The 71742-nt window shown below is 49.5% G+C and overlaps 1 long non-coding RNA gene across 2 annotated transcripts; it reads left to right on the top strand.

The window, feature by feature from the left end:
* Positions 1 to 10179: 10179 nt before the first annotated feature.
* On the top strand, positions 10180 to 31336 carry LOC123610568. 2 transcript variants are annotated; one of them, XR_006718204.1, is made up of 2 exons: positions 10180 to 10866; positions 25148 to 31336. It is a non-coding gene; the product is annotated as an uncharacterized LOC123610568 (long non-coding RNA). The 2 variants fall into 2 exon arrangements; XR_006718203.1 differs by lacking the exon at positions 10180 to 10866 and adding an exon at positions 22442 to 22617.
* The last annotated feature ends 40406 nt before the right edge of the window (positions 31337 to 71742 follow it).

Raw genomic sequence — 71742 nt, forward strand, 5'->3', positions numbered from 1 at the left:
TGGACCGCTGTGTCCCCTGACACTGTCCCCAGAGCCCCGCTCTGGGCGTATCTGCCTAATGTCTACCCCCTCCACAGATCATAAACCCCATGGGGGCGGGACATAGTAGGTGCTTAAGAAGCATCTGTGCTATTGCCCAAGTCCATTTCCTCGTCCCACCCTCCTAGCCACTCTCTTGAGGCAGCTGGGAATGGATTTTTTGTACCCATTTTACAGAGTTGGAAACAGAAGCCTAGAGAAGTGACAAGGCGTTCCCATGGCCACGCGGCAGGCCAGAGGCAGAACAGGGATTCGGATCTAGGCCTGAGCCTCTGAAGTCTGTGGATGTTTTCTTGGCAAGTGTGCCTTCACGATCTTTTTTCCAGCCTGCTCACTGCAGGGGACAGGCTTGTACTCAGCCATTCTAAGAACGATAAAAGGGAGAGGCCAGTCAGGCCACAGGGAGGGGACAGGATCAGGAGCCAGGGCTGGAGCACTGGGGAAAGATGGCCTTTGAAATAAAGTTGGAAAGAAGACCTGATTTATACATTTATAAATAGAAAAATAATCCCGAGTAAAACAACAGCTGTCCTGCTTTTTTTTTTTTTTTTTTTTTTTTTTTTGGTAGTGTTTGGTGATTCCCAAAAGCAAGTTCTTGGGGGATGCTGTTAGCTTTGGAGTTTCCCTACTCTGCCCCCCCCCACTTCCCTGGCCAGGGGCCTGGTCCCCTCTTCTCCTTAGACTCACCCTAAGAGAATGTATGCCCCTGGTAGGTCCCAGGGTGAGTTCTGCAGCGGCCTCCTTAGCTGTCCCTCCCTGGACATTGCTGCACATATCAGTGGAAGGATGGATGGATGCAAGGACAAACGGACAGGTTTTTCCCAAGTCTCCTTCCCAGTGAGATTCTCCCTGGCCTCCCCATGTAGGATGACCACCCCTCCTCTAGCCTGGCAGCCCCCTCCCCACTGCCCCCGCCTCTGCCCTCTTCTCTCTCTAGTAGTACCTTCCACATTCCGATAGACTCAGACATTTTCTGTCCACGATTGCTGGTCTCCCACATTTGCACCGAGCCTCGCTGAGGGCAGTGCTCTTGGTCTATTTCACCCACTGGCTAAGCCACAACGTGAATGACAGAATCTGCTTTTGAGTCTGTCCTCCAGGGCATCAGATGGTCATTCCCGCCGAATGTCCTCAGCCACCCCATTCGCCAGGCTGTCTGCCTCTCTCCCAAGCTGCTTTCGCATGCCCCGCCTGGAGAAGGAAGGTGGCTGCCACCTGTCTTGCCTTCCTCTCTCTCTCATCCCACCTCCAAGCCACCATTTGGCCTCCAGGACCTTCCTCCGACAACTTTCTCTCTCCATCCCCACTCACCTCCTCACTAGCCTCCCTCCCTCCAGCCCACCCTCAGCATCCTCTCTGCAGCCAGAGTGCCATTTGGAAGATGCAGATCTGACCTTATCAGTCCTCTGACTGAAACCTTTCTCCCTGCCCAGAAGGAGGCCCAGGTTCCTTAACATCTTTGCAAAGACTCCTGTGGCTGTCCCCCATCCCAAGCTCCCGCCACTGTTCACTCCTGGCTTTGTCTCACTGCTGAGCCTTTGCCCGTGTTGTTCCCCTTCCGAGGGTCTCTGACTCCTTCTTATTCTTTTTTTTTCTTTTAAAAAAATTTTTTTTTTCAACGTTTATTTATTTTTGGGACAGAGAGAGACAGAGCATGAACGGGGGAGGGGCAGAGAGAGAGGGAGACACAGAATCGGAAACAGGCTCCAGGCTCTGAGCCATCAGCCCAGAGCCCGACGCGGGGCTCGAACTCACGGACCGCGAGATCGTGACCTGGCTGAAGTCGGACGCTTAACCGACTGTGCCACCCAGGCACCCCATCCTTCTTATTCTTGAGTCCAGACGGCTCCTGCTCCAGGAAGTCTCTTCCCCCACCACGGCTCCTCCGTGGTAAGGACATACCTCCTTAGCCCCAGAAATTTACAACCTGTTCATTTTCCTTGGTCCAGCTGTGGGTGCCGTGGGGGCAGGGACCCCACCTTTTCTGCTTCTTCTAAAGCCACTGACCTATCTTGGGCCTGGTGCATCAAAGGGACTCCGGTCTTAGTTACTGATCTACACCAAGGTGAAATTAACCAAACTGAACTGAATGAATCCAATCTAAGTGATTGATTCAACCAGGAATTCAAGATACAACAGCCAAAGTGGGGCGCCTGGGTGGCGCAGTCGGTTAAGCGTCCGACTTCAGCCAGGTCACGATCTCGCGGTCCGTGAGTTCGAGCCCCGCGTCAGGCTCTGGGCTGATGGCTCAGAGCCTGGAGCCTGTTTCCGATTCTGTGTCTCCCTCTCTCTCTGCCCCTCCCCCGTTCATGCTCTGTCTCTCTCTGTCCCAAAAATAAATAAACGTTGAAAAAAAAAATTAAAAAAAAAAAAAAAAAAAAGATACAACAGCCAAAGACAGTTTTAATCATTTTGGAACATCGTGGCAACCAAGACCCTCATTTACAGATGGAGAAACTGAGGCCCAGAGATAGGAAATGTCAGCGTTCAGACTACACTTTCAAATTCATTTCTCCTGGTACAGGACTTTTTCTTTCTTACTTTGAGACTATGGCTGTAAGGATCTGCTGTTCTTCCAAGTCTTCTGGCCGTAGGAAGACCTCAAGGCAGCATAAGGGAGCAGAGAAAAGCTCAGAGAAGCAAAGTAACTCAACTAACGTCACACAGCTAGGAGGCAGTGCAGCTGGGATTGAACCCGAGACCCATTTGACCAGAGTCCCTCCATGGGCTGTAAAACAGCAATCATATCAAGGGGCAGGAGATTGACCTAAAATAGTATTATTCTGAAATTCTGCCTTCAGTCTGTGTATCCTTTCCAGCTCAAGTCATGTCCAGGTACAGCTAATGGAGTGACAGACTACTCACCTGCTTGCCCATCTGTCAGTTCCTGCTCCTTAACCGTGGGGCTCAGACAACTTCAGAAGCCTCCTGGGTATGCCCGAGGCAGCCAATATTTGTCTGATGTCCCAGTCAGGCTAATTTAGGCCAGAGATGCTTTTTTCTTTTAGCTTTAAATAGATAAAGAGCTCTTACAGACAACCCAAAAGAAAACAGAGCAAAGAACATGAACAGGCAAGTCACAGAATAAGACACCCCAAATGGCTAATAAAAGCATGAAGACAGCATCCATTACACTAATAATTTTGTAGATGTAAATTAAAATTTCAACCAGATGTCATCGTAAAGCCATCAAATCAGCAGAGATTAAGATCAGAGCTTGCAAACTCGGAATCTGCAAAAGCAGGCAGGTCTCACAAATGGAGCAAGAGCCAGGAAAGATCACAAGGAACCAGCTTCTAGAAGGAGCAGGCCTCTGGCAGCTGTGATCATCCCCGGGAAGACCCTGGGCAGCCAGATTGCTTTAGTTGTCAACCACAGTCAGAAATCAAATTTTTATGAGGATGTGATTTTTTTTTTTATTGTTGGCCATTGCTTCAAAGTTAGACACAGTAAATTCTACTTTTAGAAATAATCGGATAAATGCATAAAATTGCATCTGTAAGACAATTTATAGTAGCACTAACTATAACAGTGAAAGACCAGAATCAACTAACGTCGAGAGAGAGAGAGAGGGAGAGAATCCCAAGCAGCCTTGGGACTGTCAGTCAGTGCAGAATGAATGCAGGGCTCGAACTCACAAACCATGAGATCGTGACCTGAGCTGAAGTCAGGTGCTTGACTGACTGAGCCACCCAGGTGCCCGAAAGAAACTATTTCTAAGTGGCCTCAATACCAGTGTTTAGAATTAACACGTGCATAGATGAGTTTTGTCAGGCCATCTACTAGTAATAAGACAAGGTGGGGGGCACCTGGGTGGCTCAGTTGGTTAAGCCTCTGACTTTGGCTCATGTCATGATTTCACGGTTTGTGAGTTCAAACCCCGCATGGGGCTCTCTGCTGTCAGCGCGGCACCTGCTTGGGATCCTCTATTCCCCCTCTCCCTGCCCGTCCCCCACTCTCTCTCAAAAATAAACATTAAAAATTTTTTCAAAAGATAATGTGAATAAATATCCCTTTGGGAAAAAGATTAAAATCGTCTTTAAAAAAGTCTAAATGAGTCAGGTCCGTTGGGGGCGATGACGGGGACACTTAATGCAACGGATGGAGTGGATAAGAAATCCTATCTCGCATTTCCTTTACCCAGTAAATGATGGGCACCTAGGCTGTTTCTATATCTTGATCATTGTGAGTGATGCTGCAGTGAACATGGGGGTGGGGTATCTCTTTGAGATAGTGATTGCATTTCCTTTGGATGTATACCCAGAAGTGGGATTCCTGGCTCATATAGTGGTTCTATTTTTAATTTCTTTGAAGAAACTCCACACTGCTTTCCATGGTGGCTACACCACCAACTTACATTCCCACCAACAGCATGCAAGCGTTCCCTGTTCTCCACATCCTCACCAACACTTGTTATTCTTGTCTTTTAGGTCATGGCCACTGTAACAGGTGTGAGGTGATAGCTCATTGTGGTTTTGATTTGTATTTCCCAGTAGTAAGCACCTTTTCCTATACCTGTTGACCATTTGTATGTCTTCTTTGGAAAAGTTGTCTATTCGGGTCCTTTGCCCAATTTTAAAATTGTTTTTGGATTCCCACCCCCCCCCCCTTATTGAGTTGTGTGATTTCCTTACGTATTTTGGATATTAACCCCTTATCAGATACATGGTTTGCAAGCACCTTCCCTTATTCCATAAGTTGTCTTTTCAGTCTGTTGACTGTTTCCTTTCTGTGCAGAAGCGTGTAGCTTTAGCTGCCTATGCATTTCATTTCATATCCAAAAAATCATTGCCCAGACCAATGTCAACAAGCTTTTCCCTATGTTTTCTTCTGCTATGTTTTTTTTTTTTTTAATTTTTTTTAACGTTTATTTATTTTTGAGACAGAGAGAGACAGAGCACGAATGGGGGAGGTCAGAGAGAGGGAGACACAGAATCTGAAACAGGCTCCAGGCTCTGAGCTGTCAGCACAGAGCCCGACGCGGGGCTCGAACTCACAGACCGCGAGATCATGACCTGAGCTGAAGTCGGCCGCTCAACCGACTGAGCCACCCAGGCGCCCCTCTGCTATGTTTTCTTGTAGTGTTTTTATGGTTTCAGTTCTTTAAGTTGTCAGATTTTTTCCTTTTTTTTTTTTTTTTTTTTAGTGTTTATTTTTGAGAGAGAGACACACACAGAGTGTGAGCAGGGGAAGGGTAGAGAGAGAGGGAGACACAGAATCTGAAACAGGTTCCAGGCTCTCAGCTGTCAGCACAGAGCCCAACGCAGGGCCCAAACTCACTAGCCGTGAGATCACGACCTGAGCTGAAGTCGGATGCTTAACCAACTCAGCCACCCAGGCTCCCCGTTTTTTAAAAATGTTTATTTTGAGGGGGGTGAGGAGCATAAAGAGAGGGAGCAAGAGAATCTCAAGCAGGCCCCCCACTGCCAGCATGGAGCCTGATGCAGGGCTTGATTCCATGAACCATGACATCATGACCTGAGCTGAAATCAAAAGTCAGATGCTTAACTGACTGAGCCACCCAGGTGCCCCTGGTTCTTTAAGTTTTTAAGCCATTTTGAATTGATTTTTGTAGGTGGTATAAGGGCCAAATTTCATTCTTCTGAATATGGATATCCAGTTTTCCCCCAGTACCATTTATTGGGTTGTCTTTCCCCATTGTATGTTCATGGCACTCTTGCCAAAGATCAGTTGAATGTAGATGCGTGGATCTATTTCTGGGCTTTTATTCCATTACTTGTTATTCTATGTAGTTGGTTTTAATGCCAGTGCCGTACTGTTTATCAGAGCTTTGTAATATAGTTTGAAATCAAGAAGTATGGTATGTCCAGCTTTGTTCTTCTTGCTCAAGTTGCTTTGACGATCTGAGGTCTTCTGTGGTTCATATGAACCTTATAATTCTTTTTATATTTCTGTAAAAATGCCATTGGGATTTTTTTTTTTTTTAATTTTTTTTTCAATGTTTTTATTTATTTTTGGGACAGAGAGAGACAGAGCATGAACGGGGTAGGGGCAGAGAGAGAGGGAGACACAGAATCGGAAACAGGCTCCAGGCTCTGAGCCATCAGCCCAGAGCCTGACGCGGGGCTCGAACTCCCGGACCGCGAGATCGTGACCTGGCTGAAGTCAGACGCTTAACCGACTGCGCCACCCAGGCGCCCCATCCATTGGGATTTTGATAGCGATTGCATTCACTCTGTACATCACCGTGGGCAGTAGGGACACTTCAACAACATTAGATCTTTCCAATCTGTGAACGTGGGATGTCTTTTACTTACCTGTGTCTTTTTTTCATTTCCTTCGTCATTGTTTTGGAGTTTTCCAGTGTATAGGTATTTCATCTTTTTGGTTAACTTTATTCCTAAGCATTTTATTCTTTTTGCTGCTTTTCATTTCAGATAGTTTGTTGTTTTATATAGAAACATAACTGATTTTTGTATGTTAGTTTTGTATCCTGCAACTTTACCAGCTTGTCAGCTCTAGCAGGTTTTTCTGATTGAGTCTTTAGTTTTCTTTTCTTTTTTTTTTTTTTAAGTTTATTTATTTTTGAGACAGAGAGAGACAGAGCATGAACGGGTGAGGGTCAGAGAGAGAGGGAGACACAGAATCGGAAGCAGGCTCCAGGCTCTGAGCCATCAGCCCAGAGCCCGACGCGGGGCTCAAACTCACAGACCGCGAGATCGTGACCTGAGCTGAAGTCGGACACCCAACCGACTGAGCCACCCAGGCGCCCCAGTCTTTAGAGTTTTCTACATACATGGTCATGTCATCAGCAACATGAGATAATTTAACTTATTCTGTTCCTATTTGAATACATTTTATTTCTTTTTCTTGTCTGATTGCCCTGGCTAGGACTTCCAGTACTATGTTGAATAGAGGTGGTGAGAGTGAGCATCCTTGCCTTATACTTGACCTTAGAGGGAAAGGTTTCAATCTTCTCCCACTGGTTATGATGTTAGCTGTGGGCTTTTAATATATGGCTTTTATTGTGTTGAGGTAAGTTCCTTCTATACTTACTCTGTTGAGGGTTTTTATCATGAATGGATGTTGAATTTTTTCATCTGCTGAGACAATTATGTAGTTTTTATTTTCTTTCATCCTGTTAGAATGGCTACTATCAAAAAAGACAAAAGATAACAGTATTGGTAAGAATGTGGAGAAAAGGAAACCCCTGTGTCCTGTTGGTTGGAATATAAATGGGTAAAGCCATTATGGAAAACAGTATGGAGCTTCCTAAAAGAATTAAACATAGAAGGACCTTATGATGCAGCAATCCTACTTCTGGGTATATATCTGAAGGAAATAAAATCAATATCTCATAGAGATCTAGGCACCCATCATGGTAGCGTTATTCACAACAGCCAAGATGTGGAAACAACCTAAATGTCCATCAATGGATGAATGGATAAAGTACGATATATATTTATAGCATGGAATATTAGCCTTTACAAAGAGGGAAATCTTGCCATTTGCAACAACATGGATGAACTTGGAGGATGTAATGCTAAGTGAAGTAAGCCAGCCCGAAAGACAAATACTACATGATCTCGCTCATATGTGAAATCTAAAATTGTCCAACTCGTGGAAGCAGAGAGTAGAATGCGGTTGCCAGGGGATGGAGGGAGTAGAAATGAGAAGGTGTTGGTCAAGGGGTATAAAGTTTCAAGTATGCAGGGTAGGTAAGTGCAGGAGAAAGAACGTGCAACATGGTGACTATAGTTAACGATAGCATATAGTTGAAATTTGCTATGAGCAGGTCTTAAGCAGAGATCACACCAGAAGATACCTATGTGAGAAAATGAATATGTTAACTAGATTGTAGCGATTATTGCACAATGTATGTCTGTCAAAATCATCAAGCTGTAAATTAACTATCCAATATTTATTTGTAATTATACCTCAGTCAAGATGAAGGAAAAAAAAACAAAAAACAAAAACCCCCAAAGGGCCACACCCTTTGAACAAGCCATCACACCTCCAGGATATGCATACAAAACAGTCATGAGTTGATTCTCATTATTCACAGTAGTTGATGTTCTATGAAGTCTCCATGAACACTGGGTTAGTGAATGCTGAACCAGTCCTCCTAGGGGAAACGCAGGGCTAAGGGTCCTGGGAGCCTCTGGTCACAATATGTTTTAAGACCCATTAATACATAACCTTACTTTATGGATGTTTCTGTTTAAAGACACCTTATTTAATGTATGTTGCTAATTCATGAACTTCGAGCGCACGGCTGACTGCACTTTAATTCATTCCCGAACGAAGCTTATCCAACACGTGTATTTTCTCCATAAGGCACATCCCAGCCTCCTTGCACTTTGGAGCCGTAGACGGCACTCCAGCACCATGCTGAGGGGCCATTTCAGACAGCAAAAGCGCAAACAAAAAGCATAAAAAGGTGGAAAACTTGGCACAAAATAAACCGCAAACACGACACCTGTTCATAGGCTAAGAGCCGAAACAGGACAGCAGTGTCACTTTGGCCTCAGCTGGGAACATGTGTGTCCAGCGGCTAACATTTTTTGCGGCTCCATGAGCGTCCTCGGACGATGCAAGTGCCACGGGCCTCGATTTTGAGGTTAGAAGTAAATGTCAGTGAGCAGGTGATTTCGAAAATACGGGATCTGTGAATAATAAGGATCAGTTGTATGTCAAAAGGATGTTGATGGCAACATTGTAATAACAAAACCACTGGATGTGACCTAAATACTACTTGGTAGAGATTGGTTAGGCCAAAGTTTCTCAACCTCACCACTACTGGCCTTCGGGAACAGAAAGTTCTCCGTTACGATGGGGGAGGGGGTGCTGTTCCCGTGCATTGCGAGATATTTGGCGACATCCCTGACGTTTACTCAGTAGTTGCCAGTGGGAGTACCCCACTCCCTCCACGTTGTGACAACTTGGCACTGTCCCCAGACGCTGCCAAATGACCACCTCCAGGTTACATACAATAAGAGGCAGCCACACAATGATATGCTGTGTGGCCTTTAACAAAGATGGTGTATTAAACGCCTTGGGAAAACTTCCATGACATTTCTGAGTGGAGGAAAAAAAAAAAAAAAAAAAGACAGGTGCCAGTGCCAACTGGACGTATACTAAAATTGCATTTTTACATCTGTGTGTGTTCGGATGCACACACACGTAGAGGAAAGAGAGAATGAGGGAGGAAGAGTGAACAATGTTCTGTTTTTCTGCTGGACAAGCATGTTTGAAGCCTTTGCATCCATAGAGTCTTGAGCCTGAATTTCAGCGTCGACTGGAGACACAGATCCGAGCGCCATGGGGACGTGCTGCCCTAGACTGAGGCTCCTGTCAAGGGTGGTCTGGGATCTGGAGTCAAGGCCTCACCTCCTCCTGGCAGCTGTCAACTAGCCCTTAGCCTGGCACCTAGGTCCCCTCTGTCCTGACCCGCTCCCTACCCTCTCCCTCAAACCTTCAACCTGCCCCCCCACTGCACACCCTCAGTCAGGGGGTTCATGATTCCTGCTTAGCTGCGACCCTGGCCTTCTGCTCAGCTGGGGGGACAGGATCCTGGTCCATACTGCCAGCCCCTAATTGGGGTTACCCTCAATAGGTGAGAAGCCCCGACATCATGCCATGCTCCCTCGCCTCCCAAGCCGAGCCCTGCCCCTGAGGCCGGATGCCCTTGTTTATCTAGACAGTTGCCCAGCATAGCACAGCTCCTCATGACCATCTCTGGGGCTTGTGTCTGAATCAGTCCAGCCGCACCCCCAGAGAACAGACTAGCTGTCCCACCTGTCCCCTCATGTGTCAACACCTTCCCTCTGCTCCCCCTTTGTGGTGAGCTCCGGAGCTCCACAAACCTGCCTCGGGCGCGTATCACCCGTGTGGCTTTGGGCAACTTACTGGGCCTCATCTTCCTCATCTGTAAAATGGGTTCCTCTCAAAGCCACGAGGAGGATTAGCTGAGCTAATAAGTGTGAAGCCCATAGTAGGCCCTCAATCAGTAGCGGCTTATAGGGTTTCCATTTGGCATTACGAAAAGCTCCGGGACTAGACGGTGGTGATGGTCGCACAACACTGCACGTGGACTTATTGCCGCTGAATTGCACGCTTTAAAATGGTTAAACGGCAATTTTTTTGTTGTTTTGCATTATTTTACCACAATCAATCCGTCAACGTCCCTAGTTCTTTGCGCACTGGCCTGTCCAGGTTTAATATTTGCTTTCGTCTCCTCTTCCACCTTAGAACACTACCCTGACCTTGGAGCTGACTAAGACATCTTGTTTTTTCCTCTTCCTGGAAGGCCCAGCCCCCCAGAGGCCTTCCACAGGGCAGTCCGGCAAGGGGATGCAGCGGAGGAGGCCTGCTGGCCGTCCAACCATACTTCAAACCCCGTGGCTACAATTGGCAGCCTGAGAGGGAAGGACCCCACCCAGCCCAGGAGTTTGGAACGAATCCTTTGTTTCTCTGGGGTGGTGCTTGTCAGCAGCCGGGGGTCCCTCTCAGGGCCTGTAGCTAAGCCTGGTCTGGTGAACTCCACTCAATCCCGCCCTGGAGCCTCCCCCATCCACAAACGAGCCCCTCAGGACAACCTGCCTAAACCAAGCTCGTCATTCGTCACTTCCCCTGCCCTGACGGCCTCTTCCTTTGTCCCAGATTCCTACACCCAGGAGCGGCACTGTCCTTTCAGCTGGCCAAGCCAGAAACCCGGAGCTCACAGCCCTCCTTATGAGCCCACCCGGATACCTGGCACCCCAGACCTCTCTGCCACCCTTCCAGGGCCTACACGGACGGCCCGCGTCCATCCTCCCGAGGGTGGACGGTCCTGTTGGCGGGTGTGTGCACTTCCAAGCCTAAGAGGTAGGCAAGGGCAGGTGTTTGTGGCGGGGTGGGACGTCGGAAGAACTACGTAGGGGGACAGATCGAGGGGTGCCAGGAGAAGAGGGACAGACCCTGGGCAGCAGCCTGCTTAAGGGATAGGGGTGAGCCTGCTTGCAGCACCCTGAGGAGTGGGTGTTTCCCCCATTCCCGGCTTCCTGAGCGGAAGGCAGAGCCTGATCCCGGTCTCCCAGCTTCCGAAGGGCAGCTTTATGTCAGGTCCTAAGTGTTTAATCCTGTGTTTTCAGTACACCCCCCCACACCACTTAGCTCTCTGCTTTCCTGTGGCCAATGGCCGGGCTTATCACCAGTGGGGCCTGAGGCTTAGCCTGATGCCCCCTGGGAGGTCTCCAGCCAAGAAAAAGAAAGGATGGCGGGAGATCCCCACTGGGCGGCTGTGGGTTGGGTCTCCCTGGCTCCCCCACCCCCTCCCCCCACCGAAGGCCTAGCTCACACCTCAACTTCCTCCAAAGACTCAAGGAGCTGCTGTTGATCCTCTAGGCCTGACTCTGCCTTCTCCACCCCTGCTTCCCCTCTTCCCCCTGCCCCCTTTCTCCCTGGCCGAGGTCCCGGCCCGCCTTTCCCATCCCTCCTCCACCCTGCAGCCGGAATGAACTCTCAAAAGCACAGGCTGCCTCCCCGCTGACACATTTTCAGGGGCTCCCTCTTGCTCTCTGGACAAGGCCCAGCTGACCTCTCTCTGCCACGCCCTGCCCTTCAGGCCACACCACAGCAAACAGCACATCTTTTCCCTCCTGCGACGAGTCGGTCAGGCTTTTACGTCCTCGCATCTACCATATCCTCTACTGCTTCTTTGGCCAATTCTCCCTCGGGCACGTCCCTCAAGACGTGCAAGGTGAATCCTAACAGCACCCCTGACATCATAACGCCTAAAAGCTCCGTTGAAAGAGGCAACTTCAAGTATCAGTGTGTCAGATAGGCCTGGGTGCAAAACCCAGGTCGACTGGTCACTGGCTGTGTGGACCTGAGGCAAGGTAGTCAACCCCACGGAATTAATTTCTTCATCTCCAAGGTGGGCCAATAATACTGACGTCACAGAGTGGTCATGAGGTTCACGTTAACATGAGAGGCGTGTGGACCTGCCCGGCTGTTGCGGTGACCCCACAAACTCTACAGCTGCAGCTGTGACCATGTCATTATTATTTTCTGCATCCGGAAGGAAACGTAGGCAGTAGATTCCCAGCTGTAACAGGGCAGGTCTAATCCAGGACACGACAAACAGTGATTAGAACGGGCGCCGTCAGATGAAATGAGCACATCCCCACGGTGCCTGCAGGACAACTACGTTTTTGCAAAACCGGTAACGTGTTTTTGATGGAGGGAAGAACATCTCGAAGGAGATGGCCCAAGATGTCAGATGCGATGCAAATTTTTAATGATGTTATCTATTTATCACTTACCTATATTTCCTTTTTTTTTTTTTTTTTTTTCTGTAATGAGTGCTGTGGGTTGGCTTGATATGTTGGCATCCTAACCCCTTGGTACCTGGTATTGCGATCTTATTTGGAAACAATGATCTTTTCAGAAGGAATTGAGTTAAGATGAGGTCGTGTTCGCTTAGGGTGAGGCCTAATCCAATGTGACTGGTGTCCTTATAAGAAGAAAGAAGACGCAGAAATGCACGCAGGAAGAATGCCATGTGACTGGAGGCAGACGTTAGAGCAATACATTGACAAGCTGCGGAGCTCCAAGGATTGCCAGCAGCAACAGAGGCTAAGAGAAAGGCAAGGAAGAAGGCTCTCCTAGAGCCTTCGGAGAGGGCACGGCCCTGTGGACACGTTGACCTCAGATTTCTGGCCTCTGGGATTGTGACAGAATGAACTTTCGTTGTTGTCAGGCACCTGGTTTTTGGCAATTTGTTACAGCAGCTTTTGGACTTGTCTCACTTGAGTATTAGAAAGGGCCGAATGTCTTCTCTTTTTTTTTTAAGATTTTTTTTTTTAAGTAATCTCGACCAGCAACGTGGGGCTCGAACTCATGACCCTGAGATTAAGAGTCATATGCTCCACTGACTAAGCCAGCCAGATGCCCCCAGGTTTTTAAAGGAGGAGAAAGAGAAGGAGCGGGAGGAGAAGGAGGAAAGGCTGAAGCTTGAAGTGAATCTGCTAAGGGCTCAGCCCAGATGTGCAGGGAGTATTTGTTGAAGGAATAAATATGTCTCCGTCACACAAAGTCGTTCTTCTCTGTGTCCTATCTGGCTTCTTGCTCCTTGTGACCCAACCACCCCTTGTCATTGGTCATCCTTCACTCTGCTTCCAGCATAATCTCCCTGAAACACAAGTCACACTGTGCCACATCCCCCTTCAAGACTGTCAGTGGTTCCCAACTCCGTGGCCCAGCATCCAAGGCCACTGTCTATTCCAAGCCATTTTCTGGGTCCCCTCCCCTGCCCGCCCTGCGCAAAGACATCCGGGGATCTTGCTGCCCTGGCCTCACCACTCCGGCACTGTCACACCCCTGTGCCACCCAGCTAGCCCTCTCCACCTCTCCAAGCACCAACACTGCTCAGGCCTCTCAGGGCCGGAAATGCTGGTCAGAGGGCCAGTCGAGGGCACAGCCTCATCAGCTCTCCCTCCAGGAAAAGGGAACAGAGGGGGGCTTTTCTGGAATGTTTCCAGGCTTCTCTTTAGCTGGATAGGGGCTTAGTCTCCAGCAGGGGAAGAAACAGCAGATGTCTTCTGCTCCCACGAGTGACCCTGTCAGCCTTGAAGAATCACAGGAAGCAGTTCTGGGGACCTGCTAATTAGCCACCAATTCCCTCAGGTCTGGCAGGGGACTGGGAGGGAAGGGCCTTTGGATCCCCCTTGATTACACACTCTGGCCTCTTCTACCTTCCAAATGTCTTCTTCCTTTTCCTTCTCGATGAGCGGGGACGACAGGGTTCCAAGCAGAGAGGGGAGGCCAGGCAAAGAGAGCCCCACGTGCTCCCCAGTTTGGGTTGGCTGTAAACAACTCTCCTCTTCCCTGACTGGCCACGTTCTTGAGCAGGATTTTCAAGACACTTTAGCTGGGTCAGGGATTGCTTGCTTCTCAGGAACCAAAAACCAGTCAGGATGATGGGACTTAGTCGGAAGCTGGGGGACAACAGGGGACACAGGACCAGGGGCCACCAAGCTGCAGAGGAAAGTTGTCAGATACGCAGGTGGCCACTGTTTCTGTTCTCTCATCTCAGCTCACCTCTCTCAGCCCATCTGCAGCAGTTCTCTGATTCGCCTTGGGGATTAGCTCCCTCTGTTCTCTCCTCAGGGTCCCAAGTGGCACCTTTTGTTCCTAAACCGTACAGGGCGCCCAGGCCCAGCCAACGAATCCATTCTCTTCATAGTTGGAAGCAGGAATTTGCACCCAACAGCAAACGTGGGTGTCCCAGTTGTGTGCTGGGCACTGACTGGTCTAAGGCCTTTAAGTGGGCTTCCTCATTTAATTTTTAAAATAACGCTACAAGGTGAGTTATATTATTATCTTCATCATGGAAGGGAATAGAAGCTCAGAGTGGTTAAGTAACTTGCCTAGGGTCTCTCAGCATTTGAATGAGGGAAGTCAGTATTTGAACCCAGGCAGTCTCATTCCGAGGCCTGTGTCCTGAAAATGATTGGCCCCACTCAGCTTCTGGATTCATTCTCCTGCATCAGGTGTCCCTCCCTGGCCCAGTCGGCAGTGGCCACAAGGACAGGGTGGGCCACATAGCACTCGGCTGTGGAAGGAGGAGGGGACAGGGCTCTCCCCCAGAACGGAAGGTCCTCTAGGACAGAAACTTTCGTTGCTTTGTGCCCTGATGTACCCAGTGCCTAGAACAGTGCTTCGCACACAGTAGGTGCTCACAAATTGCTGAGTGAATGAGCACGAAGCAGCTTGGACTTGTTTCTGGCTAATGCGGAGGCAGAGTTAGATGTAGCCTTACTTGGACTACATGTGACTACCTCACCCTTAACTACAAGAAAGAAATCCTTCCTCTTTTGCCTCCTTGTCACCGTTTTAATCCAGGAACACCAACCCAAGAGTTCTGCCCAAGGCTGTGCAGTGGGATGTGAGTAGCCACAGAAAAAGCAGCAGGCTCTGTGCTCCGTGCAGAACAGTCCAGGTTAAATAAAGTGGGTCCTGCGTCTCCCAGAGTCATCATTAGCTGGAGCCCCATGACTTGCACGCATTTCTTCCCAACGTTGTTTGACCACGAAGCCTTTTCTGAAGGCGTCTCGGGGGCTAGTAGGATGAACAATACATTATAAGAACTGAAATTTCAATCAATTTTGTCGGGCTGATTTCGTTTGATTCAGTCTCTGGCTCTGCCCAGCTCCCCCGGGATGTGAAGGGCTTCAGAGGGAGCCCCTCTGCGGTGGTCACTCTCAGCCCACCCTCATTTAGCCTCACTTGTTGGGAATCTCGTCTGGGAAACCCACGTGCCTCCAGACCTCCTTCTTAGGCTCTGGTTGGTCTGGGAGAGGGACCTTCTCTTCCCACACTTGAGCTGTCTGGCCTCAACCCCTTCTTTCATGTTGTGGTTTCAAACGCAGTTATATTTCCCCCCGCAGGTTCTAGGCAGAATATGAAGCTGGAAAACAATTGCGGTAGATTGCACTAATTATTTCCATTTCATTTGATGAGCCTGAAGGTTGGGACCTTAGATTAGGATATGAAAATGAAAATTAGGCAACATCTTGTCAGTTAATGGGTTTCTTCAGCGCCGCATAGGCGGCTCCGTGCTCTGAAGACGTGCATCCTCGAAACCCTTTCTGGGCTTGCCAGACAGACATGCATCAACCACCCGCCGTGCCCCTCATATGCACAAGGCACTGGGGATCTGAGGCTGCCTGGGGATGCAGCTCTGCCTCTTGGCCCAAGGGCGTTCGCCTCCTGAGCCTTTCATTTCCTCATCTGCAAAGTGGGCATAATACTTCACTAAACAAGGAAAGCACCCGGTACATGGTAGGCCCTCAGGGAATGTTCTCTTTTCTTTGACCCCCTTACCAAGTTCTTTCTTGTGCAATACAGGTATTGTATTAGGGTGATAGAAAGAGCATGGGCCGGGGCGCCTGGGTGGCTCAGTCGGTTAGACGACCGACTCTTGATTTCGGCTCAGGTCATGATCTCACAGTTCGGGAGATTGAGCCCTGTGTCAGGCTCCACGCTGATGGTGCAGAGCCTGCCTGGGATTCTGTCTCTCCTCCTCTCTCTGTCTCTGCCCCTTCCACATGCACACGCACTCTCTCAAGATAAATAAATAAACTTAAAAAAAAAATTTTTTTTAAAGAGCGTAGGCTTATGGACTCTTAGCTAGCTGGATGATCTTGGACAGGTCACTTAATCTCCCTGAATCTGACTCCCCCTCTGTGGACTGGGGATTACAATACCATGTGGATAAAATGAGATATTACTCGCAGAGCCCCCAAAAGAGTATTGTTTAAACTTCCCCTTGACAACTCTCCTTCTCAGAACCAAAGCCGACTCTCTGTAGCTTCCTCTCAGGGCCAAGCTTGGGTAGAGCAGGGCAGCACGGAGGGAGGCTGCCCCTCCTGGGATCGGGTCTTCCTCTCTGTTCTTTCTCTCTCGTAGTTCAAAGTTCTCTCCCGCACATGCCAGCCCCCGGGTCTCCACCCCAAGCTCTCAGCCGCAGCCGGTCACAGAGAAGGCAGAGACGACCCCCACGGCCCAGCCAAAAGCTGCACCTCAGCCCCCAAACCTCCTTGGCTGCTTCACCATTACGCCTCCTTCTCTGTCCAGCGCCTTCCTGAACCCCTCTTTGGGTGTCACTTTTAGATGACAGTCTTTCTTTATCTGTCCTGCCCTCCTGGGAGGAGGTCTTGCCGTGTCCTGACTTTAGAACCATCGAGGCCCCGTAAAGTCACCAGGACTGTGAACCCATGAGCGCAGGCCTCCCGGACCCAGTGGCTCCAAGAGCTTCTGCTCCCCTTTGCCCTGCGACGTCACTGGAAGTGAGCTCTCCGAGCTTGTGGGCCTCTCAGATCCCCTTCTAACAATCTTTGTTCAGGTTATTCTGCACGTCACAGACGACAAGGCAGAACGGTCACCCCACGTCCTCGAGCCCAGGCACTGTTTCCAGCACTTGGGTTCTGGTCAGGAAATGTTCGTGAAAAGGTCAGAGGGAGGTCTTGGACCGGTGGCCTTTGCACAACAGCCAGCCTCTTCTTGTCGCCGGCTGATGTTTCTTTGCGAGGGGCTCCCTGGGGCGGCACTATCTGGACAGTTCCAGAAACGCATGTGGGGAGTCAGCCGGTGCTCCGGCTGGGAGAAGCATCGTTTGTGAGGCCGGTGTGGAATCCCCGCCTCAGGCACGTGTGCACAGCACTCCAGTGTCCCAGGGCATTGCCGGGTTAACAGGCTGGGACCATAGCCCCAGTGGGCAGAGGCCAGTGCCACGGGCTGGCCCGGCGGATGCATCGTAGCAGCTGCCGCCTCGGCAACATGCCAGGCCCAGGACCCACGGCCCATAAGCGCTCTCCACACATTCCCCCAGTGACCCCTCAGCGGAGGTGTCAGCGGAAACTAAAGCACAGAGAGGTGAGGAGATTGCTCCAGGTCACACAGCACTAAGTGCTGAGGATCTGAGCTCGCCTCTGCCTGACTCTCATGTCTGCCCTCCTGACCACATGCTTTGCAGCAAATAGGGCCGACAGAGAAGGGACATAGGACTTCCCACGATGCACGGAGCACAGTTAGGGGTTGGCACACCGTGTTGTTGGCACGGCCAAATCAGAAGAGGGAAAGCCACTGGGAGAGCAAGGCTGAACAGGGCCACAGTGACCCAAGGCCCACCCGATGTGTGTAGGCCCAGCCACAGAGGGGAGGGGAGCAGGAAGGGGAGGAGAGCCTTGGGGCTCAGGCTCAGGACGGGCTCAAGCCGGTGCTCTGGGTCCCAGGTGCACCTCTTGCTGGCTGTGTGACGTAGGCGTGTTCCCTCGCCTCTCGGAGCCTCTGTCCCAACACCTGCACAGCAGCGAGGTGATGGAAAGGGAGGAGCCCTCTGTTCAAAAGCGCCTGGCATGGCCCGGCGCAGCACCCAGCACCCAAAAGCTGATGGGCAAAGAGAGGGAGAGTCACCCAGCACACCTTTGCTCCCCTCTCTGCACGCTTCATTCCCTCCCCCTGTCCTTCCCTCCTTCCTCGCCTCCCTTCCCCTCTCCTTACTACCTTCCCTCTTTCCTTCCCTCCCTTCCTCCCTCCCTTCTTCTCCTTTCCCTCCTTTCTTCCTTCCCTCCTTCCTTCCCTATACCTCTCTCTCTTCCCGCTTTGATTTTCTCCCTCTCCACACCCCTTGTTGGAAACTTCTCTTCGGAGGCTCTGAAGAGCCCCAGTCCCCCTTCCAGGGCGGATCCCAAAGGCATCAACACACAGAGGCCTTGACTTCCAGGCCACCATTAGCCGGGAAGGGGGGGGTGGGAGCAATGCCCCGGGGCCCCTCCTGGGTGCTCTGCCGCCCGCAAAGGCCACCTTCCAGCAGGGCCAGAAAAAGCAGGGCTCCCAATCCCCCACAGACTAAACCTAGCAACAGTCAGGGTTCCTATGGCAACCCAAGATTTATTTTTAGTCCTACTTTAACATTAACATGATGTGAGGGGATCTGAGACTTACATTACTCTCTTTTAAACAGTACCCAAAAAAAGGAAAGAAAGAAAAGAAAGAACTCCTCTTTGTAAGGCAATATGAACCACTGGGATGAAACAAGACGAAGGTGTTTGCAGGCACTCATCTTGGGGAAAGTCAGCGGCCCCTGCCTCCTGTGTTGGGGGAGGGGGGTGGTTCCGGGATGGGGTGTGGAGGACGAGGGGTTGTCAGCCTCACCGGGTGGAGATAGCTGTGGCCCTTTGTGCCCTGAGCAGCCCAGTCACTTTGTGAAGGGTCTCAGCGCCTCCAATGTAGCAAGTGAGGGAAAAAAGGAAAAGCAGAATCAGGCAAACTAAACGGCCGTGCGACCTGGGATGCCAGCTCCTGGGGGTTGCAGCCAGATCTTGGGGGTCTCAAAAGGAAGCAAAAGGCTGGGGTCTGCCCCCCCCCAGAAGACAGGGGATCCACATCCCCAGGGGAAGTCAGACCCAGCTGGGCAGAGAGCAGGGGTGAGTTCAGATGGAGGCCGTGGAGAAGTGGTGTGAGATGTGGGTTCAAAACCTTGCTGGGCATCAGGCCACAGAGGTGCAGAGCCCAGTCCTGCCTGGAGGAGCTCACAGGTGCAGCAGACCAAGCATGGAAGGTGCTGTACGAGGTGCTCCTCCAAGAGGAGGAGTACCTGGGCTGGTTCTAGAAGGAGAATTGGGGATGCATAGCTACAGAGAACAGGGAAGGCCTTCCTAGGCCTTTAGCTGTATGGCTTGGGTTCCTCGCTCACAAAATTATCCTATATTGGTTGCTTTTTTTCTGTCCAGTGAGGGCTCCTTATCCCTCTGGTCATGGACAGTGGCCCCTGCTTCAACCCACTGTAGGCATGGCCACTTGAAATACTCCATCCCTGACCCGTGTGATTAGTCCAAGACATGGGCACATGACCCCAGCACCGCCAATCAGAGTCCTTCCCTGGGACTGAGCTACGGTCACCAGAAGAAAGCCTCTCTCTATTGGGGTGCTGAGCTGAAGCTTCTGAGAGCCTCAGCCTTGGCCTCCTGGAGACAGCACAGCTGTAGAGGAGAGAATAAAGCTGATGGGCAAAGAGAGGAAGAGACAGAATGTTCGTTGGCCACCACCCATGTTGCTTCCTTTGGTGCTGAGCCCTTTGGAGTAGCCTCTTCAATTCTCCCTTAAGCCAATTCAAACTGGCTTCTGTCTCTGACAGTTGGGCCAGCCTGACTAGTTCGAATGGTCCCCGTAATTTTGTTAACACAAGGGGATAAAAGCACCTTGTGAACAGAGAGAGAAAGGAATGACGTTTCTTGTGCTTTCTATGTGCCAGGCACCACGTCGGAGGATATTTTCAGAGTCTCATAACCATCTTGGAAATTAAATATGAGTTATTACTAGCAAGGTGCCTGAGCCCCAGAGAGGCAAAGAAACTTGCCCAAGGGCACACAGCCAGCAAATGCCACACCTGGATTGGCACTGAGGTCTTTCTGACTCCTTGTTGAGCTACCCGATCTTTCTTTCCCAGTCCTAGGGCAATGGCCCCAGGGCTCATTGCGTAGATATAGCCTGTGGTTCCCAAAGTGTAAATCACGAACAACCTGCACGGGAAACACACGGGTGGTGATTGCAAACAGATTCCTGAGCTCTCAATCCCAGACTTCCTGGATCAGAAGCCAGTCTCTCCAGACTCCTTTCTGACCCCAGCACCCCCACATCTCCCAACCCCTACCCACGTCCCAGCACCCTGTGCTCTGGCCGCATATCCCGTGCCCCACCCCCCGCCCCCGAAGCACACCGTGGACTCTGTGGTTGCCATGCCTTTGCTCATGCGGCTCTCCTGCCTGCAGTGCCCTCCCCTCTCTGGCCGCCAACTCAGCTGACATGTTGCCTTTCTCGCCATAGCTTTCCATGGCTCCCAACACGCCTCTAACCCAACACACACACGCCTGGCTCTGACCCAGGCAGAATTTGTGGCTCCCCGCCCTGGCTTCCTGCAGCTGCCCCTCACACCCCATCCTGTGCCTCTCTGCCCCCAGCACTTACCTCCCAGGCTGCTATTGTCTCCCTCCGGCTCCCCCACCCCACTGGGAGCTCCTGAAGGGCAGGTGTTAGCACAGCGCCTGGCTGATAGCCACATCCATATGTGACTGGTCTGCCTGGGACTCTGCCTTTGGAAAGGGCCGAAATTCTCTACTCTTGATGCCGTGCTTTTTAAGAGATTAACTTCCTTTGCAGTTTCTTATGATGAATCCCACTGGGGGCCAGAAGAAAGCTTTGCACGGGTTTAAAGACATAGGAAAACCAGGCTTCTGCCTCGTATGAGCTATGTGACCTTTAGGCAAACGGCTCTCCCTCTCTGTGCCTCAGTTGTCTCATCTGTGCAATGGAGAGAACAACAGCACCTCCTGGGTTGTGGTGGGGCTGAAGTAGAGATGGTCCCTGTAGGATGTCCGCGTTCATCACCATCACCTGATGCGAGCTGAGACAGAGACAACCGTCAGTCCCCTGCGGCCACACTGGGACACCCCTTTAGACACTACCTCATTTGATCCTCTTGACAGACTTAAAAGGCAGAAATGTTACTATAATTACTTAACAGATGAAGAAACGAAGGCTCAGAGGGGTCAAGTGACTTGCCCAAGGCCACACAGCATATAAGGGGACAAAACTGTGATTTGAATACAGGCTTATTGTTGAGCACAAACTGATATTACGCAGATGTGACTTCAGAACCCAGCTCTGTTCTTCGCTGGCTTTGTGGCTGCAGGCAACTCATTTTACTTAATTGAGATTAATTGAGATCTGCAAAAGGGGGTTATTATCTCTAACTTGAGTGAGATTCGCGGCTCAACGATGATTGCTTTTCCCTCTAACAAGCTACCCTCTCAGCTGGCAGACGTGCAGGAATAGATTGTTCCCCATCTCCTGGGCTCCCGACAGGTCCCAGTTCCCAGGCTTCCTTCTCAGGAGTTGGGCTGGGAAGAGAGAGAGAGGGCTTCCTCTTTCTGAGCCTCGGCCTCCTCATCTGTAGAATGCAGATGGTGATGGCTTCCTCCTGGCAGCCATGTTGTTCCATGAGACGACTTAGCCCAGCGTCACCCAACCCAGTGAGATACCCGAGGGCACTGTGTCCAAAAGCCAGGCCACCGAGTAGGAACACAGACTGCACCCAGAAACACAGCCCGGGATGCATTTTGCTCTGAAAAGAGAGAAAGGGAAATGACAGCGAAGGAATAGAGAGAAAGATATAGAGGGAGGGGAGCCAGAAAGAAGGATGCATGGGGAGCAGGGTTGAAGGGCTGCACTGCCCAGCAGTGAGCTGGCTGAAGATCACCGTCGGGGGGGACCCCAATGTTTATTGTGTCTGCATTTCTACAAATAAATCCCTCCTCATACCTGCTCCACAAATGCTTAGGAAGTGTCCCTCACTCACAAATGTTCAGACATGCCCCCCCCACACACACACACTCTGCTTTGACCACATGACTCTTCCTCCTTCTGCTTCCTGTCAGGTTGGGTCACTCTCTTCTCAATCCTCCTCCTTCCTTATTGGACCCCTGCCTTCTGCCTTTCCTAGGAGCCAGGGCACACTGGTGAGGGATGCTTCTGATTTCCTCCCCAAAACCTTCATTTGCATTTGAAAGACCAGGAGGGTCAGAGGGACTTTTGGCCACACAAGCGGAGAAGTGGCAAAGCTAGGACCCTGACCCGGGTCGGCCCCTATCCTTAAGTGCTCTGTTCTGCCGCCTCCCTGGACAGGACGGGTCAAGGAGTCCACACTAAAGGGCCATATAGGGCTAAGGCGGGATTTACGTCCCCCGTCCCCCTCCCCCTTAGACCCAGAACCTCAGCGTCCCCACGCTGCCCAGGCACTTGGCCACAGTGAAAGATGATCTGACACACTCATTCACTTCTTTGCCTTTAAAGGAAATGCCCAGTAGACAGCCCTTCTGCTCGGAATCGAGCACAAATGGTAGGATTTTAGGCACTCAAGAGAGAGATGTCTTCGGGTCAGGGTGCCTCTGAGAAGTCTCCCCATCGCATATGATGAGCGCCTACCCTTGAATGGACACAGCTAGCTCACCCCCACCCCAGAAGCGGGGAGAGGGCCTGGCCTCTCGACTGGCTCCAGCTGCTCTGACAGGACAGGTGGGTGGCGCTGGGTGGGGGCCGGAGAGAAAGCAGATCTCTGAACCCGGGGGAGTGTTTCCAGCAGGGCTTGGGCTGTAGTACGCCCGCCTCCAACAGTTCCCTGAGCAAGGAGCTTTCTAGCCAAAAACCAGGGGACTTTTCCATCTGGACAATGTCAGACTCTTGTCTAATTCAAGCTCAACGTAAACGAGAGGGAGCGGGAATGGGGGAGCTCTGGGTGATAAATTGGCAGCTGGGGGAGGGCTAGGCTCCCTCGAACCCACCATGAGCAGCACTCCCCAGGCTGAGTCTCAGGGCCCCACCTGGAAGGGGAGCCAGTGGACCAGACCTCGGGAATGTCCCTCTCAGCTCTGCACATCAGGACACCCCTGGTTTAAAGGGCAAGTTTCCTGTGGCAGTGGTGGGGGCGGGGGGCGGCACAGGAAGGATGGAGAATGTCTAGCAAATTTCTGATCCTTGGAACCAGGAAATCTGAGGTCTCAATGAAGACTGGAATATGGAGGCATGATAGATGACCCAAAGAAGGCTATCAATCAACAAACAAGGAATTTAGAGGCCAGGGTGTCCTCTCTTCAAATCCCATCAGCCAGTTGCCATGTGACCTTGGGCCACCCAGTTCTGATCCTCAGTTTCTATCTCCTCCCCCACAGCTTGCCCTGCCATTCCAGTCGTCAGGGGCTCGCTGTGACTTGTGTGCACCCAGGGGACTTTTGTCTTCACGGTCATGGCTCTATAAAAATTTATTAAAAATCATATTTTATGACTGCACTGGCATAAAGATGAAAGTATCCAGAGTAGATTATATTGATTATTTTTATGACTTTACAAGAAAAGAGCACCTTTTCTTTGGCCCCTTGAGGCCTTGAGTGCCCCAGGTGCTATATCTATGGCTCCCGGTGGACATCAGTCCTGGGTCCTGTGACGTTTCTAACATACAAATATGAAATTTCATATCAGCTATTAAATCAAGCTTAACACACCAGGAGAATCCCTCTCCTTTGAGTATTTTGGGGAAAGCCCTTTTGGGATCCACATGTCCTACAGCAGGATGGGGCTTGGAGGCTGAGGGTCTCTGGGAGTGTGGATGGGTCTGGATTAGATCCAGTAAGGCAGGGGCCTGCTGACTTGTAGCCCAGTCAGATCCAGGAAGCCGGGCAGCCTGAGTTCCCAAAAACCACACGTCTGATCTAGGCACATGTGGAGATGGGCCGAGGACCCAAGGTCCTGCATGTCTGGAGTGACACCAGGTCTCAGCCTTCACAGGTCAAGTCTATCTATGCTACCAAGTGCCTCATGTATATGACCTATACGTTTGAGGGCAGGACTGACATCCCAATTTCCAGATGAGGAAGCTGAGGCTCAGGAAGAGCTTACCCTCTCCTTCCAACTTTATCTCCCTGGTTTCTCTTTTAATCTAATAGGTCCCGGTACCTCCTGGCAGTCTTGCTTCTGGGCCTTTGCACATGCCAATTGTCCCTGCCAGGAATGCCTTCACTCATCCCTTCCATCCCCTACTTCAAGGCCAAAGTCCAATCCCACCTTCTCCAGGAAGCCTTCCCTGGTTGCTTTCGCTCCTTGTGATCGTCCTCTCCTTTGAACTACCTGGACACTTTCCAGCTATACACTCATGCAACCTAATAAATGTTTACCATGCATCCACCCTGGACCAGACCCCTTGTTGGGCTCAAGGCGCACAAGAGTAACTCGGTGGTAGGCTGCAGTGAAAGGAGCTCCCATCCTATCCCGTTGTGGGGGGTGAGAGCCACAGGCTGTGATAATGCAGGGATCCAGGATTCAGGTGGGGACATCCTGATGCTGTGAGGGCTCGGGGGGAGAGAGAGCCCCTCCTCCCCCATCTCTCAGGGGGCTGACATCTGAGCTGGGTATGGAAGGATCAGCAGGCATTCACCTGGCCTGAAGGGAAGGAAAGACGAGCATTCTGCTGAGGCAAGGGGGGAGGGAGGAAGTGGTGATGGAAGGTAGCGTAACAGACAGGATCCACAAGGTAACCTAAGGCACGCTCAAGCTGGGTCATTTGAGGGTGTTTGCAAAGGTGTGGGCAGGGTGTGGGGAAACCAGCACACTGCCGGTCACTGGGAAAGCCAGTTAAACCTCTAGGCAGCTCAAGGGCTAAGGAGACAAGATAACCTGGGTGCAGGGGGCTGCCTGGATGGAAGGCCTGCAGAGAAGCAGTGCCCTGACCCCTGCCAGGCTCCTGCCAACTAGCCTCAGCTGGAAAAACCATTTCATGGGAAAGCTGCTGATGGAGACCATGCAGGCCAGCCTTTTTGGGGTCCAGTCCAGGGAACAAGGGTGGAGAGCAAATCCAGAGAGACAAGGAACGAGTGGAGGGCACTGGGCTCGGCTGCAGAGACCACGGGGCCCCTCTGGAGGCCCCAGTCCCCTATTGTTCAGCGAAAACCCAGCTCAGGGCTACCCTGGGGTCGGGGACACCTCCCTCCCTGCCCATCAAGGCTCAGATCCTTGGTAGGAAATAGCTGTTTCACTGGGTCCTATCTCGTTCCAGCATTGTTAAGATGTCACTGAGTGTCATCTGAAAATAGAAACGCCGCCCAGGCCTACCATGGAAACGCTTTTGCCTCCCCGACTCCCCACCCGCCTGCGAATGGAAGCTGCTGTCACCCGAACGCCTGTTCAGCCACCAAGAGAGAGCTGGTGCTTCCTGAGAGTGCCCGTGCACCAAGCACCGGGTCCAGCTCGTTACAGACGTGATCACATCATTTTATAATCACCAACTCTCGGGAGCAGCGGGATGCTGAGGGTCAGGGTGATGGTAATTTGCTCAGTGTCACAGGCTAATAAGTGAGGGGGCTGGTCTCTGCATCTGATTCCAGGAGCCGGTTTCATGAGTTCTCCAGGGAGCGCTTGACCAGGAAGCCGACGAACTCACGAGCCCTTACTTTTTCTTCCTCCATCTCTTCATCCGATCAAATAATCAAGTATAGGAAGAGCCAACATTATTTGAGCTGCCATTGTAGGCCCAGCTCTGTGCTGAGCTTTCTTACACGTTCAGGTCTTACCTCCATTTTATCAGTCACGAAACCGAGGTTCAGAGAGGTTAAGCAACTTGCCCAAAGACACACAGCGATGAAGAAGTTGGAGCAGGACTCCAAGGCCGGAGATCCCCATGCCCACCAGCCAGGCCGTATGCCAGGCTGTGTCAGACAGCCTTGACCGATGTCTAGGCCCAGGGCTCAAGGCGCTCCTAGGGAGAATTTGGTAGTCTTTTTCTTGGAAAGCTGTTTCGGAAAACTCAAGCCTGGTCACCCCTTTCTTCAAAAGAGGCCAAGCCAAGTGGCGGTGGGGTGTCCTCACCTCACTGTGCTCTCATGATGGGCCAGCTCACCTGGCCTCTGTGAGGGCCCACTTCAGTGGGGAGAGGGGCCCTCGGGGGATAGAGCTGCTGAGGTGCCCAGCCTTGCTGTCAGTTCCTGGGGAGCCTGGATGGAAGAGGCTGGCCTGGTTCCTTCCCTCCCTGGTTGTCCTGGGTTGACCTGTGTCCCCTTGAAATTCATATGTTGACATCCTATCCCTCAGTACCTCAACATGGGACCTTGTTTGGAGATGGGGTCTTTACAGAGGTAATCAAGTTAAAGTGAAATCATCAGGGTGGGTCTCCATTAGGGTAGGGAAATTGGGACCGACAGACATTTTCAGAGGGAGGACACACACGTATGACACCGCCCCCCCCCCCCCCCACACACACACACTCACACACAGAGAACACCAGGAAGATGCTGGGGAAGAACCCACCAGAAGCTAGGGGAGCGGCAGGAACACATTCTCCCTCGTGGACCTTGGAAGGCATGAATCCCCCCCCCCCCCCCACACACACACCTGGATCTCAGACTCCCGGCTGAAGAGCTGTGAGACACTACATTTCTGCTGCTGGAATGACTCCGTTTGTCACGCACATCTAGCAAACCAAGGCATCAGCCTTCCCTACGAGGGGAGGCCTTTGCTTGCCAGCAGTCTGCGGCCCCCGGCCCCTGGCAGATAAACCACCGAATAAGTGACATCCCCATCCCGTCCTCCTGCCGGCCGCTGAGGGTTACTTTGGCGACTGCCCTCGTTTCTCAGGTGGGGAAGCAGGAAGAGGGGCCATCTGCCAGGGTGTGGCAGGCCTAGGATGTAGACCCAATTCGCTCCTCTTTGGGGCTCAAATACATCACTGCCACGCGCCTCTGCTTTCCAGGAGGAACAAAAGTGGCCACCGAGGCACGGGTGCCTTCACTGTCTGGACAGCCACTGGCCACTGGTGCACCAAGCCTTTGTGGAGCCCTCGCCGGCTGCCATGCCAGGGCCCGCTGGGCTCAGGCCGGCCACGAGCCCCACACCCTGGAGTTTCACTTCCTACAAGGCGCCTGAGGCACCAGTGAGGTGTGCCCTGACCCCCTATAGAGCAGGAAGCCTCCAGAGAGCCTTCAGCCCAGTCTGCACCCCTCTCCCCATCACAGCCTCCTGCTTCTCACCACCCCCCCCCCCAACCCAGGGCGGGAGGAGCAAAGGAGACAACGCGTACAATCCGTTTGGTGCAGTGCTGAACATACAATCCATGCTCAGTAAGTGGAGGCTACCATTATTATTGTTATTATGGTTATTCGTGATTATTAGGCGCCCACATGGCAAGGACGGAGAAGGACAAGAGCGCGACCCTGGGTTCAATGCCCGGCTCTGTCTCTTCGGGCTGTGTGACTCTGGACAAGTACCCCACCCCTCGGAGCCTCAGTGCCCTCATCTGTACAGGGGGGATAACAGCCCTCACCTCGAAGAACTGTCAGAAGAAGTGGATGAGGAAGCATGTATGGAGCTGCCTGGTAGCTGGTTGGAATGAAAAAGCAAACAAAGACCATCTCCTGCTGCCAAGCTGCTCCCCTCCTCTCGGGGAGCATATCGAACAGAACGATGCAGGTGAAGGCCCCTGGCACAGAGCGGCTGTTCAGTAGTGTTCGAACCTGAACAGACAAGCCGAGTGTTTGTGGAAGATGTGTGTTGGTGTTGCACGGGCGTGTGTGTGTCCCTGTGACGCCATCCTCTGGCCCAGCTCCTCTGGTTCACCCACGCATATGGCGTATTATGCTTCTGCTCAGGGGACAGATTAGGAAAGAGATCTGGCTTATCTTTCAGGGGTGACAAGGCCTGTCCCAGGCCCTGCCTTGCAGAGGATCCACTTGCCAACAGCAACCCCCAAGACAAACCTCCGGGGAACCCCTGGGTGCCGTTCTGGGTGGGGTGAAAAGCGGGTTGGTGTTCTCCTTGCTTGTTTGTTGGGTGTGTAACCTCCCAGGATGGTCATCTGCTGCTTCTGCTGCCCGGCCCGGTGGGTGATAAGCACAGGAGAGGGGAAGATGTTTGTCATCACTCTGTCTCTGCCCCTGGTCCTCGGGGCCCTCCCCTAGAAGGGAGCTGGCCCCCTGTCTGATGGGAGCTGGGAGGAGGGGGTGTCCTCAGTGTAATAGATGGTGATACTGAGCCCACAAAGGAGGCACAGTTCATAAGAAGCTAAAGCAGCAAACGGACCCAGGACCTCTGATTCCTGTGCAGCTGGCTTTCTGCTAAACTCCCCTCTGCACAGGGAGGACCAACTGGAGGCTGGAGCTGGGGGTTACGTGCTGTCCTCCTTCAGTTACTATGGGGCAGCAGTCCCACTGCCCCCAGTGGCAGAAACGCCAACCATCTGTGTCTCCTTAGCACCTGAGTCCCTGCCATCAGGGCCGAACACCCTGATGGGGGTGATGGGGGCCAGGAGTTGCTGGCCGGATGCTCTCTTTGCCCCAGCCAATCAAATGGGTGACCGTGGGCTTTAATCACGAGGGATCCAGAGTCCGGCCCCTCTTTCCGCCCATATCCCCCCGCTGCCGGCACCCCGCTCTTGCCTGGTTGGCTGCCAGAGCCTCCACGCTGGTCTCCCTGCTGCCTGCCCTGAAAATCTATTCTCTGCCCAGCAGCCAGTGGGGCCCTTCCTTCAGAAACATAAGGCAGAGCCGGTCTCTCCCGGCTCAGAGGCCTGCGATGGCCCCACCAGGGCAGAGTAAAGGCCCTGTGGTGGTCTGCAAGGCCCCTCTCAGACCTCTTAACCCACACGCCTCCCCCCACTCTGCTCTGGCCCCGCTGGCCCCTCTGCTGCTCCGTCAGCCACTAGCTACATCCTCTGCTATGGCTGGGCCCTGAGCCTGGATCTTTCTCTTCCCGGCTGCGGGCCCGGCTCCTCTTCCAGGATGCCAGGATCATCCCCGGCCCCCACCGCCTCCTTATTTCAATTCGGCAACTGCTCCCTGATCCCTTGCAAGCCGGATCCCTTTATCCTGTTTTTCTGTTGGCGGTTTAGTTTGGCTTTGTTTCGCCCGTAGCCCTTATCACCTAACACAGCACGTAACTTCTTTATCACCGTTACTGTTTGTTGCCCATCTCTGCCAACCCTGCCTCTGCTGCAGTGCCAGCTGCTGGAGGGCAGGGGTCTCTGTCCCGTTCACTCATGTGTCCCCAGCACCTAAAACGGTGCCTAGACCCTAGGAAGGAACTCGTGAATATCTGCCGAAGCAGTCAGCGAATGGCCACAAGAGACAATGTGGCTGGGTGGAAAGAAGGACTTACTAGGAGAGCCCCAAGGCGAGGTGTGACAGAGGCCTCTAGGGGGGGTCGCTACAGGGTTCCCTCGTGGCTGGAGGCCCAGTCCCACAGTCTCTCCAGGGCTGTCTGCTGCCTATGATGAGACCACCGCCCCCTCGAGAGGGAGAACCTCTGGAGATTCTCCTTCCACGTGGAAGGAAAAGAACGGACTCTGGAATCGGTGGGACCTGGGCAAGGACCTCGGCTTCTGGACTGCCTTGCTGTTGTTGCCTCGCTGTTCCTCGTCTGTGAAGTGGGGTGATGGCTCCAGCTCAGGGAGGTGTCAGAGTCGGCACACCCATTATTGCCCCCGTCTTTGCCGGCCCGGCACATGCATGATCTCACTCGGCAGCGCAGGGGGAGCGGGGGACTCCTGTCGTTTCCGTTTTACAGTTGAGGAAACCAAGGATCCGAGGGGCGGAGTCACTTGTCCAAGGTCACACGGCAATGGAGCACACAGGGACGGAGCTGGGATCGGAACCCAAGCCCGTCAGATTCCAGGGCACCCCCCAGTGGTAATGTACCTGGTTAGTGAGGGTAACTTGGCCGGTTCCGCACATACACCACGTCCTCTAAAATCCTCCTCAACCATTCTGAGGTGTTAAGTAATATCATCATCCCATTTTATAGGTGAGAGGCGGGGCAACTTGCCCATCATCCCAGAACTGCCAAGAGGTGGGAGCAGAGGCTTGAAGGCAAATCTTTCCTGAACAGCAACTATATAAGTCGGATTTCCCCAGGATGTGAGGCCATGAGGGGCACTGCTGGGCTAGCTCGCTGCTCTCCTCTCTGTCCCTCGTGGGGTCAAGCGTAGGCCTGTGTGGCTGGCTGGGTGGGGCCCTGGTGGTGGAACTCACGCCCAGCCTCACCTGGTCTAGGTGGCCAACCCCTTCCTAGCGGCCTTCTCTATTGCCCCTGGAGCTCCCTTGCTGCATTTCTAGTCTATTCTTTATCTTTCTGGTTCCTTGGACCAAACCAGGATGTGAAGGCCACTCCCCTTCTCCCACCAACACTAGCTTAGGCTCACCACCGTCTCCTCAGGATGAAGACTGCCCTACCTTGTCTCTCTTACTGCCTGTTCCGTAGATCCATTTTAACCAGCTTATGGCGGACCAGCAGACTTCTTTGTCACCGTGGCAGAAGAGGGGGAATGTAGCTGGCACAGTGCTTGGCACTCAGTAGGCGCTAAATAAATGTCTGGCCCTGCCAACCTCTATGCCTTTCTTTCCTATCTGCCTCTCCTGGGTTCTCCTTTTAGCCTCACTGTCCTTTTCCCTATTCCTGGGCAACATTAAGCTTGTTCCTACCCCAGGGCTTTTGCATTACTGTTTCCTCTGCCTGGTATGCGTGTCCCTAAGATCTCCAACCTCATTGTCTCCTTTCTGTCATTTAGGACTCTGCTCAAATATCACCTCCTCAAAGACGCTTTCTCTGACCTCCCAGTCTAAGGTTGTGACCCCCCAGCCCTGGTAGCTCTCTACCAGCTGTTTGATTTTCTTCATAGTATTTACCATTTTCTGAAATCACAATATTAACATTTATATTTTCTTTGCCCTTCTCCATAAAGGTTTAGCTCCATGAGTTCAGGGACCTTGATACTCACATCTGCCCCTATGTCCCCAGCCCCAGGAGCCATGCCCAGTCGGTAGGAAGCAAGCTCTAAGTATCAGACCAGCACACAAATGAAGAAACGCAGAAGTTCTGAGGGTATAATGTTACGTCCGAAGTGGCTGGCCTTGAGAGAAAATAGTTCTTCGAGATTTTACCCTTTATTTTCTTAAAACTTCATGTAAGTTTTTCATTTTGATGCATTCTCTCTGTGTTTGTGTTAATTTTTTTAATGGGTTTTTTTCCCCTCAAAAAGATGAGGAAAATTATTGAATGCTCTGGGAAGATGGATGTCATTTCTCCTACATCCTTGTGAACCCTTGAGCTGTGCTGGAGAATAATGGATCCAGCCCAAGTCCCGGCCAAGTACACAGACTCTGTGTGGGTGAGGCCCTGCCCATGCGGCGTAGACTGGACCAGCCATTTGGGAGGACAATTTGGCAGGATCCAATTAAATGGAAAATGTTTCGACTCAAAACTGTGGTGAATTGATTGCAAAAAATGGACTCAATGCTTCCCCTCCCCATATCCATATCTTTTGCAATGTGTCTTACTTACCACTCTTCTTATCAAGAGGTGGATTTTATTTCCCCATCCTTTGAGTCTAGGTGGCCTTGTGACCTGTTTTGGCCAGGAGAACAGATGGGGTGTGCCAGTTCTGAGCCCAGGTTTCAAAAGGCCCCACTGTCTCTCTTGGACCCCCTCCTCCACCATGAGAACAAGCCCAGCCTGATCTGATTGGGGGAGAGAGGCCATCTAGAGCAGAGATGAGTTGTCTCAGCTATGGCCATTCAAGACCAGCCGGCCCCCAGCTAACCTGCCAGCTGACCTCAGACACATAAGTAAGCACAGCCACAACCAGCTGAGCTGGGACTAGGGCTATGGAACTGCCCAACCACCATATTGATGAGTGAGAAAGAATAATGATTGTTGTTCTAAGTCATTAAGTTTCGGCTTGTTACACAGCATTATTGTTGGCAATAGATAACTGATCCAACAACCTGATGGCTCCACTCCCTGGAATCTGCCTTGAGAAACACACACATGGCAACAAAGGAGGCTGGGACAGGATGTCAGCTGCACCACGGTTTGCAACAGCCAACACTAGAAGCAAACATAAATATCCCACAGCAGGGGAATTGATTCACAGACTGATTCATCCTAACAGTGGAATTCTAAGTAACTGAAAAGAATAGGACAGATCTATGTGTCGTCACGTGGCAAGTCCTCTAAGACAGTCTGATGACTGGAAAAAGCGAGCAGAAGAATAATTTGTAGAGTATTATATCATAAATGATATAAATAAATGCTGGATATTTACTATGAGACCATGTCTACAAATATAAAAAAGGGCCTTTGAGGAGAAGCAGAGGGATTAGGAAGGAGCCGTTGGTGTAGTCAAGGGGGTCTCAAGTCTCACACAAAATGGCTGGATATTCTTATCAAATGAATTTATTTATTTACATATGTTGCTCACATAATGAACAATTCAAGTTTAAAAAGTTAGGAGAGACAGAGATGATGGCATATGGTCCTCGAATTCCCTCCCAACTTTCCATGGTCTCCTCATGAGAAAGTCCAAGATCTGGTTCAGAACTCCCCACATTTCATTTTGAAAATCCCATGAAAGGTGTAAGCCTGTGAAAGATGCTTCACATTAGCAAGCACCAGAGAAATGCAAATTTGAAACCACAATAAGATACCACTACCTGCCACCTGAATGGCTAAAATTAAAAAGATTGCCAATACCAAGTGTTGGCAAGGAAACGGGCAACTGAACTCTTGGACATAGCTGATGGAAATGTAAAATGGTACAACCACTTTGAGAAAAGATCGAGAAGCTTCTTTTTTTTTAAATTTACTTTTTAAAACTTGTTATTGAAGCATAGTCAACACACAATGTGATGTTAGTTTCCGGTGGACAAACATAGTGATTCAACAAGTCTATACGTTAAGCGACGCTCACCACAAGTAAGGCTGCCATCTGTCACCATACAACACTCTTACGATACCATTGACTATATTCTCTATGCTGTACCTTTTATCCCTGTGAATTTATAGTCTGGAAGTCTCTTAAAAAACTAAGTATACACGTACCATATGACCCAGCATCTCCACTTCCTGGTATTTGCTCAAGAGAAACAAAAACATATATTCACCTCAAGGCTTGTACAAAAGCATTCGTAGCAGCTACAGCCATAAGAGCCCCAAGATAGAAGCAACCTAAAATGGTGAACAACAAAGGAAGGGATAAATCCATTGTGTCATATCCACATAAAGGACTACAACTCAGCAGTGAAAGGGAATGGACCATCGGCACACGCAACAAGGCCGGCGAGCTTCGGAAGCATCGTGTTGCACGGACACAGCCCTGACGCAAAGGAATCTGTACCAGAAATGTTAGAAATTTTACATGCAGGTGAAATGTTAGGAAAGGTGAAACTAACATATAGAGACAGAAGAAGGATTAGTAGTTATACGGGGGTGGGGGGGCGGGCAGAGGTAGAGGGTATTCACAGAGAGGGGGATGGAAATGTCCTATATCTTGACTGGGTTGGTGGTTTTATGGGTTTATAGCTTTATGGGGGTTTTATGCAAACTAATTGAAGTGTACTCTTACATGCATGCATTTTATTGTGTGTAGATTATTTCTCAATAAAGCTAAGAGCCTGCAAAAGACTTCACTCATCCGTCCCAGGGCTGCTGCCTCCTTAATCGGGAGAAAAACAGCAAGCAGCGTTTTCGTGCCTCCTTTTTCAGGCTCTTGGGCCAGTCTGCCAAGACAATGAGTAATTAGCCGTGCAAGAGTCTTGGATATAGAGCCAAAAACAACAGCAGTGTCATATCAAACGCCAAGACATCTCCGGCTGAGAGCTGAGCTCAGCCGCCCCCACCCCCAACAGGGCCACAGCCACCCGCAGAAGCAAAACAGCCCCATGGGGCAGAGCACAATCCGGGGTGCCTTCCTCCACCGAGTGTTGGCCATTCCGGGTCTCCCGCGGCAGACCCAACCACCAGGATGTTGCCAGTGTCATGGTGGCCCACAATGGTAACAAGCCCTCCCCGTGTGCCAGCCAATGTGCTAGGCCCTTTCCATAGTCTGATTCATTTTCTCCTCCCGCCATGCCCAGGCTACAGGTGAGGAAAGTGAGGCTCAGAGAGGTGTCTGGCCGATGGAGGAGGGATCCCAAACTGCCTGACTCCTTCCCACCTCCAGCCCCGTAGGGGCTTAGAGTCTTCTGGTACAGAAAACACTCCCCTAGCCCACCTCTAACAGCAGTCTCTAAACTCCCTCTCTTCAAAACAGACCTGAGTCCCCAGTCCCCCAGCCCCCCCTCCCTTTCCCTGTTCGTGGAAGAATGACCAGGCTGGGCTCGTTCTGAACCCTCCCAGGCCCGTCTGCCATTCTCCTAAAGCAGCATTGTTCTCTCCTCACGCAAATATTCCTCCTGAGGGAGGCCTTGAGGAAGAAGGGAAGGATGCTGGGGATTTCTGGCCCAAGAAGGATGGTGTTGGGAGGAGGGTGTCTGGGGGCCCTGGCGTCACATCCTGCCCCTCTCAGAGGCCCAGAGTCCGGAGGAGAGCACGGCAGGACATGGGGCTGTGGTCTGGGAGAGGCAAGCTTCTTGCAAGTGGTGGAGGCTACCCGGGCCATAGCCTCTAGAAGGAGCCTTCTAGAATCTTCCCCTGCATGCTTTGCTTACAACTTGTCCACTCAATGTCAGGTCCAAGCTTCTTAGCAGAGCCTTCTGAGCCCTGCACATTCTTGGCCAAACTTTCCAACATCTGAGACCAGAACTAGCCCTCAGGGAGACTCTCCACGAAGCGTAGCTACAACATGTACTTTCTGGAGGCAGTAGACCTATTGGTTAGCGACCAGATGTAGAAATCCAAACAGTGTCTCCTGTGTGTCCTTGGGCAACTCTCTCAACCTCCCTGATCTCTGGAAATGAGTACGATAATGGACCTAGGGTGATTGAAGGTATTCAATGGGATCGCATGTACCTTTCTCAACCTGCACTGGTTCTGCAACCTGGAAAAACTTTCTACCTGTTAAGTGCTTATTCCCATCAATAAGGTTCCACCAAGCTTTTTTTTTTTTTTTTTTTTTTTTTTTTTTTTTTTTGTGGAAAGTCACCAGACATAAGACCCCAGACTACAGGACCATACCTCACTCTGACTCTACGACCATCCGAGGGCTGTGTGGAGTTGGTGTACGTGGTGGAGAGAAGCCCAGCTGGGCTGCTCTGAGGTTTAAGTGTGTAAATACTAATGGGTGCTTAAAACAGCTCTCAGCACATAGTGAGTATTCAGGGAAGGTCCGCAAGCCCTTCTAGGGGAGAAGGGGGCTTTATTTCCATCAGCATCCCTGTGAGTAGCCTGGCACACAGTAGGATCCTTACTTGGAGGAAGAGTGTCTTGGCTTTGAGACAGGGATAACAACTCTCAGCAGCCCTTGAAGGGTTCGTGATTTAGCCCACATCAGTTTTATGTGTCAACCTAACTCTGGCTCGGCTGAGGCCTGTCAAACACTGGGGTAAGAGGAGCAGACCGTGATCCTGAAAACACCCCAATCCAAAATCATTCCTGTTTCCAGGACACACACAGGACGGCTGAGATAAATACTGGTGGTTTATCACAGGAAGGTTCAGCTGGGCTCGGGAAGAGTGAGCATACATGCGTATGCAGCCAGCTAATTTATGGTGACCTGAGCCAAGCGCCAGAGTGAGGCCATTTATCTACATGGTTGGAGGAGAGGTCAAGAGAGAGAAGTCAGAGATTAAGCTAAACACGTGACTTGAGTGGAGACAGGAGCTCAATGCCTCCATTAACTCCTAACGTGTCTTCTTTCCATGTGTCCTTAGGGGATACCATTGTGAGCCCCTTGTGAAGAGAACCCACATGTCATGGGGAACTCCTTCTTGGGGACAGCTCTGGCCCAGGGCAGCAGCAGAGGCCCAGGACATTCTCAGCCTCCTATAATTGCCAAAGGGAAGCACAGCCAGTAGGAGGGAAGCTGAACAGCTGGGAACAAGAGCTCACAATGGGGGCTCCTGGGTGGCTCGTCAGATCAGCGTCCGACTTCGGCTCAGGTCGTGATCTCGCGGTTTGTGAGTTCGAGCCCCGCATCGGGCTCTGTGCTGATGGCTCAGAGCCTGGAGCCTGCTTCGGATTCTGTGTCTCCCTCTCTCTGCCCCTCCCCGCTCACACTCTGTCTCTCGCTCTCAAAAATAAATAAAACATTAAAAAAAAAAAAAAAGAGCTCATAAGGAAGAAGACCAGGCGAAATGGAACCACAGTCCAACTCCTTCACCACTGCGGCCTCAGTGATGTGGACTGTCACAGCTCACCTGAAAATAACCTTCCGAGGGATCTTCCTGCTCCCGTCCTACCCGCCCAGAACGAAAGCTAAAGTGCAGCCATGCCATCATAACCTGCCCGTGGTAACTTCATGGTCCCCTTCCTCAGCACAGCTTCTTTTATCATTTCATTGACTTTCAACAACAAAATCTATGGGGTTTTATACTCCTGCCTCTCTTGGATCCCACTTATGGCATTATGGCAAGGTTTCACTGTACCCGCATTATCTCCTCCCTTTTACATCACAACCCTATTCTCTCTCCTCACGCACTGTGCCCCAGCCACACTGGTTTCCTTGGTTTATCTCTAACATTCCAAGCACACTTGTACCTCAGGGCCCTTGCATTTGCTGTTCCCTCTGCTGGGGATGCTCTTCCAGGTAGACAGGCTTGCTTTCTCCTCAACTTTAGATCTCCGCTCAAATTATCATATTTTCAGTGAGGCCTTCCTGGAGCATCCTGGTTAGACCAGCACTCCCCTGCCCACACATATACGCATACACACACACACACACACACACACGCACGCACACACCATCCCTATCACAGTCGATTTCTTCCCCTGCTTTATTTTTCTCCTTAGTACTTAATCCCATCTGACATATCTATATATTTGCTCACTATTAAACCTTTTTGGGACTAATGGCTACATCCCTGTGTGCAGTCCAATGTGTGACACATTGTAGGCACTCGGTACATATCTACTCAGCAAATGACTAATGATCAGTAATATTTCATGTCTGCTTAATATGTATGTAGATAAGCATTTTATACCTAATTTTATTTAACACCTCCATAATGTTACGATGGAGATACTGCCTAAAGGCATCTCAGAGAGGTGAAGTGGCTTGTCCATGGTCACACAGCTGGAATCAGGATTGAAACCCACCTGGCACCAGAGTCTGAGCTCTCAGGCACTCTCAAGAGCAGATATAACCACGGACGTGGTTAGAGAACTATCCATGCCTCAACCCAGGGTATCCCAGGGGAAAGGCACCATGATCTGCAAAGAATGACGAAAAGCAAAGTATAGAAATATGTTTTTCTTGCAATGAAGTGATTTGGGGGATTAAAGGGAAACTAAGTGTCAAAAGCAAATTCCACCTAAAATGAAACGTGTTTGTTGAGAACTGCTACGTGCCGGGCATCGGCCAAGAGCTTCACATCCATGACCCTGTTTCTTCGCAATAACCCTGAGCCACACATACTGTTGTTATTACATTACAGTTGAGGAAAGCACAGCTCCGAGAGCGTGAGTAATTTACCTAAGGTCACCAAATTACGGTACAGCCTATCCGTAAGCCTGCATCCAAAGCAAGCTAGCTTCCAAAGCTTGCATCATCTCCTCTTTCCAACTGTAGCCCCTAATACCTCGTTCCATTAGACACACAGTCAGAAGGTCCTAGATCGTCCCATGCACTTGCAAGGGACAGTCATTCTCAGCACAATGCCTGGCATAAGGAATGCCGGGTGCTCAGGAAGGATCTATTGGTCGGCTGGCGAGATGGATGGATGAATCAATCAATCAGTGAACCAACAAACAAACGAATGATTTGAGTGGAAAGGGAGTGGTCTCGATCTGGATAGCCTGATCTGAGCCCAGGCCGGCATCTCTAGAATACCGAGGTCAGCAGACCTGCTCCCTCGGAAACCTGCAGGCTTTAAGTGTTGAGATTCGTGGATCCCTTGGCAGTCCCTGAATTGGAAGACCTGAGGCCCAGGAAACTGAATTTTTAACACATTTTCCAGGAGACCCTGACATTCTCCAAAGCTTTGAGAAGCACGGGTCGAAGGTGAGCTCAGACACCCCAGCTGAGCTGAGGCCCGCTGAGTACACAGAGGCCAGCTGGAGACAGTCCAGGGAGAAGTGAGAGACATTAGCAAGAGTGAGGAAGATAACTTATTAGGAAAGATGGAAGGAATTAACGGGCAGTGTTTGTGTGAGAGAAAGCAGGAGCCACACATAAATCCTGGGGACGGCTGGCAGCCCAGGCTGAGAAGCATCATATATCCTGGTTGTGGGGACATTACTGGGCCTAATGGGGGCAGGAATTATACACGGGAAACTTGAACTCTGTGCCAGGGGGACATTTATAATGGACAGCTTAAACTGCTCGCCCATTATGACTTTGCAACAATATTCATCAGCTCTGGGCTCAGGCAGTCCTTAAAGAACGTCTCATCCATTTGTATTTAAGCTTTTGAGAAGTGTTTTGTTTTTTTTTTTTTTTTTAAAGCAATGGATTCCTTTGTTCAAGTGAAATCTCACGCATGATCCCAGCGTATAAGACAAATGAAAATAAAGATGCTTCATCCATCTTCCTTAGGGGCATCTCCGCAGAACCCCGGGGTTCCAAAGAACCCAGCATGAAAACCACTGATCCGAGCCACGGTCCTCCTCATTTTGCACAAGGAGAAACAGGTTCTGAAAACAGAAGGCATTTTTGCCCAAAGACACACAGCAAGTTGGGTCTAGGCTGCTCGAGATGCAGGGTGGAGCAGACAAGTGTCCCATCCTAGAAGAGCACCGGGCAAATGGCAGAGGCAACAATGACAATGACAATAAAAATAACTCATGTGTACAGTGTTTCTCTGTGCAGAGCCTCCCTTTCAGTCCTTTACCTGCGTGACCTCCTATCACCCCCATCGCAAGCCCTGTGCTGGGCCATTGCCTCTTGCATTTGACAGATGAAGAAACAAGCACAGAGAGGTCGAACACTGTAACTGGGATCACACAGCTGATAAGAAGTGGAGGCAGAATTCAAGACAAGGCTGTGGGCCTCCAAAACGTGTCCTTTCACCACCTCGACAGGTGGCCGTGCTCAAGAGCATGGAAGTTCTTCACATTGTTCTCCTGAGGGAAGCCAGATGGCTATTTTTAAATATTTATTTATTTGGGGGGGGGGGGTTGCGCATGTGCGTGCAAGCAGGGAAGGGGCAGAAAGAGGTACAGAGAACCCAAAGCAGGCTCCACACTGTCAGCACAGAGCCCAATGTGGGGCTCGAACTCACAAAGGGTGAGATCATGACCTGAGTCGAAGTTGGGCACTTAACCGACTGAGAGCCACCTGGCACCCCAAAGATTTCTATATTTTTTAATGTTTATTTGTTGAGAGAGAGAGAGAGAGAGAGAGAGAGACTGAGTGAGGGAGGGGCAGAGAGCCAGATGGTTATTTTTAAATCGGACTGATCCCCTCTCCTGTTCAAACATCTTCAGTGGATCCCGAGTAGCTTGTTCTGAGCAAACATTTCTAATAAGTTTTAACTTCATAAATGAGCGATGTCTTGCAATACGAGTAGTACATGATGCTGAATGTCATATGATCACAACTGAGCCAATGGTTCTTCTCTCTCTCTCTCTCTCTCTCTCTCTCTCTCTGCGGGATTGGGGGTGATTATCTCCCATGCTCGGGTGCCCGGTCTCAGGCCACAGTGTTGTCAGAAATCAGTGATTTTTCAGAATGTTGGAAGGTGCCCACAGCTGGCACTAGTGTATTTTTTGTCACTTCAAAGCACATGGACAGGCCCTGGCTCTTCCATTCAAGAGTAAGCTTAGGAATGCTTTGCTCCGTTCTAGGTCAGGCTGCCTGCAGATACAGACCTTTCCCTCTGCACACACACGTACACACACGCATACACCAGAGGTCTCCAAAGTTTGTTGACATGCATCTCATCCCTTACAATTTTTCAGCACACCCCCAATGTCTCTACCCTTTTTAATTTAAAAATGAGTTCCGTGTACTACTGTGCTAACCTATCGTATGTATCTAAAATATTTTCAAATATAATTTATTTTTTTTAATTTTTTTTAACATTTATTTATTTTTGAGACAGAGAGAGACAGAGCATGAACGGGGGAGGGGCAGAGAGAGAGGAAGACACAGAATCCGAAGCAGGCTCCAGGCTCTGAGCTGTCAGCCCAGAGCCCGACGCGGGGCTCGAACTCACGGACCGCGAGATCGCGACCTGAGCCGAAGTCGGATGCTCAACCGACTGAGCCACCCAGGCGCCCCTCAAATATAATTTAAATGAATTAAACAACCAGATAAAAAGTAAAAGAGATTTTATTTTCTTCCTGCACCCCAAGGAATTGCCTTGCACACTCCCTGGGGTGCCACAGTCCTATTCAAGGCCCCCAGCATACGTACTCTCCTTCGGCATGGGGCACTCATCTGGAACCACCTGCTTCCTGCCTGGCAACTACCACTCAGCCTCACGTCCAGGCTGCAACCTTGCTTCTTCCCAGAAGGCTTTGCTTCTCTAGGGCACACCAGAGACCTACCTCCCTTGCAGCCCTGGGTTCACTCGCAACCGTTCAATGGAATATTTTAAATCAGTTGTCATGCCTGTCTCTCCGTCCAGACCGTGTGTGCTCTCCATGAGGACAAAGCGGGGAGCTCCTTTATGTATGACCCCAGGACCCATCCGTCAGTGGCTAAGACCATTTGTTGACCGATTAAGTGACTGGCATTGGGCTGGGCACCTCATGGGTGCTCTAAGCTCCAGTCTGGTGGTTTCTACACTTGACCACGCATCAGAATCACCCCCAAGGCCTCCTTCAAACATAGACTGCTCTGCTCCAGGGTTTCTGGCTCAACAGATGTTGCGGGCTGAATTGTGTCCTCTCAAAATTCAAATATTGAAGTCCCAACCCCCCGTTGCCTCAGAACGCGACCGTATTTGGAGACTGAGCCTTTAAAAAGATAATGAAGTTAAAATAGAGTGATTAGGGTGGGCTTAATCTAATCTGGCTGGTGTCCTTTTAAGAAGAGGAAATTAGGGTACAGACAGTGAGAGACACCAGACGTGTGGTCCACGTGCAGAAGGAAGACCTCCCCGAGGACACCGTGAGAAGGGGGCCGTTCTGCAAGGTGAGGAAAAGCCAAACCTGCTGACACCTTGATCTTGGACTTCCAGCCTCCAGAACACGAGAAAAGGAATCTCTGTTGTTTAAACCACCGAGTCTGTGGGATTTTGTGATGACAGCCTGAGCAGACTGACATGGGAGGTCTGGCGTGGGGGGCTGGAGTTTCGTTCTTCTGACAAGCGTGTGCTGATACCAGGGAGGTGAGAGCAGGGACCGCACTGGGAACTGCTGATGTCGACCTCGAGAGATGGGGAAGGAAAGGCTGAAGAGTGAGAGAGGTCTGGAGAGTGGAGGGGAGACTGCCAGCCAAGAATGCTGCCCTGGCATTTCCCGGGCTCTGGGGAGAGAGCTCTCCCCCACGGGTGTGCACTCTGGAACAGGCCGATGTGTTCTGAGCTGTTACTCACTCTCCCTGCCCTTGGCTGGGGACGGGGGGGGGGGGGGAAGTGGGGGGGAAGGAATGGCTGGGGGTGGGGTTTCTCCTCCGACACATGGGATCTCCCAGCTGGGGATCCTCAGGCGGGTCTCAGGGAGCATGCTCAGCCCAGCCCTTTCTCAGAGAGCTAGCAGCCCCTGGCAGGCAGAGGTCCTGGGAAGCCAGCAGGTTGATGATGTGTGGGTTCACTGGAGATGGCCCTGGCTGCAGCCCACACTCCCCATGCGAGTGGGGGTCCCGGCACGGGAAGCCAGGCTCTGCACACATCCTTCAGGGGAGGGTCGAGAGAATGAGACCATTTCTACGGGCTATTATGAACCTTCTCTGTGCTTCGGTTTCCTCATCGCTAAAAAGAGCACGATAACATCCACCCCAGAGGATGGGAGTCGCGATTTTAAAGTGGGCTTCTCCCTTACGTTTACCAAGTGACACTCAGTTTTATTTCAGCCTTACAACAACCAAGGGGGCAGGGCAAGCCCCATTTTATGGATGTAGAAACTGAGGCTCAGGTAGGTTAAATAAGTTACCCAAGGATTCAGGGCCAGAGAGTGGGGGCAGCAAGGATTCAACCCCAGCTGAATAGCCCACACTCAACCACTCATAACCTTCCCCTCAGGTAATAGCTTAGGACTGGGCCCCAGCTCATGAGGCGCTTGCCGGCTCTTTGTTCCCTTGGCTTAGCTCAAATTCCTACAACCGAAGTTAATTCTTTCCCTATTCTGGAAGAACGGTAAAGAAAGAGATTGACTATGTGCCAGGCACTGCCCTGTGCCAGGCACTTTCCTCCCCTCTCCAGGTAGCAAGGCCTCAAGACTGAAGACCATGCATTGTTCTCTGCCCTATCTCCAGTTTGTTAAATAAACGACCAACACTTGCCCTATCCCTGCAACGACCCTGTGAACACCACCATATATACCCGCTTCACGTGCACGGAAACAGAGGCTCAGGGAAGTTGAGTTGAGAGGTTGACAGGTCACACAAGCTCCCCCAGCTATGAGAAATGCCGTTATTGGCAGGGGACCCCCCCCCAGATCCATCTGACTCCGGAGCCCTTACTGATACTATGCCACACTCCTCTCCTGGTCCTTTCATTCAAATTCCCCCAGCTCTCTTCCTTGGGACAAAAGGCTCTGCCCCAGAGGGAAGACATAACTTTTTCTCCCAAAGCTCTGAGTCAACTCATAAAGTGTTATCTTGGTGGGCTAAACAGTCAGCCAAGGAAACGACCTTTTCCCATTGTCCGTGACAGTCATGCTCTGCCGCAGTTGAGAGAGAGAAGGGGAAAGGGAAAGAGAGGAAAGACCAGACCAACACCATTTTGGCTGGTTGAACTTCCCGGAACCTTCAAGGCACAGTTCACATTCTCTCTCACCAAGAAGCCCTTTTTCCAGTTGTGCCATTGCCAGTCACACCCTCCCCCCGCCCCCCCTTGGTCTTTTCACAGGGCTCATCTGGTCTCCCACATTAGATGATACAAGCCAAGATGGTTTGGGTTGCAAATGACAGACACCCAACTCAAGCTGGCTTCTGCCAAAATGGGCATTTATTGGCTCTCAAGACTGAAAAACCCAAAGGCAGAGGTGGCCTCGGGGCTCAGCCACGTCACCCAGACCTGGCCTCTTTGCATCTGGGGCTCTGTTCTCTGTGTTGGCTCCTGCCTCAGGAAGCCCTTCCCAAGGGGGAAAGGTGGCCACCAGCACCCGGGGCCCCATCCTTCCATCTCCACTGCCCCAGCAGACAGAGTTCTTTCCCAGGATACTCCTGGCTCTGCTTGCCTTCAGGCCCCATTCCAGAAGCAGCCACCAGGGGGTGGGCACTCTGAGCAGCCACGCCCGGTCACAAGAGCAGAGGAGGGGTATTTCCCCAAAGGAAAACGAAGGCTCTGTTGCCAGACAAAGGAAGCAGAAGCTGGGGGTGGGTGTGGGGGGGAGAAACAGAAAGACGCATTCTCTAGGGCTTTATCTGGCTTCCTGGCTCTCTTTCGTCTTTGCTGTGTGAGCTTAGACAAGTCCTGACATTCGATTTCTTCATTGGCACAATGGGCGTGATACCCTAACTCTGAGGAAAGTTTGAGAGGACTCAGTAAGTTAAGGCGCAGAAAAGGCCTTGCACAGTGCACAGTACACGGGACGCGCCAAGTCTCTCCCACCCCTTCCCCCTCGGGGCACCCCATACCCAGGAAGGAATGCCTGGGTTTGGAACAATGGTGCCCCTTAGACACTTGGCTCCTCATTTAATTAGATGCTTCCCTCCTCGCAGGCATCTCTGTGCATGTGACCTGTTTCACGCGTCTTTCCTCTCAGGAACCTCTCCCAGGGCGATGAAGCTCTAAATGGAGGCCCCCAGACACGGGTGATAGCAATAACTATTCATTCAGCACTTGTTTCCAGAGCCCCGTTAGGACCTGTTCTAGGCCCTGGGGATACAGCAGAGAAAAGGCAGACCTGGGACCTGTCCTCATGGGGGTTGTGCTCACGCGTGGCTGTGCCACACACTGTACGAGGCCTGTGCGTGTCACCCGCTTTTCATCCAGGATTAAGTGCCATCTCACCGAACCTTTCAAACATTAGCAGGCTCATTCCGCAGATGGGGAAACTGAGGTCCAGGGGAGGGAAGTCCAGCAGGTAGACTGACCACTCAGCAAGCGAGGGGCAGAAACACGAAACTGCTGCACCGTTCCTTCCCAGATGCAGCCTGAGTCAAGCCCCCTGCCAAATTCAGAGAAGGTGAATTACAGTGACAGCACCCATAAAAAACACAGGACATCTTCCAGGAAGCTGGAGGAGAGAGAGAAGAAAAAAGACCCGGGCGTGCAACGTCAACCCGGGGTCTGGGATGAGCCGTGTTGAGCCCATACATGGAAATCCACATCTACCAAGATGGGCCGCCCGGGAGGCAGGCGGGGAGCCCCCGGCGGGGCCCTTGGCGTCAGGAGGAACGGAGCCATGCAAACCACAACCTGCAGGCTGAGAGCAGCCGACTGGCTCGGCTGCCACCAGGCCCGAACGCACTTTGGGAGAGGCCCGCACTCCCCTACCCAGCCCACCGGCAGCCACCAGTCGGCCAACGAGAAGCCCTGGGGGAGGTCACATTACACCCTGGCTCCAATCCCTCAGTACGTTATGAAGGCTGACGGCTAACCTGGCTGGCTGATGTCCGAGGCCGAGGTCGAGGCACGGAGCGGGGACTTTAGAACCCAGGAGGGCTCCTCTCTTGGCTGTATGACTCTGGTCAGTTAACTTGACCTCGGAGACTCAGCGTCCTCATCTGCAAAGTGGGGAGGGCGAATCCCTGCCTTTTCACAGAGTGAGGAATGAATGAGGCGACGATGCAGCCGCTCTACGACACGCACACCACACGATCAGGAATTCTCGGTGCACGTGAAGACACTGAAGCTCAGAAAGATGAGTGCGTGGCCCCAAAGCACACGGCCGGTCAGCAGCGGGTACAGATTCGGAGCCCTGGTCTGACCCCATCCGTGGCCAGGTGCTGCGCGCCTCCCCCAGCGCACAGTAGGCCCTCACTGCGTGCCAGGTGCCTGCCCTGCACACCTGCACTGTACCAGTATCCAGTCTAGTCCCACCTATGTCCTGCCGGGGTGTCGCTTCTCAAAGTGTTGGCTGTGTCTGCTCCTGGCGTGCTGTGGAAGGCTGGGGCCTTCAAATATACTTGTGAAATCCGAACAAATGCATTTGCTAATGACCCACGATCAAGCAGAGCCTGAACAAACGGACGATAAGAGGCTCTCCTTCAGTGTAGGAGAAACAAAGCGTTCTTTCTTGCTGCCAGAGGCTGGGGGGCGGTTCAGCTCTCCGGGGAGAAGACAGGTATTCTCGACGGACAGCCACCGCTCTGGCATCTGCTCAAGACGCAGGGTCCGGAGTGAGAAGTCCTCATCACAACCCCCCCAACCCCCCACAGGCCCTCCCTCTAGCCCCAAACGTGCTTTTTTGGCTTACCTCGCTCAGATATAAGGGCTTCGTGGAGCCCACCGGCTCCCTGCCACCGGCCAGGCTTGGAGACCAAAGGTACCAGAGGATAAAGAAGACAGAGGCTGGGGTGCTGGCCCCCCCCCCCCCAAATTCATGATCAGCCTAAAGCCCCAAGCCCTTTACCGATGGTGGGTAAGGAACTGTCCATTAAGTGCTAGGAGGGAGGCAGAAAGGGAACTGACCGGGGCCCGGCTCTTAAGTACCACGTGGGTGTACTGCCTGTTTCCCCAGAGTGATCAGTTCTTGCGATGCCTGAGATAAAAAGTTCAGAAATAACGAGGCTTGATGAAGTTCAAGGTTTCCCAGCCATGTGACCTCTTCCTCCCACCTGGTGGTTCCCAGCAAAAGGTCCGAGCCTGGCTCCATTTGGAAAGGGGCATTGTACTGCCAGGATGGCTTGGAAATAATGGCATCTACCTTTCTAGGCCACAGGGGGATGATTTTAACTAGCCAGTCTCCAGCTTAACCCTTGAACTTTCCCCTGGTGTCCCTAAAGACCTAGGTTCGAATCCCAGCCCTGCCTCTTCTTCCCTGAATACCTTGGGCAGCTCATCTTTCTTTTCTGAGCCTCCTGTGCCCATGCGCAGAATGGGGATCATGGTGATGGGGCCTCAATGTACAGGGGACGTAGGATGTGTGCAAAGGACCAAGTACAACTCTTTAGGACAACTACCCAAAGCTCCCCCTGGTGAAAAGGACAGAAAGGACCTGGACTGGAGATCCCCCCATTTACATCTCGAGACCGGACCTCTCCCCTCAAATGGACTCCTATATCCTGCTGGTCTCCTGGATAGTCCCACCGGATTGTTTAATAAACAACTCACACTTCACACATATAGGCTGAGCTCCCAATTTCACCCCCACTCCCATCAGATTTGCTCCCCCCCACACCCTTCCCCATCTCAGTGAATGGCACCTGCACTCCCAGTTACTCCTGCCAAAAATCCTGAGACCATCCTTGGTTTTTTTTTCCCTCCCACCCTGTATCTAGTCGACTCCAGTTCTTCCTCAGAAATGTACCCAGAATCCAGCTTCTTTTTATCACCTCTTCACATCCACCTCCCTGGCCCATCCCTCCACTGTCTTTCTGGGGGATGATTGAAAGAGGCTTCTGGAAGGTCTTTCTGCTTCCTCCTGACACCACTGTCAGCTTATCCTCTGCAGAGGAACCAAATGAATCTGTATTAGTTTCCCGTTGCTGCTACAACAAAAACCCCACAAACTTGATGGCTTAAAACAACAGACATTTTTTCTCTTGCGGTTCTGGAAGCCAGAAGTCCGAAATTAGTTTCACTGAGTTAAAGTCAAGAAGTCAGCAGACTGGGGGCGCCTGGGTGGCGCAGTCGGTTGAGCGTCCGACTTCAGCCAGGTCACGATCTCGCGGTCCGGGAGTTCGAGCCCCGCGTCAGGCTCTGGGCTGATGGCTCAGAGCCTGGAGCCTGTTTCCGATTCTGTGTCTCCCTCTCTCTCTGCCCCTCCCCCGTTCATGCTCTGTCTCTCTCTGTCCCAAAAATAAATAAACTTTGAAAAAAAAAATTTAAGAAGTCAGCAGACTGGTTCATCCTGGAGGCTTAGGAATGTGCTCTGTTCCTTGCCTTTTCCAGTTTCTGGAGGCTGCCAACATCTTGCTTTGGTCACCACATCTCCTTCTCTGGAGCAGTCTCTCCTTCTGCCTCTCTCTTTTAAGGACATCTGTGATTACATCAGGGTGACCACCTGGATAATCCAGGATCATCTCACCATCTCAAAGACCCTAACCCTAATCGCACCTAAAGTCCCTTTTGCCATATAAGGGAATTATTTGCAGGTCTGTGGGGTAGGGTGTAGACATCTTGAGGGGAGCAGCTTTAGCTTACCACAAGATCCTTTTTAAATTTAGCTGGGGGAGGGGGAGGGTGCTGGCTGGCTCAGTTGGTTAAGCATCCGACTGGGTCAGGTCATGAAATCATGGTTTGTGAGTTCAAGCCCCATATCGGGCTCTGTGCTGACAGTGCAGAGCCTGCTTGGGATTTTCTCTCCCTCTCTCTCTCTGTCCCTTCCCCGCTCATGCTCTCTCTCTCTCTCTCAAAATAAATAAAAATAAAACTTAAAAAAAAATTAGCAGGGTCATGTCTCCTCTCCTTACCCGTTCATTTCCAGGAGGTCCCCATCTCTATAAAAGCCACATCCTTGCAACAGTCCCCAAGGCTCTCTGCAGTCTGGATCCTACGCTTCTTTGATCTCAAATCCACCCACCCTTTCTCTCATTCACTCTGCTCGAACTGCATTGGCCTCCTTGCTGTGTTCCGTATCTGTCCAAACAGTCCTGCCTCAGGGCCTTTGCACTGGCTATTCCCTCTGCCCAGAATGCTCTTCTTCCAGATCAACTATAAATTCAACTGCCAACCACAGTACAGGAGTGGCCGCAGCAGCCACCAGAGAGGTCCCTGCGTTTTACCATGCAGGGAACAGGCTCAGCTCAATTCACTGAACAAATATGTAAAGAGTCTGTGTTTGAGGCCATGCCAAGTCAGCTCCCACCTAGGGCACCCACGTGCTGGTCCTGCCACACATGTGGGTTCAGTGTCTCCCATCAGGCAGGAGGCTGTGTCTGAGAACAGTGCTATGGATGTGGAGTGGGTCCCTCTGCCTGTGTTTGGTGGGCAGCCAGCTACGCAAATAGAACCTCTCTGTCCCTGCCTGCCTCCAGTCTTGTCCCCAAACAATCTGACTCAGTCAGCACGACAAGGTGGAGGTTGCAAAGCAAACAAGGTGCCAGCTGATTTCGGTGGCTTTGGGAGAACAGCGGATAAATTCAAGGAAAATATAATGAATTAAGAACTGAGTGGACGAAATATGGGCACCAGAGAAGACATCATGTATCAGACCCAGACAGTGCCTATTGTCCCTGATCCACACCCCCCGCCCCGCTGTGGCTAAGACCTTCCGACACCTGGCCTCACAGGATAGATCGTCTCCAACTCAAAGCCTCCACCTTAACCAAAGTTGATCTCCTTATTCACGAGCAGTAACGATAATGACCGTCTTGTATCTTTCACATCCCAGATTCCAAACCCTGTATTAAGCACTTCATACCAACATTCTCAGTCATTTTAACAGCCTCCTGGGATAGGTATTTTTCCCATTTCACGGGGAAGGAATCTGAGGTAGAAAGAGATAGAGTCGCTTGCCTGAGGACACCCAGCTCTTAAGTGGCAGAATCGGGATATGAGCCGAGGTCCTTCTGGCTACAAAACTTGCACTGTTAACCACTCTGCTTAGGCACTGCACACCAGTGACCCAGCCACAGTGAGCCCATGGACCCATGCATTCATGTGTCCCTGATAACAGTCTACACGTGCACACACATGTGCAGGCACACACCCACAGGAAGGTAAGCTCCAGGGCAGCAGGGACTTGGTGAGTTATGTTGCTGGCATATAGTAGATGCTTGTTATGGACGGAACGTTTAGGTCCGTCCCGAATTCGTATAGTGAAGCCCTAACCCCGAATGTGACTATATTTGGGGACAGACCTTGATGGAAGTCATTAAGGTTAGATGAGTTCCTAAGAGTAGAGCCCCAATCCAGTAGGTTTGGTGTCCTTGTAAGAAGAGACACCAGAGGGGTCCTGCTCTCTCTCCATGCAGAGAAGAGGCCATGTGAAGGCACAGGGGGGAGGTGGCCATCTACAAGCCAGGAAGAGAGCGCTCACCACAAGTCAATCCTGCAGGACCTTGAGCTGGGACTTCCGGCCGCCAGGACTGTGAGAAAATTGATCTCTGGTGTTTAAGCTGCCCAGCCTGTGGCAGTTTGTCACGGCGGTCCTAGCAGCCTGACACTGTGCTCGCTACATTGTGCAGTGGAATACAGATCTGGTTTGGTGAATCTGTTTTTAAAAAGAGGATTTAGGGGCGCCTGGGTGGCTCAGTCAGTTATGCATCCGACTTTGGCTCTGGTCACGATCTCACGTTCCGTGAGTTTGAGCCCCGCGTCGGGCTTTGTGCTGACAGCTCAGAGCCTGGAGCCTGCTTCGGATTCTGTGTCTCCCTCTCTCTCTGCCCCTCCTCCCCTCATCCTCTGTCTCAAAAATAAATAAACATTAAAAAATATTTTTAAAAAGAGGATTTAAATGTCCCAACACCCCCTGGTTGGTCTTGCCCTCCTCACCACTCCTCATTTCCCTGCTCAGCCTCCAGGGACCCCAGGTTTGTGGCTCTGCTCTGAGCTGGGCGGAGGCTCAGCATCAGGCCAGGCCTGAGTCAGGGATCCGTCCTCATGTACTGTGGGACAGGTCTGGTGCCCTTCGTGGCCCCCAGAGAGCCCCCTCCTACTGCTCCCTGGTAGGGAACCCACGGGTGCGCATGTAAGGAAGGGCTCGCTGGGCCTCAGGCCTTCCCTACCTTGTGGCTGCAAGCAGCTCCCGGCCTTCAGCTCACTCCTCAGGGACAGAGTCTCAAAATTCCCCCGTGGCCTCTGGGGACAGGTTCTCTGAGGCCCTCGTCTGTCCATGGCGTCCCCGGTCAGGGCCGCCCAGCTCAGGCGGCACCTCTGGGCCCGGGAGCGGCAGGGGACAGTGACGGCTCTGAGGACTTCACCACCCCCAAACGCCCACCCGGTGCAGAGCCTGGGGAGTGAGGAAATCCAAGGAAGTAACCAGAGTGGCTGCCAATGCCCAGGGGAGAAACGCGCCCCTCCGCCACCTGGCCCAGGGGGCCCAGCTGCTGCACTCGCCACCCCCGCCACAAAGCGCAGGCGGAGAGCAGCAGGCCTGCTCGGGCGCCAGCAGGACGGTGGCCTCTGCGACAGGGGGGTGGGGCGGGGGGGGGGGGAACCGTTAGGGGGAGTGTGGAGAATGACGTCCTGCCCCAGCGTGGGTGCCAGCTGCACCTGGGTCAGGAGGTGAACCCTTCGCCTGGCGGCACCTTGCTTTGCCCCTCTGTAGAATGGGGAGGGCAGGCCCTCGCACCTCACTTGCCTCGCCCCAGCCCTGGCCCAGAAGAATGCCCCCGAACTGAATAGGGTGCAAATGTGGAAGCTAGAGGAGAGACAGCACAAGGTGATGGACGGCAGAGGGACAAACAGTGATGGAGCACTTAGCCCGTGTTGGGTGTTTATTTCTGTCTTAATCATCATAGCTGGCTAGGCCCAACAATGGCCACCGGCCGTATGTCCTCCCTTAATCCTCCCAGGATGTCTAAGGGCAGGTGGCAGTGTCCTTGTTTAATGAAGGAGGAAGGAAAGACTCTGAGAAGTAATATGACAGCCCAAGGTCACACAGCTAATGAGACCACGTCAGGGCTCCCAACCCCTGTTATATGTTGGCAAATAGGTAATAATAAAAGCTCAAATTTATAGAATGCTTACTGTGTGTCAGGCAATCTTTTAGGCATCTAGGTACATTAATTTATTTAATCTTCGCAGTAGCCCTTTAAAGGAGGTACTCCTATTATCCCTATTTTATAGATGAGGAAACTGAGGTGCAAAGACGTTGAATGACTTACCCAAGGTCTCGCAGCAGCTAATAATGGTACCAGCAGGATTGGAACCCTGGTGCCTGACTCCAGACACCACAATGAAACACTTCCTCTCACCCTGCCCTCTGTAACTGTCATGGAAACCCCTGTTGGAAAGGCCCTTTTATAGAGTTAAGAATTTTGTTCAAGGGGCGCCTGGGTGGCGCAGTCGGTTAAGCGTCCGACTTCAGCCAGGTCACGATCTCGCGGTCCGTGAGTTCGAGCCCCGCGTCGGGCTCTGGGCTGATGGCTCAGAGCCTGGAGCCTGTTTCCGATTCTGTGTCTCCCTCTCTCTCTGCCCCACCCCCCCACGTTCATGCTCTGTCTCTCTCTGTCCCAAAAATAAAAAATAAACGTTGAAAAAAAAAATAAAAAAAAAAAGAATTTTGTTCAAGGCCACTCAGAGAGCTAAAGGCAAAACTGGGACTTGCATCCACCTGTTGTTTTGCTTTTTGGTTTTTTTTTTTAGTTCTTTTCTTTTAAATGTCTGTTTCTGAGGGCAGGGGGAGAGCGTAAGTGGTGGGGGGGCAGAGAGAGAGGGAGACAGGCAAGAACGGTACGTGTACCTCACCTGGAACCTTCACAACCGCCTTGGAAAGGAGAGATTTGCATCGGTCAGGAGAGGCAAAATTATGCTGTGGTAACAAACGGCTACCCCCGATATGATTGGCTGAAATAAAAAAAGGGTTCATTTTTGCTCACAATATGCACGTTACCTAGGGGGCTCTGTTCTCTGCTGTCCTTACTCAAAGACCCAGGCTGAGGGAGGCCCCGTCTCCGTACGGTTTGGCCAAGACACAAAAAAGAAGACTGGATTGAAGCAGTTAAAGATTCCAACCTGAAAGTGACACGTGTCACTTCTGCCTGCACTTTTTTGGCCGCAGCTAGTCATGTGGTGCCACCGCATCACAAGGGGGCCAGCACGTGCAATCTTACTATGTGCATGGAAGGCAGCGAGCCACACGACCTGACCACTCTACCATTATCCCCATTTTACAGAAGAAAACCACAGTTCCAGCGAGTAAGGAACAGATTCTGGAGCCACACCAACCTGGAGCCCATTCTCTTTTGACCACACCTGCCCTGAGACACAAAGCAGACCCATCGATAAAAACGCATTTAACCTTACAGTTTACACACATTATCTCAGTATCTCACTCAGCCCTGGTGCAAGGGTCAGAAAAATCCCTCCTAGTTTGCAGCAGAGGAAACTGAGGCTCAGAGGAATGTGGTCTTGGTCAAAGTCAAGCAGATTTTTTTTTTTAACGTTTATTTATTTTTGAGAGAGAGACAGAGCTTGAGCAGGGGAGGGGCAGAGAGAGAGGGAGACACAGAACCCAAAGCAGGCTCCAGGCTCCGAGCTGTCAGCACAGAGCCCGACGCGGGGCTCGAACTCACAGAGTGTGAGATCATGACCTGAGCCAAAGTCAGAGGCTCAACTTACTGAGCCACCAGTCGCCCCAAAGCTATGCAGGTTTTTAGAGTTGGGACACAAATAAGAACTCGGTTCTCCTGGCCTCCAGCGTTTTGTGTGATGTCAGCCCTCCTTCCCCCTCAGCTCACGGGCAACAAATAGAAACTTAGAGTCCTTTTCCTTTCTCCCTCCCACCGGGGGAATTGAAGGGACAGAGCTGGTGTCAAGATGAAGACACAAGCCAGGCACAGACTAAGGTCAGGGAAGCCGACGGTTCTTCAAAGGCCTCCACTCACGACCAGGAACTGGCAGCGATACAGCCCTCACTGAGCTCCTCATCAAACCTTTGTGTTCCCAGCACCTTATCCAGTCCCCACAATAGGCAGGAGCCATAGGCATCATCATTTGGCCCATTCTAGAGATGAGGAAACTGAGGCTCAGAACCTGACAGAGAACCTGGCACAGAAGAGTCAACAAAAGTTTTGTGGTCAAGTGGCCTAATGGATCAGAGGGGCTACGAGATTAGCCAAAAGGTGGCCAGCTCCTGAGGTCAGGAATTGGTCCAGAACTCTGGTCAGTTTGCCCAGACCTTAGGTTTACTGAATGAGAGGGAGGCGTGACAAGTGCCACACTGCCCAGGGCAAAAGCCTAGCTGTGCCCTTGGGCAGATTACTTAATTTCTCACCTCCAGTTTCTCACCTACAAAATCGGGATCAGAAGAGAGTCATGGAGCTGTCACCGAGCTCAGCTGTAAAGCACAGTGGCGGCTGGCACACAGGAAAATCTCTATGCAGGTCAATTCTTGCTGATGTGGTGATTATCAAGTTTCTAGTCTAAAGAAAAACACTTCAGAAGTCAAAAGAATAGTATACATGAACTAACAGTGAAGACAATTCATGTGCCGGAAACAACAGACATGAAATATAGAAGTTCAATTAGACGACAATGTTGAACAAAGAGGGTAAGTGTAACTATTGTGACAGAGGTCAAATTGCTCTTGGCTTTCTCCAAATCTCTTAAAGCACACATCGTTGTAAATGGGCAGGGTTGCTGGGGTTGGTAAACAGTGGCATACCAGTTCTGGGAAACATCTTGGCAACATAAATGAAAAGCCATAAAATTGTGACTGCCTGTTAACTTGTAATCTCACTTCTGGGAACTATTGATTATCTACTGATAATCTTAGGAGTTATTTCCTTCCATTTTACAAATGGCGGAACGGAGGCTCAGAGAGGTTAAATAACATGCCATAGTCACACAGCTGGGAAGTGAAGGGACCAGAATCGAACCCAGGCTAGTCTGACTGCAAAGCCACACTCTCAACAGCTACACTTTGTGTCCTCAAAAGAATGAGTCTACAGGAGTATCATAATTGTTCCCATTTGCAGAGATGCAATCTCTATGTGAAAATCCCAAAGAACCTGTGAAAAAGCAGTTTGAATTTAGTAGGGTCACAGGACCCAAGGTCAATACATAAAAGTCAATTTAACTTCTATACTTTGGCAACAAACAATGGAGATTTGAATTTTTTTTTTTCAGTACAATTTAAAATAGCATCAAGGGGCTCCTAGGTGGCTTAGTCAGTTAAGCATCCAACTTTGGCTCAGGTCACAATCTCGAGGTTTGTTAGTTTGAGCCCCACATCAGACTGCACTGATAGTGGGGAGCCTGCTTGGGATTCTCTCTCCCCCCCCCTCTCTCTGCCCCTCCCCTGCTTGTGCTATCTCTCTCTAAATAAATAAATAAACTTTAAAAAAATCTTTAAGGGGTGCCTGGGTGGTTCAGTTGGTTGAGCGTCCAATCTCAGCTCAGGTCATGATCTCATGGTTCGTGGGTTTGAGCCCCGCATCGGGCTCTGTGCTGACAGCTCAGAGCCTGGAGCCTGCTTCAGATTCTATGTCTCCCTCTCTCTCTGCCCCTTCCCCACTCATTCTCTCTCTCTCTCTCAGAATAAATAAACATTAAAAATTTTTTAATCTTTAAAATAGCATCAAAAAACATGAAATACTTATAGATAAACTTAACAAAATATGCACAAGATCTATGTACTGAAAACTATAAAATGATAAAGTATTAAGAGACATCAAAGAAGACCGAGATAAAGAAAGAGATATATTGTGTTTATGGGTTGGAAGACTTAATATAGTTAGATCTCTTTGAATTGATCTATAGATTCAACATAGTATCAATTTATATCCAAATAGCCTTTTTTTTTTTTCTGAGAGGCTGATTCTAAGGTTTATATGGAAGGCAAAAGAACTAGAATAGCCAAAATGATTTTGAAAAAAAGAACAAAGTTGGACAACTTATGTTACCTTGTTACCTGATTTCAAGACGTATTATAAAGCTCTGGTAATCGAGGCAGTGTGGTCCCGGTATAAAGGTTAGACCCATCAATAAACGGAAAGAAGAGATAGTTCAGGAGTCCAGAGCCCAACAGTTTAGCAGAAGTAAATCGACAGGTATGTGGCCAATTGATTTTCAGCAAAGATGCAAAGGTAATTCAATGGAGAAAGAATAGTCTTTCTAACAAATGATATTGGAACAATTGGACGTACAAAAAAAATGAACCTCACTCCCTTTCTCACACCACATACAAAAAAAAAAAAAAAAACAAACTTGAAATTAATCATAGACCTAAATGTACAAAACTCAAAACTATAAAACTTCGAGAAGAAAACACAGAAGAACAATCTTTGTGAGTTTGTTTTAGGCAACGATTCCTTAGGACACAAAAAGCACAAACTATAAAAGAAAAAAAAATAGGTAGATTGGATTTTATCAAATTTAAAATTTTTGCTCTTGAAAATTTATTATTAAGAGAATGAAAAACAAGTCACAGGCCGGAGAAAATACTTGCAAAATACATTAGTTGATAAAAATGTCTATCCCAAATATATGAAGGACTCCTACAACTCAATACTAAGAAAAGAAACAATCCAATGTTTTAAATGGGCAAAAGATTTGAACGTGTACTTCACCAAAATGAGGTGATGTGGCTGGCAAAATAAGGGTGGGAAAAAATGCTCACTCAATATCATTAGTCACTACATAAATGTGCATTTCAACCACAATGAGGTGGCACCACACACGTATTAGAATGGTGAAAAATGTCTTTAAATGCTGGCAATACCAAGTGCTGGCGGGGATATGGAGTAACCGGAACCCTCATTACTCTGCTTGCACGGCCGCTTTGAAAAACAGTTTAGCAGTTTCTTACGAATTTCGACACGTGACCCGAGTCTGTTACTCCTAGGTATTTAGGAAGAGCTACCCAAGAGAAATTAAATACGTCCACACAAAGACCCACATGCAATGACTTACAGCAGCTTTATGAATAATAACCCCAAACTCAAAACAACCCAATGTCCACCCATGAAGATACATTGACACAGCGGAATACTACCCAGCCGTATTACAAATGATTTACCAACGCATGCAGCAATGTGGATGAATCTCAAAGCTTTCACGCACGCGAAAGAAGTCAGACACAAAAAAGCTACATTCGGTATGATTCCATTTCTACAATATTCTGAAAAAGACTAAGACCAAGGTACAGTGACAGAAATCAGGTCAGCTATTGCCAGGGGCTGGGGCTGGGGACAGGACTGCTTGCCGAGGAACAAGAAGGTACTTTTGGCAATGATGGGAAATTCTCAATATCTTGATTGTACTGGAGGTTACACAACCATACAGGGTTGTCAAAACCCATCAAATGGTACAACTAAAAAGTGTGACTTTTACTCTAGCTGAATTATGCTTCTATAAACCTGACTTTAAAAAAAAAAAAAAAAAAACAAGAGGGGCGCCTGGGTGGCTCAGTCGGTGAAGCGTCCGACTTCGGCTTAGGTCATGATCTCGCGGTCCGTGAGTTCGAGCCCCGCGTCGGGCTCTGTGCTGACAGCTCAGAGCCTGGAGCCTGTTTCAGATTCTGTGTCTCCCTCTCTCTCTGCCCCTCCCCCGTTCATGCTCTGTCTCTCCCTGTCTCAAAAATAAATAAACGTTAGAAAAAAAAATTAAAAAAAAAAAAGATGTACACCATACAAAACGTGCATTTGACAACAAAAACGTATTGGGTATCTTCTGTGTCCATCAACAAGATGAACAAGGGTCTTCCTCCCACAAAGCTGATGTCCCTCTGTCATGCATGCGTGTGCGTGCGTGTGTGCATGTCTGTGTGTGTGTGTGTGTGTGTGTGTGTCACGGTCAGTACGTTTACTGTTTTCATGAGTTGAAGTCGCTAGTTTCTGTCCGCTTTTGTTTGCTCTCTGGCATCTTTAAACTGCTCTAAAATTTTGTCCAGAGTTTATAGTTGTTGTCTGTGGACGGATGAGCCTGATACAAGCTACTCCAGCAGGACCAGAACCAAATCTGGAGTGAGACCAGAATGAAGATACTAAGAATCCTGTGATGACCCTTGAGACATATGGCAAATAAGTCCACAACAGGCACGTGTGACTGATGAGTAGATGTATTACTCAGACGTTCTTGCGTTTCACAACATGCCGGCGATCCTGATTACGGACGGCGCTGTCCGGAAATAGAAAATAATGAGTGTGTTCCGCTTTTTCATACAAATATTTATTTATTTAGTCCTTCATTCAACAAACAAGAGCTATGGCAGGGCCAGTGTAGGATGCAAATTCAGAGCTCCTTGTTCAAAGAACAGGAAAAAACGTGCTCGTAAAAAAAAAAAAAAAAAAAAGGCACATCGAGAGTTTCTTCTTTTCCACCATGGTCTCTCTCTTGATTTCTCATGGGCTGTTACTTTGCTATTTGGTGTCATTCTAAGTAAAGAAAAATACAGATTTTAAATTATTAGCATGAATTTACTGTTCATCTGTACACTGTTCAATTCCAGTTCTAAATGTAAATACCAGGGCATTCAATTCATAAACAAAATCACTAAAATTGCACAATTTGTATTATGTGGTTCATCCCAGATGGGTGCCTAGAGCTAGCCACAGGAGATAAACAAGTCAGACACAGGAAGGTTGAAAGAAGGAGAGGCGACAGCCCGCCCCCCACCCCCCCCACCCCCCACCCCTCCAGGCACAGAGCCAGCTGCGGGAGCACTCTCAGAGGCCTGGGACTAGCAAGGAGAGCGCAGAAGCTCACAGGCGCCCATGGGTCACCCCTGTTAAGTGCCTACATTCTTATTTGATGAATGCTGGGTTCACCCCCCACCCCCACCCCAGTCACTAGCCCGACACCATGCTCTAACCCAGGCAGGGTCTGGGGAAGTCCAGCCAGGCATCTCTCCTTCCCACAGTCTGCTACCCAACCCACGGCAGATGGGTGATCCTCGAGGATCTTTAAGCCTTGATGCTAACATGGGCTTGCAACCTGGATCAGGCTTGACCTCTTTGAGACACAGCCTCTGGCTGGCCACCCGCCACCGTTGTACTTAACCCAGGGTGGGGACCATGCCAGTTACAAGATGTTATCAAGTGTCTATGCCTGACCACATCCCTCCATACGCCTGTGCTCATGCCCCTGCAGGGCAGAGGGCAGCAGTGCTCATGGGCGGGGAGTGGGGGGGCAGCCGTGTCCTGGGCACCACAGGGCAGAACAGTAAGCGTCCAAGGACCCATCCTGGAAGGCAATGGAAGGCAGGACTGCACCTGAGCTGAGGTTCCAAGCACCCAGGGCATGTCCCATCACACTTCACTTACAAAGCGCAAATCAAAGATACAATCATCAAGAATTTCAAGATGATGAACACAGAGCATTAAAACCCAAGCACAAGGCCCTTCTGAGCACAGGGCCCTGTTTGACTGCGATGGTCACAAGCCCATAAAGCTGGCCCTGGCTGGAGCCCATGTACCGGGATGATTCAGGCACAATCCCGACTTCCGTGTATTCTCGGGGTACAAGCAAATGCCAGGCACTGTGTTAGGCACTAGAAGGAGAGAAGAGACCTCCAGGAAAGGCGTCCCTGCCCTTGGCAGGCTCGCAGCCTAGTCCTTCGCTTGGTAAATGGGACCCACAGAAGCCCAGGAGGAGGGGCTCTGAGCCCAGCCTCGGGGGTCCACAGAAGCCTGTGAGAACAGTGGCACTTCTGCTGAGACCTGGATGATAAGGTGGCCAGGGGAACAGATGGAGAAAGAGCTTGTCAGGCAAAAGGAATTGGGTGTGCCAAAGCCCGAGGCTGGAGCGAGCCTGGCATGCCGGAGGTACTAAAAGAACGCATCATTATTCAGATAGGCACCGTGCCATTCCAAGGAGAAGTCCAAACTGGTTTTTTATTGTAATCTCAGTCGCCTGTTTATTACCGTGACATGAAATGCCGTTGCCGATGACCCACCTGGAACACACTGTGTCTGCGAGCCTTGTGGGCGGCTATTACTTAAAGTACAAGTAGTGCCTGACTCTCCCGATTCATTTATAGCGCGGTCTCCCCCACAAATGGGCTCTGCCTGCCGGATTCAGTCAAGGGCACTGCCGGCCACCAGATGCCAAGCTAGGGCTGAGGCTCCTGACCCACTCCCAACTCCTCACATCAGTTGGGCGCATCGGGTCTCCCACCCCCTACACCTGCAGCCCCAGCCCCCAAGACCACGGCCACAGTGCCACCCACATCTCCTCCACAACCAAAGCTTCACCCCAGTGGCCCGGCCCTCTTCAATCGCAGGCAGGACTAAGGTCCTCCGACAGCGCGGCTGCAAGGCTCAGAAGTCACTCGGATTGGACTAGTTTGGGTCACGTGCTCACCTCTGAACCAATCCTAGAGCCAGGGAGAGTCCGTGTGCCAAAGGGCAGGTCGGGAGCGGGGGGGCGGGTCCCTTTGCTGTTAATTTCCCCGCTCTAAGGCTGGGGTTGTGGAAAGAACACCGTTTGGGGATGAGACAAACCTAGGTTCTAGTTCTGGCTTTTCTTTTTTACTGTCTGTGGGTCTCGGGGCTACGCCTTCCTTGAGCCTTATGTCCTTCTTTTATAACAATGCAGATAAGATGAGGATTAAATACACGTAAAGTGCCTGGAATGTGGTAAGTGCTCAATAAATCCTCATTAACAGCTACACAAACAATGGCTTGCACCCACACAAAAATACAACCTCTGAAAACGCTGTTTCATTTTTCTGGAATGTACTCCTCTTTCTTATGAGCACACCCCCTCAAATCCCGTTTTCCACACTCACCCCCACCGGTTGCCTGCTCTGTGCACCGTTAAATACCAGAGTGGTTAAGAACATGGGCTTAGCATCAGAAATGACCAAGTTCAAATCCATTGAACTTCTTTGCATTCCACGTTCTTCATTTGTAAAATGGGCGTAACAATACCCATCTCACAGGTCTGCTGTGAGAATTCAGTAAGATCATTCAGGCAAAGCCCCCAGCACATAGGTGCTCAATGAAGATGAGTTTTTATTTTACGCATCCCACCATTTTGTAATTTTTCACATGCCAGCCTCTTATAATAGAATGTGAACCTCTAGGTGGCAAGGGCTCTACTTGACTCACCTTTGTTTCACTTTTACCTGTGACCCTACCCCCAATACCCAACCAGGGACTGGTTCCAAATTGGTGCCCTAGAAATGTTTCTAGGATGCTTGGATAAGAGCCAATGCTTGCTGCAGAAAAGCTGCCTGCCTGCTGCAAAGAGCATGAGGTAGACCATTCTTTTTCATTCCCACTCACCCCCTTTCTCGCTTGCCAGCTGCTCTTACTGACTGTTCTGGGGTTGGGTGGGCACAGCAGGGAGAAGAGAGGAGAGGTGAGCAGAGAGGAAAGGGCTCATTTGACAGTTCTGCCTTAAGCTGCCCTCTACTCATCTAAAGATGACTCTTGTGAGGTGCTTTTGTGAATTCTTCAGAGACCCGCCCCCCAAAAACTAATTCCTCAATATGGGGGGACATTCTATCTTGGGGTTCATTTCTTCCTCCATCTATAGCCTTTTGGAATCACTTCCAGCTGTTGAGGGCCTACCCTTTCCAGGTGGTCCTTTTGGACAGACCTAGGATGCTCTCATACCAGCCCTCTCAACCAGGTGGCTGCATTTAGTCCATGGGAAACACTCGTATATATGCCTTCCCTGAAACACTTGGGGCGTTGGCCAGTCCCCGTGCAGTATCCACCTTGCTTCCATGTCTGTGTCTAGAGCAGTCAGCAAGATATTCTTACCTTGTAGATTTCCCAGGCCCTACCTGTATCCCTGAACTGCAAGGGACAGAGGTCAAGTCCATTTGCCACACAGGAAGTGGCAGTTCAGCAAGGTTAAGTCATTTGATCATATAGCTAGGAACTGGTAGAACCAAGATTTGAAATAAAGACATCCAACAAGAGATCTCCTTTTTAAATAATACCCTTTGCTGCCTGGTGACACGAAATATGCACTTCCATTGCAAGATGCGTCCTGATCGCAGAAACATAAAATCCCCCACCATTCTAAAATACAGTATATACACATAAAGCCCTTCACTCTGGGAATTTGCTGGCGAGACACCTCTGGCAATAAAGGCTTTTAGCCCACGCTTTCCCCCTCACTCCTTCTGCCTCCTGACCAACCCTGGTGCTCCCCTCTGTGGCCCTGCATGCTGAGCAGTGCCTCCTGTTTCTAGGGATCTGTGAATATAAAAACTTCTCCCTTCACGACCATCATTTCCATGTCTGTGTGTCGTTACCATACCTGACTGAAACAAATTGTGGGTACATTTAAAACAGAAGGCTTGGGTTCAAATCCCTGTCTTGCCACTCACCTGCAGTGGAACCCAGGCCAATAACTTCTTCTCTCTGAGCCTCAGTTGCTGCACTGAGAAAAACGGGTGAGAAGCATAGTAACTCGTTCATGGGGTTGTTTGGAGGAATTGTAAACCCCAAACAAAAGATAACCCACACACTCAGCTCAAAAACACTCTGTCCATATGAGCTATTATTGTGTTAGTCCTCACTAGGGGTAGGTTAGTGCATAAAGAGCAGGGGGGCTTCAGGTCAAGTCCATAGATAGAGACTGCTTTGATGGAAGCACACTCCTTAGTCTTTGAAATTCAGGCGGGAGAGCAGTCATGGAGACTGACAAAGCAAGGAACATTCCATAGAACCACAGGTAGGGGGACAGCACTCCCAAATGAGAGCCTCAGTTTGTTCATCAAGCTCTCCTCCCCAACTCTGGCCTCGCTGAGGACTTCACCACAAGGAGAGAGGGAATTAGGGAGAGGAGACAGAAAATCAGACTCTAAAATCATTACATCAAATCCCAGAATTCAGCTACCAAGGAGGAACTTACACACTTAACTCTGAGCTTTCCTGGCTATTCTCTGCAAGTACTTTCAAAAACCTTCAAAAAAAAATTTGATAATATCCAGTGTGAGTGAAGGAGCAGAGAGCTGGGCCCTCCTGTGCCCTGTTAGAGGTTGTGTAAATCAATGTGACTTTCCAAGTGGCAATTCAGCATCGAGAATCAAGCGTCCTAAACGGGTATGCGATTCTTTGGCCAAGCAATTCCACTCTTAGAATTTATCTTAAGGATTGACTCCGACAAGTGCGCTAAGACGTATATACAATGATATCCATCACAGCAGTGTTTATAACAGCAAAATACTGGAAATGATCTAAATATCCATCAATAAGTGATTGTCTAAATAAAACCTTACATCCCTACTATGGAATGTCGTGAAGACTTCTACAAAGGATGTTGCAAATCTCCATTTGTTGACAGTGGAAAGATACCCATGGTATGTTGTTGAGTGGGGGGAAAAAAAGTTGCGGAACAGCACGTATAGCATGAGCATATTTCTGTCAAATTACACACATCTGTAAGTCTACATGTAAACATGCAGAGAGAGAAATTTGGAGGGCAGAAATCCCAAATGCAGACAGTGGTTGTCTCTGGGTAGTGAGATTTGGGGGGATTTTTGCTTTCTTCTTTTTACTCTTGTTCTGCAACAAGATATATGCCATTTTATTCAGCAGAATTCCTAGAATGGTATTTCTCAACCTCAGCGTTGGAAAATTCTTGGTCTGGGAAGTTCTTCGTTGTGCGGGACTGTCCTGTACATCGTAAAATGTTACAGCATCCCTGACCTCTACCCACTGGATGCCAGTAGGACTGCACCATCCCCCAAGTTGTGACAACCAAATGTCGTTACCAAATGTCTTCTGTTGGGGCGGGGGGGGGGGGACGGGGAACAGGATCATGCCTGGCTGAGAACCACTGTCTTACAGGAAGGGGAGGGCAGGCTACACGGCAGGGCTGCTCCCAAGAGAAGACTTGGAATGAGAAATCTGGAGACATTGCCCAGCAGGCAGTGAGGAGAGAGCCCAGGGATTTCTGGGAAGGGGCCTGAGCAGGATGGCAGAGGGCCAGATGTGATTCTACCCTACCGCCCCTCAAGTCTACTATGCAGTTCAAAATCCTGAGTGAGACTGGCTATACTGTGGAAAATGGTAATAGGCCAAACCAGAATGGTAGGCTCAGTGCAGGAACAGAGACTTGGGGACCAGTAGACCTCAGCTGGGAGCTGGCTCCAAATTCACAAGGGCTGTGGACGTGAGGTTCTGGGCCCATGAAGTAGTGGGGCTGCTGACAGAGAGTCCGAATAACTCAGTGGGCCTTTAATGACGCTGTGCTGCACAGTTCCTTAGCTGTCGTGTGTGAATGGTGTACCCACCTGAAACAGGGCCGTCTGGAGTTTGTCAGGGATTGGTGCCCACAATACATCTCTGACTAATAAACATGACTAACACTCGCTGAGATCGTAACTATATGCCAGGCACTGCTCAGGGGCCTTTACATGTTACCTCACCCGCACAACAACCCTGTGACGTTGTGACCATTCCCACGTTACAGATGGGGAAACTGAGGCACAGAGCAGTAAAGCAGGTCACCCAGAACAGGCTCAGTCAGTCTGGCTCCAGAGCCTGTGGGTTTAACCACCCCCACTATTCCGCCTCTGAGGGGGTACAGGTAGGGCCACTGGAACCCGCAGCAAGAGTGACAACATTCGTGACCACTCTTTTGAACTGTCTCTTTAATGTGGACACCGGCCATTAGTCCAAGGCCCTACTTGTGCGAATATGATAGGAGCTTTCTACACACTATCTTTATTTCTGCAACAGCCATATGAGACAAGCGCTGGTGTTACTACTCCCATTTTACAGATGCGGAAACTGAGGCCTGATTTCTTGTCCCCGCCTTTGTGCTAAAGCTGTGGCCCTTTGATTCCCGCGTTGCAGTTGCTCATGCATCTGTCATGCCACCCGACGGTAGGGCCAGACCTGCCCTCCTCTCACCTCAGTGTCCCTCAGCCGGTGGGTGACGACACAGCATGTCTCGTCACTTTTTTGGCTGCCCAGCATCTGAGCCGCCTTCCTGGGTTTGGGGAAATGGCCACTGTGTTAGTCCTGAGGGGCCCTGCCTCTCTTTGCAGAGGACAAAAGACCCAGACGGGTGTTCTCCCAACCCCTGTGGTTCTGCCAGCCTGTCAGATGACCCCATCTGGGACACAAGTCTGGGTGGGGGACGGAGAGAAGCAGAAGTCCTTCAGATTTCATTTCACCACCAAGGCAGTTGGCGTCTGGGATCTTGAGTGCTGGGTGGCAGTGGCACAGGGTTGAGACGACATGACGGCCGGGGCGGCAGCCTCATTATGACCAGAACACGCCCTTGGCATGACCCATCTGTGCTCCTGCCCCAGCAGCCTCCCTTTCAAGCCCGTCTGCGAGCTTCTACCCAGCACCCGTGCAGGAAACCCCTTTTCCTGATTAAGGAAACCAAGATGAATTTCTGTCGATTGCAGCTAAGAATTCTAGTATGGACCAGGGGTAGACAAAATAAAGAGGGAAGGAGAGAAGCATAGGGCATCACCCTCACCCCGCAAGAATCACTAGGTCAAGTAAAACATCCCCAGCCAGTCCCCACGTTTGCCACTTGAAGCGTCACGAAGTGGCCTGCAGATGGTCTAGCTGGAAGGACTCACTGGTCCAAACTCCCGGACCAGCTGCAGATGCGGCCAAAGCAGATGCAGGAGAGGAGTGGATCAGGCCATCTATGGAGAACCGAGCTGAGCCACTGCTGGAAAATCCAGTCTCTGCTGGGGTGCCTGGGGTGGCTCAGTCGGTTGAGCGTCCGACTTCGGCTCAGGTCATGACCTCACAGCTCGTGAGTTTGAGCCCCGCATCAGGCTCCGTGCTGACAGCTGGGAACCTGGAGCCTGCTCCGGATCTGTGCCTCCCTCTCTCTCTGCCCCTCCCCCACGCACATTCTGTCTGTCTCTCTCTCTCAAAAATAAAATGTAAAAAAGAAAAAAACATTACAAATTTTTTTAAGTAAAAAAAAATTAAGAAAATCCAGTTCCGACCAAAACCCCCCTCCAAGTCGACCTCATTATAGAAATAACCTGAGATCCCTTCATCCTAATGGCTCCCTCAGCTCAGGTGTTATGGGTGCCGCTTCATTCGATCCACTTAAGAGGATTACCCTGAACACCTTCAGTTCCGTGGCCTGTGGATTCCATGGCTCCAAGCTTGCAGTGGGTCGGCCAGCTGGGGATAAGGGCCATGTGATACTGAATATGGGCGTCCCGGCCCTGAGGACAGGCCGAGAAGGTCCCCAGCACTGGCACACTGGGGACAGACAGTACAGGCCAAGATGGCAAGGAGGGCCCTCTTCTCTCCTCCCTTGTTCCCCCCTCATCACCCCCGTTCCTTGGAACCTTGTCTGCCTGCCCTTGGCAAAGAGCCATCGAGGAAGCCTCAAATTGTGGGTGGTTGCTAAGGCTCACCCTGGCGTCAGAAGTTCCCCTTCTTGCTGCCCTGGTTGTTCATTATCATGGGCAGGGCCTTGACTCATCCAGATATAGAATCTACCCAAAGCCTCCTTGTATTTCGGGGGGAAGAACTCTCTCCACGTGGACAACAGGCTGAGTAGGGTCTCCCGCTGGAAGGAGAGTCACGCCCTGTTTTGTTTCATAGTGTAGACACCCAGGTATACCTCCCTACATAAAATTGTTCGTTTTGCCTGTTTCTGCATATTTTTATAAATGGAATCATACCGCATGTATATTCATTCGTGTCTTACTCCCTCCCTTTGCTCAGTATTATGTTTTTAAGAGCCATCCAAATGGTTGTGGGTATTTATAGTTTGTTCACTTGAATATGCCACAATTTACCCGTTCTACTCTCAGTGGATATGTGGGTGGTTTCAGACTGGCGTGGTACAAAGGGTGATCCTGCAAACATTTGTGCGTCCCGAAAGGCTATTTGATAGGAATTTAATATAGCTACATCACTTTTCTCTCAGTCAGTACCGCACTTTTTCCATATTTTTATTTTCTGCCATTCTGTATCCTCATGTGCTAGGTGCAACCCTTATAAATAGCATAGATTTTGTATTTGCCCTCCAGTCTGTTTTAATCTTTTAAGACGATTATCTAGTCCATTTGCATTTAACATGATTACTGATCATTTTTTATCTGTCTATACGGTTTTCCTTTTATGTACTGACTTCTTTGGAAGCATTTTTTTTTTCTCTTCTATTTTGGAAGTCCTGTATTTTTTAGTGCTTAGCATGTATCCTTGACTTGTTGGAGTATTGATTAGTACCCTCATCTTCCTCACAGACAACATCAGATCACACTTCAACTCCGTGAACCCTCCTCTTGACTTTTATATCATAGTTTCCACGTATATTCATTCTCTCTATATTTTTAAAGCTCCGTGATGTGTTATTAACATTGTTTTTATACTGTCAGTGTTCATTTAGATTTATACTCATATAGATCTCTCTTCGCTGTTCTTTCCTTCTTTAATTTCATTTTTTCAGTGCTAAGGTTACAATCATCGTTTTAGAAACAGCTTTAGTTGTAATTTACATACTGTACAATTCACCCATTGAAAACGTACACTTCTATGGGTTTTAGTATGCAACCGTCATCACAGCCGATTTTAGCATATTTTCGTCACCTTAAAAGGAAATCCCAAACATTTTAGCTGTCACCCCCTACCCCCTTCACCATCTTCCCCTCCTCAGCACTAAGCAACCACTAATATACTGTCTCTATAGATTTCCCTGTGCTGGGCTGTTATATTAAAGGAACCATATAATATATGGACTTTTGTGAAAGATGGCTTCTTTCACTTGGGAGAATGATTTCAAGGACACCCATGCTGTAGCACATCTCAGTACTTCATTCTTTTTGTTGCTATTAATAAATTCTCTTTTTCAGAGCAGTTTTACGTTCACAGCAACATTGAACAGAATTTATAACTCAGAATTCCTGTATACGTCTTGTCCCACACATACACAACCTGTCCCACTGTTGACACCCTGCACCAGCATGGAGCATTTGTTACAGTCGATGAAATGACATTGATCCGTCATTGTCACCCAAAGTCACATTAGGGTTCACCACCCTAAAAATCCTCTGAGCTTTGCATATTCATCCCTCTGTCTTCCCTAACTCGTGGCAACCACTAATCTTTTATAGTCTTACCTTTCCCAGACTGTCATAAAGTTGGAATCTTATGGAATCTTCAGATGGGATTCCTTTCACTTAATTATATGCATTTAAGGTTCCTCCATGTCTTTTCATGGTTTGGTAACCTCGTTTCTTTTTAGTGGTAAACAGTATTCCACTATCTAGATGTACCACAATTTTTAAATGTTTATTTATTTATTTATTTATGAGAGAGAGAGAGTGGGGGGGGAGGGGCAGAGAGAGAGGGAGAGAGAGAATCTCAAGCACGCTTTGTACACTACCAGCGTAGAGCCCCACTCGGGACTTGAACTCATGAACTGAGTCATGCCTGAGCCAACATCAAGAGTCGGATGCTTAACCAACCAAGCCACCCAGGTGCCCCATAGATGTACCCAATTTATTTATCCATTTACCTACCGACAGACATTTTGTTTGTGTCCAAATCTTAGCAATTATGAATGAAGTTGTTTTAAATATCGGTGTGCAGAGTTTTGTGTGAACATACATCTTCAAGTTAATTTGGGTAAATATCAAGGAGTAAGATTGCTAGATCATACAGCATGTGTATATTTAGTTTTGTAAGAAACTGTCAAAGTGGCTTCCAACGTGACTGTGCCATTTTGCCTTCCCACCAGCAGTGAATGAGAGTTCCTGTTGCTCCTCATTCTTGGCATTTGATGTTGTCTGTGTGTTGGATTTTGGCCATTCTAACAGATGAATAGTGGTATCTCATTGTTGTTTTAATTTGCAATTCTCTGATGACACATGCTGTCAAACATCTTTTCATATGCTTACTTACCATTGTATATCTTCCTTGGGGAGGTGGCTGTCAAGGTCTTTAGACCATTTTTTTTTTTTTTTAATGGGGTTGTTTGTTCTCTTACTGTTGAGTTTCAAGAGTTCTTTGTATATTTAGATAACAGTCCTTTTATCAGATGTCTTTTGCAAATATTTTCTCCCAGTCTGTGGCTTGTCTTCTCATTCTTTTGACATTATATTTCACATGGCAGAAATTTTTAATTTTAATGAAATACAGCTTATCAATGATTTCTTTCACAGACGGTGTTGTGTCTGAAAAGTCATCACCATATCCAAAGCCACCTAGATTTTCTCCTGTTGTTAGAGTTTTACAATTTTGTGTATTACATTTAGGTCTCTGATCCATTTTGAGTTAATTTTTGTGAAGTGAAGGGTGTAAGTTCTGTGTCTATATTCATTGCTTTGCATGTGGATATCCAGGTGTTCCATTTGTTGAAAAGACTGTCTTTGCTCTATTGGATTCCCTTGGCTCCTATGTATGTGAGGGTCGATTTCTGAGATATTTCATTCCATTGATCTATTTGTCTATTCTTTTGCCAATACCACACTGTCTTGAATACTATAGCTTTATAATAAGTCTTGAAGTCAGCTAGTGTCAGTCCTCCAACTTTGCTCTTTCTCCTTCAAAATTGAATTGGCTATTTTGGGTCTTTTGCCCCTCCATAAAAACTTTAGAATCAGTTTGTCGATATCCACCAAAAAACTTGATAGGATTTTGATTGGGATTGCACTGAACCTATAGATCAAATTGGGAAGAAATTACGTCTTGACAATATTGTTACCAGACAGAGGATGGGTTCCAAACTCAAGTTCTGCTGCTCACCACCCAAAAGCCAATACTCAAGAGAGAACACTGATGGGAAAGGGAAGGTTGCTTTATTCAGGAAGGCAACAACCTGGGAAGATGGCAGACTATCATCCCACAGACCATCTTCCCGGTCCGGGTGAAGCAGGAGATTTAAAAAAAAAATCTTTATGTTTTTATTAATTTATTTTTGAGACAGAGAAAGAGCATGAGCAGGGGAGGGACAGAGAGAGAAGGAGACACAGAATCTGAAGCAGGCTCCAGGCTCCAGCTCTCCAGCTGACAGCACGGAGCCCAACACGGGGCTCGAACTCACGGAGTGTGAGATCATGACCTGAGCTGAAGTCAGACGCTCAACCCACTGAGCCACCCAAGCGCCCCAAATCAGGAGATTTTTAAAGGGGAAGACGTGGGAAATGGTGAGGGGACTATATGCAAGAGAAGCTAGTGCTCAGCAATTAATCATTTGGCCTTGCAAGACTTCCAGATTCCTCTGCTCTACCAGGAATCAAGGCTCCCAGATGTCTGTCAGTAAGAGGTTCCCCAACAGCCCAACAAGTCACATACTGACAAGGCAGTCCAGACTCCTCTTCCTGTACCAGGAATCAAGACTCCCAGGTGTCTCTTATTGGGAATACCACGGTCAGTGGCAACTGTTTTCAAATGTGGTCAGGCCTTTGTTCTTCAAGGCCAGCAATCTGTAGGATCTCAGGAAAATAGTTTAGTTATTTATGCAAGGAGAGCATAAGCTTGAAGCAAGTTAATCGTTAAGACTGGGTGGAGTGCTGTCACAATATTGAGTCTTCCTATTCATAAACATGGAATATTTCTCCATTTATTTAGTTCATTGATATCTCTCATTAGGTATTTATAGATTTTTTCATATAGATTTTGTATATATTTTGTAAGATTTATACCTCATTTTTTGAGTAGTAATGCAAATAATATTGTTTTTAATTTCAAATTCCACTTTTTCATTTCTGATATAGAGGAAAGCAATTAACTTTTATATATTAGCCTTGTGTCCTGCAATCTTGCTATAATTGCTCATTAGTTCCAGGAGTTTTTTGTTGGTTCTTTCAGATTTTTTTTTTTTTTTTTTTTTTTTAAGAGAGAGAGCACAGGTGCACAAACAGGGGAAGGGGCAGAGGGAAAAGAAGAGAGAATCTTTAAAAAAAATTTTTTTTAACGTTTATTTATTTTTGAAAGAGAGAGAGATAGCACAAGTGGGGGAGGGGCAGAAAGAGAGGAAGACACAGAATCCAAAGCAGGCTCCAGGCTGTCAGCACAGAGCCCAGAGCCCAATGTGAGGCTTGAACTCACGAACAGTGAGATTGTGACCTGAACCAAAGTCAGACACTTAACTGACTGAGCCACCCAGACACCTTGAAAAAGAGAGAACCTTAAGCAGCCTCTGTGCTCAGTGTGGAGCCTGATGCAGGGCTCAATCCCACAACCTTGGGATCATGAACTGAGCTGAAATCAAGAGTAGGATGCTCAACCAAATGAGCCACCCAGGGACCCCAATTCTTTCATACTTTTTATAAAGAGAATCATGTCATCTGTTGAAAAACAGAGGGTCCCCCCCCCCTCACAATATGGATAGTTTTTATTGCCTTTTCTTGTCTTATTGCATTAACTAGGACTTCCAGCATGATGCTGAAAAGGAGTGGCAGGACAAACATCCTTGCCTTTTCTTTATTTTAGCAGGAAAGCTTCTGGTTTCTCACCATTAAGTATGATATTAGGTATATTGTTTCTGTAGATGCTCTTTATCAAGTTGAGGAAGTTCATCTCTATAGTTTATTGAGTGTTTTTATCATACATACATGCTAGATTTTGTCAAATACTTTTTCTGCATCAATTAATATGATCATGTGATTTTTCTTCTTTAGCCTGCTGAGTGGATGGATTACATTAATTGATTTTTGGGTGTCAAACCAGCCTTGCCTATCTGGGATAAACCCCACTTGGTCATAGTGCATAATTATTTTTAGGCATTGTTGAATTCAACTTGCTAATATTTTGTTGAGGATTTTAATATCTGTGTTCATGAGAGACATTGGTCTGTGGTTTTATTTTCTTCTAATGTCTGTGTCTGGTTTTGGTATTAGGGTAATAGTGGCATCATAGAAGGAATTAGGAAGTATCTGCTCTGCTTCTATCTTCTGGAAAGGACCATAAAGAATTGATATAATTTTTTTCCCTAAATGTTTAGAATTCACCAGTGAGCCCATCTGAGCCTGATGCTCTCTCTTTTGCAAGTTTATTAATCACTGATTTGAATTCTTTAATAGATATAGGTCTATTCAGGTTGTCTGTTTTCTTCTTGTGTGAGTTTTGGCAGAATGTATCTTTCAAGGAATTGATCCATTTCATCTAGGCTATCACATTTGTGGGCATAGAATTGTTCATAATATTCCTTTATTGTGCTTTTAATGTCCATGGGATCTGTAGTGATGTCCTATTTTTCATTTCCAATGTTTGCAATCTTGTCTTCTCCCTTCTTTCTTAGTTAGCCTGACTAAAGGCTTATCGGTTCTATTGATTTTATTTTTCAGAAAACCAGCTTTTAGATTTGTTGATGATCTCCATTGATTTCTTATTTTCAATGTCATTGATTTCTACCCTACTTTTTATTATTTATTTTCTTCTTCTTACTTGGAATTTAATTTGTTCTTTTTTCCCCCTAGTTTCCTAAGGTGAAAGCTTGAATTATTGATTTTAGACCTCCTTTTCTAATATATGCATTCAATGCTATAAATTTCCTTCTAAGCATTGCTTTCACTGCATTCCACAAATTTTAAGTTATATTTTCATCTTCACTTAGTTCAAAATATTTTTTTTAATTTCTCTTGAGATTTCTTCTTTGACCCATGTACTATTGATAAATGTGTTGCTTAGTCTCCAAGCACTTGGGGGATTTTCCAGCTATCTTTCTGGTATCGATTTCTAGTTTAATTCCATTATGTATGAAAACAGATGTTGTATGATTTAAATGTTTTTAAATTTGTTAAGGTGTGTTTTATGGCCTAGAATATGGTCCATCTTGGTGAATGTGAGCTGGAAGAGAATGTGTAATCTGAAGTTATTGGATGAAGTAGTCTATAGATGTCAATTAAATCCAGTTGATGGATGGTGCTGTTGCCTTCAACTATGTCCTTACTGATTTTCTGCCTGCTGGATCTATTTCTCACAGAAGGATATTAAAGTCTCCAACTATAATAGTGGATTCATCTATTTCTCCTTGAAATTCTATCCACTTTTACCTAATATAATTT

Source organism: Leopardus geoffroyi, chromosome A1, assembly GCF_018350155.1.
Source record: "Leopardus geoffroyi isolate Oge1 chromosome A1, O.geoffroyi_Oge1_pat1.0, whole genome shotgun sequence".
Lineage (NCBI taxonomy): Eukaryota > Metazoa > Chordata > Mammalia > Carnivora > Felidae > Leopardus > Leopardus geoffroyi.